We start from the raw sequence: 72,089 nt of genomic DNA on the forward strand, positions 1-72,089 counted from the left end.
GATTTTAAAGCTAATCTGAAAAAATTGAGTGATTTTATGATCTGTAGCTAGGCCAAATTAAAGTTGCAATCTCAAAATTGAACCCTACCAAGATTGTTGAAAAATGCAAAATTTGAATTTTGAAAAAGAGATGGAAACTGAAATTTTGAATTTTATGATTTTAGAGGGGATACTGAAAGCAATGCAGGCTTTAAAATTTAAAAATTGACTCAATTTCATGCAAAATTCAAATTTGAAAGCGGAAATCAAAGTTGTTGCAATTAAACATTTAATTTCAAAAGTCACAAAATGCAAAAATTTGAATAAAGCACTGAAATTTCGAATGAATGCCAACACACTTTTCAGATTTAGGATAATAAGAAACACAATTTTGACATGAATTTCAATTTCAACAATTTTTGAATGATTATAAGCCTTAATCCAAGCAATCACTAGACCAACTTTGACTTTAATTTTGAAAGTGTTAGAATTGATAAAATCAGCCAAGATTCTGGATTTTAGCAGAAAAATACAGTAAGATCTAGCTCCCGAAATTTCAGAAAAAATGCCGGGGACGATGGCGCTCGGGGTGCACACGGTCCTCGCAACTTTTTTCCAAATTTTCAGGGATGAAAGATATTGTGATTTTGTTGCAGAATCCAAAGTTACAGCCGATTTGGAGGTGTTTAGATCAGTGAAATCATCAGTCAAAGGCAGAATCAAGAGGGTTTTAAAAATTAGGGTTTTGACACTTAACCACTTAATTTTCAAAATTAAAGCACAAATATGATTTGACAATTTGCAATAGGAGGGCAGATCTGAAACAAGCATTAACAATTAAACATTTCACAAGCTCAATTACTAAAAAGAAAATTTTAGGGTTCTTATGCAATTAGCCTCTAAAATTTGCAAAAGATCAAACATGGAAATGTAATTAAGGAAGCAAATTTTTCAGATCTAACCATGAATAATCAGAATTAGGATGTTCACGTCGGGTTCACCAAAATGTAAAGCAGAAAATCGAACCCTAGGTGTTCTCCCCCACTCTAAGGAGAAAGGGGGTCACTAGGATTGACGGTTTTCACTTAGGAGGGACTTTACATTCAAAAGAGGGGTTGAAACCCACAAGATCCAATCCCACACAATGCAAGACTGGATTCTAAATGAGTTTCAAGGGTTGAGACATCAAGGATACCCTCTTTTGTAAAGAATGCAGATAGAAAGATTGAACTAAGAATGCATGTAAAGTAAGAAAGATTCACTTATAAACAGAGATAGGGATACAGGATGAAGCTGCGGACCTGGAATTAGCAGTAAAATGTCAAGATGATGCTGTTCTACAAATTCGAATGAAAGTTGACAGGACGATGGCGCCCAGCGTGCACACGGTCCTCCGAAAAATCCGCAAAATGAAGGGGGATCTGTTCGTCTCTGCACAAGGATTCCAGATCTTCAATTACAACCACGTACCTGCAACCTACACACAGAAAAGAGGGGACGATTGGGGGGTTAGGGATTAGGGGTTTGCCTTTAGGTCAAACCCCAATTTTGGAATTAACCAAGAAATCGGAATGCTGTAAATGTAAATGTTTGTAATGTAAACAAGTACTGATACCTTGTTGTAAGAATGTTTGTATTCTTACATGCGAAGGTGTAATGAATGTTGTATTTTTTATGTTGTAAGTGATCTCCTCTTCAATGGTTGAATCCTTGTCTTGAATACAACACTTAGCCTTAAATGGAGACTTAGAATGCTCAATTGCTTGAAGGAATGCTTGAATGCTTGAATGTTTGAATGTTTGAATATCGCTTCCGCCTTTTGCTTGCATATATTTTTCCCCTTCTTTCTTGCCTCCTCAAATGGGACGGGGAATGTAGTTTATATACTCATCAATTAGGGCTGATAGACTGATTTTTCCAACCTTAGGCCGACCAGGAAACATTATTTCCTGAATTGCAAACATAAAGACCCAATGCCCAAAAGAGACCGGGCCCAAAATAGGGCCAGGGACCAGGGCGCTGGGCGCCATGGTCCTGAGGGACTAGGGCACTGGGGCGCCATGGTCTTGAAGGACCAGGGCACTAGGAGCCATGGTCCCACCTCTCGGGACAGCAAGGTGCAAGGAGGGATCAGGCCATGGTACAGAAATATGCAGTTTTTGGTGTCGTAAACAAGTTTCGGGGTCTCCATTCAGGTTCAACGTTGCGCCGCCATCATGAAGACCCAAATGCAGTCGAAATTGCAAGTGTCACAATTTTAGGATGCTACATCTAGTATACCTAGATGTTTTGTTCAGTTGAATGATTTAGCCAACAAATCATCCACATAGTCCTCCATGAAGGTATGCATCATATCATGGAAGATTGTTGTCGTGGCTCTTTGATAAGTTGCCCTAGCATTTTTCAAGCCAAAAGTCATGAATTTCCAACAGTACGTTCCCCATGGACAAGTGAAAGTAGTTTTATCTTGATCCTCTGGGGTTATCCTAATTTGATTATAGCCAGAGAAACTATCCATTAATTATAACATTGCGTGGCCTATTGTTAGATCTACAATTATGTCAATGTTGGGCAAACGAAAGTCATCCTTTGGACATGCCTTGTTGACATCTCTAAAATCTGTCCATATTTTGATGCTTCTGTCAGGTTTTGAAACTGGTACAATGTTTGAGATCCAGTCAACATAGTCTATAGGTCGGATGAATCTGACATCTAATAACTTCTTTTTTTTCCTTTGACCAATAATGCCACATGCGGACTCATCTTTCTTAATTTTTGCTTGACCGGCTTAGCTCCTGGAGCGATGGATAAGTGATGCATGATTAGATTCAGATCTATTTCGAGCATGTCAGCATAAGACCAAGAAAAATTGATTTTCTTTTCCTTGAAGAATTTGAGAAAATTCAGTTGTTCCTCTTGTGTGAGTGATTTTGCTAGATCTATAGTTTTGACTGTTGCTTTAGTACCGATGTTTATTGATTGAGTTGGCTCAATCAATATTGGTGACCTTTCTTAATAATGTTTAGGAAGAGTGTCAAGTCTCCCATCTTTAGGTGCCTCAAAAAATGTTTTCACCCATAGAAGAGCCCTTTAGTTTTACTTTTTTGTGATCTAGTATTGCCATTGACTGCTTTTCACCATTAGATCCCTTGTTTATTTCACTTTTGCAATTGAGAGACTTGGCATTCCCTTGATTACAAATATCATTATTTTGTTCACTAGTAGAACACATTTATGGGTTTACTGAACATAGGTATTGGACAATGGATTCATCGTCTAGGAATATTGGTATATCATGATGTTTAGGTTCTTCCTAGTCTATGAGATCAGGATATATGAGTGGTAAGGAGTCATTTGGTGGGTTAAGATCAGCTGTGGTAAGTGTCATGATAGAGTCATTGTTATAGTTGTTTGGGATACTGGTGAGGTCTATGATATCGTCAAGGTCTTTGATGGTATTATCTTCAATGTTGCCTTGTTCATATTGTCATTGCTTCTTCTCACTAGCCTCGTAGATATGTCATGGTCCAAATTCAAGCAGTCGAGATACTTAGCCTTGTCCTTCCTAAGAAAGGGATGTGTATGAGTGGATGGTACCTACCTCAATGTCCTTAGTAACATCTGAACAGCTACCCCACTTATATTCATTAGAATTGGTTTCAGAATTACTATCCAAGTTATCTCGCTGCTCCTGACAGGTATGTTGTATGGTGAGAAAAGATCTCTGACAATTGACACTAGTTTTGTATCTTTTTCTGATTCAGAATCGGAGCTTGCTTGTACTCTTTGTATTTGTCCATACAATGTTTCCCTTTGGTGTGTAGTAATTTCTTTAGGTGGTGGCTCCACCTTTGTTTGATCAAGTTCTTGAACATGATTCACTTTCTTATAAGAAGCTTCCTCCCTTTGAAGGGCCAGTTCTTCTTGTGGTTTCTCATTTTCTTGATGCTTTTGCTCTTTCCTTGTCATTTATGTTGCTTGGTGTAGTGCTTCTTTCCATGAGTCTTCATTATATTTTATCTTTTCTCTCCACTGAGGTTTTTGATGGTTATTTTGTTTCTGCATGGGCGACACATGTTGGCCATACCCAAGTCTTGTCCTATCTCTTGCAAATTGTGAATAATGCCTTTTTGGTACTTGTCAATAGGTCCTTTGTCATTGTATCCCATCTATTGCATGATATGGAACTTGTTTCCATACTATTCTGTTGGTGTGGACATTGCTATTATAGCAGCTCTGACTTCTTCTTCATCTTTGTATAGCCAACTAAGGATGTCTTTCTCTTCTGATTCATCATCCAGTGTGCCCAGCTGGATAAATTTACCATCAAACTTTGTGATGGGTTATGTTTCCTGATGTGTTGATGTGGAAGGTTGTCTATAATGTTTTGGTGATGTTGGCAATTTTAATAGACATAGGGGTTCAAAAGAGTATTCCCCCATGCCTTGGGCCTTGATTTTCATCTTTTGCTTAAAGTCTATGGATAGAGACTTGATTTCTTCTTGATGAGGATTGGATGTTGAGGAAGCTTGGGCCTCCCTGTTGTGTGGAACTAGGCTATCTTGAGCTGCCCCATAGCATTGAAATGTTGAAAAGGGTTATTATCTATAGATATTTAAGTTTCTTGTCCATTGTAAGGGAACTTGATACATTGATGGTACGTGGAAGGCACCACTTGTATTTCATGGATCCATGGACGACCCAATAGTATATTGTATGTAAAGCCTATGTCCAAGACTTGGCACATGGTATCTTTTTTTACAAGACCTACCTGAATAGGTAGTATTACTATTCCTTCGAATGACCTCTCTTCATCATCATAGCCTTTGATGGTGATCTTCTTTCTTGGATCAATATACTACTTAGAGAAGCCCAATGCATGGATAAGCTTTAAACTACAAATATTGAGACCATCTCCTCCATCTATTAACACTCTTTTTACTCGATGTTTGTAGACTAAGACTTCAATATGGAGTGGGGTGTTATGTGGATAATTCAAGGAGACATCATCATGTTCAGAAAAGGATATGTTATGCGGCCCTGTCATATGAGCCAACATGGCTTGGAATCGATCAATGTCCAAATCATTTGGAATGTTTGTTTCGATAAGTGTTTGTTCCAATATATCCTTGTGTTTTAGCGAAAGCTTAAGTAGCTCAAGTATGGATATCTAAGCGAGAGTTCTCCATAGATGATCAAATAAATTATATTGAGTCTTGGGGAGAGTTGTGGATGTTGATGTGTTCCCTTTCAAGATGTATTTTTGTGCTTTGGTTGTCACATTTATTGACGCATGTTCTTGTTTGTCCTTGATTTTTATGACATTTACCTGATTGTCATATGTCGATATGTGATTGATTGTGTACTTGTATAGGTGATTTATATGAGCTCCTTTGGTATTGTTTGATGTTGAAGCTCCTCCCTTGTCATAATTTGGAAGAGGATTTTTGAAGGCTTCATGGTCACCATTCATTTTGTGACCATCAACTGTTAAATCGCCCCTGTTTATCATGTCCTGAACTATGTTCTTTAGCTACTTATCAGATTGCCATTAGTTTTATGTCAAAGTTATACTATATACTCTAGCTGGTTACTATTACCGAAATATTCAGTTGGTATGCACAGTCTAGTCAGTTATAGAAGAAAGCAGTCACAGAACGCAGTATACATTGAGTTGTCTACCAAGTATCTTTTCATGTCTACCGAGCAGCAAAGATGACACACTAAGTTGATATACATCGAGTAAAATGTGTTACCAGATTCATTGAACCTAGACATGCATATGAAAATGTGTTACAAGATCGAGGCACATCTAACCATTATCACATTGGAAATTGCACTAGAAGATTGTGTATGATTTCGAGGTCATCTAACCAATGAAATATTTTACATGGTTATAAATTGTGTTTGTAAGATCGAAGCAATGAATTGGATCACCATCTTAAGAGGTCTATTTATACAACATGAGTTAAGGGTGTATGTATGAGTGTAAGAAGACTGTTACAGAGACATAGAGGTCACCGAGAAAGTTTTCAGAGAACAGTCGAAGAACAGAGTAAACAGAAGGGTTTACCGAGTTACTATATGGGTTACCAAGGTATGCTATGAGCAAGGTAATCTTATTCTGAGCACATAGAATCTGCTATAACATTTCAAATGTAAAGTTGCAGATATTTGTAATGATTTTATTCTAATATTATGAAGTTGAAAGAGAAACCTTTTACAGGGTAAAAGACTCTAATCAAGTCTATAAATTGTAAAGCCTCTAACTAGGTGCAGCATTTAGATTAAGTGTTGTATAATCCTTTAGCAAGGTAGATCTAACAGATCTTGATACTCCTAACAAGGTAAGCTATCAGAAATAGCTAAAATGTAGCTCTAACCAAGCACTCTTTATTATTGTAGTAGTGAAGTTGTGGGTGCCATCCCCACCGCAGTTTTTCTCTCTAACCAAGAGTTTCTACGTAACCAAAATATATGTGTTATGGAGTGAATCATGTATGATTGTTATCTATTTGTTTTAGCTTTATTTTAGGTTACTGCACTATTTAGTTTATGCATAACAGTAAAGTTATTATTCAAGAAAAGTTTTGGAGTACTGATTCACCCCTCCCCTCTCAGTACATTAGCTTTCCATATTGGGCCTAATAATTGGTATCAGAGCTTGAATCTTGGAAAAGGGTTTAACTGCCTAAAGAGAAAGATCTTGTCAATGGAAGGCTATAAACAATCTTGGAGGATTGTGTATCTAAGAGAAGAGTTGGATCATGCTAATCGAGTGATTGCAGACATGCAAAGGCAAATGCAAAAATCCCTAAAAGTAAGAAGAAGATTATCTGATGATTTGTAGGACTCCCAAGAGTTAGTGGAACAAATTGAGACGTCATCTGAGAACAGTATATCTGAAGAAAATGAAGAAATGATTGGAGTATTGAAAGAAAAGAACAAAGCATTGGTTGATCAACTAAAAGAAATGAAAAGAGAACATGAACATTTTAGCACACAGATGACTAAAAATCTAGATGCATTAAGAACAGTTGAGGATAGAGTAAGAAATCTAGAAAGAGAGAAACAACAACTTGAAGTCTTAGTATCTGATAAGAATGATGAAACCTCAAGGTTGACTGGAATTCAACAAAACCTATCTAATCAACTAGGTTATGCACATCATGAAGCAATTCTGAAGAATGATGAGAACCAAGCATTCAGACTTGAAGTATCAAGGTTGACCGATGAACTTGAAACAGAGAAGAAATCCAAAGAAACACTGAAGAAGAGTTATGAAGCATCAAAGATGTTGGATGAGAAACTGAATACAAGAAGACCCAACACAGATGCAGGACTCAGTTACAAAGGAATTCATACTACCGAGAGAGGAGAATCATCAAAGCAAGCTGGAAATAGGAATAACATCAAAATAAATAAGCCTATTTGCAACTACTATGGAAATCAAGGTCACACTGCCAACATATGCCAAATCAGAAAAGGTAAGCAACCGAATGTCACTAAATCTAATGGTTATTGTTACAATTGCAATAAATATGGTCACACATCTAATCAATGTAGAACAAAGTCTATTAACAATTATCAGAAGGCAAAATTCAAAGGGTTCTGTAGAAACTGCAATAGATATGGACATAGTATCGAGAAGTGTTGGTTTAAGCAAAAAAACTACATGTGGTCTGCACACTGATTAAACACTAGAGGTTACCGAACTTAAACAGATCCTTACCGATAATATGCAGCAGTACCATGGGATTACAATACAAGGATATGGTGTGAATTTTGTGGAAGATATGGACATATTAGTGCTAACTATTTTATAAGGTTTGGAATGAACAACTGAAGATCATGGAGAGATCCTGGTATGGCATGTTTTCATTGTCACAAAGTTGGATACTTGGCTGGAGATTGTAGAGATCAACCTAGAAAAGACACTGAAGAAATAAAAGAAAAATTACAGATGATTTGGAAAAAGAAAGAAATTGTGTCAAATAAAGAAAGCACCTTACCTACCGAGTTAGGTGCACCTATTCCAAATTAATCGGTAAAGGTATGAAGGGACTACATTCTCTAAAGGTTAAAATCATAAATAGTTCCTATTCTATTATGTACTAAATTCAAAATCTGCATAGTTAAGATGTATTATTAAGTTTGAAATTCTATCAAAGTCTTTTGAAGCACGTTACAGGAAACCTATCAAGTCAGTGACTACAAGAAGCCTGTCAAGTCGGTAAATGAAGGAAGCTTGGTTACTCGGTTAAAAAGAAAAAAGGAGAGTAAATCGGTTAAAGAGGAACCGAGTGCATTTAATGTTTTTGACCTAACCCACATGTAGCCCAATAAGGTACTTTGTGTACTTAAAAGCATTTTTGCGGTCATTTACACTTACCAAGTTTTCAAGAGAGCAAAGCAAGCAATTCCAAGGCGATCAAAACCTCATTCAAAGCAATCCAAGGTATTTACTTCAAATCTCAATTTATTGTTAAGCTGGTTTACCGATCTTATCTAGTTTCCATTATTTGCTAAGTATAAAGTGTCTGTCATTTGAAATCCTGAAACCCTAAGGACTCTTTACTAGTTTTTACCTAAAATCTTAAATGGCGCCCAAGATCCAAGATCCCATAGTTGTCAAGAATGTAGAGAAGCCCTCACTGAAATACTCTTTGACTCCCAAAGTTACTTCTGAATTGGATTACAAAACTGCCTTTTCACTCATCCCGGATAGAGTGTTGTTAATCGAAGATGTGAGATTCGTCACCAAATGTCATGTTGAAGAACTCGGTCATGTTGAAATTAGAGACACCTATGATGAGCTATGTACCGATGGTGTATTAAACAGCAAGTATGAACACATCAAAATCAAAGGATTAACTGAAGCCCTAACCTATCCTCATGTGTTCAAACCCCAGTGGGTCAAGTTTGTTCTGAGCAGAGTTCATGATGATTTCATGTGGCTAGAAGAGTAACCATTCAAGATAATCAAGGAAATCATTCATCTGATTACCGATTACCCTATCTATGACCATGCCCGAGCCCAGAAGAAGAATCATAGAAGGAATTGATTAGTTTAACTGAAGTAGAATCTGATTATAGAGGACTAAAACTAAACAATGTCACTGATGCAGAACTTAAGTTTTCTATTAGAGTAATTGGTTATTGTTTCTTCCAATCAGCAAGGGAAAATAGTATACCCTATGCAGCAGTTGACTTAGCTTATAAAATTGTGAAAAAGGGAATGAAAATTGACTTATGTGAGGTGTTATTGAAGAATCTGTTTGAGAATCTGAACACAATCAAGAAGCCAAAGAAGAAGAACTCGGCTAATACTCTAAAGCTTGGATCACTACTGGTATGCATGTTTTTCTACTTTGAAAAATTCTTTCCATCAGTCGGTAAAGTAGTTTGGGAGCTACACCGACCAATCACCCATCAGATTAATGACTTCATCAAGAAGTTAGGAGATAATTTCAATGACATCATGGATGATTACTTCAGTAAATTTCAAGAGAAAATGTATAACAGATATAGGATACCAACCCAACTAGTAGAGAAATACAAAAATGATATATGTTTTGAAGTTGACACCGATTACTATTATGTGAATGTTGTGGAACCAAGGACTCAATCCTTGTCACCAATGGGTTACGAGATTGATTTTGACAACACAAAATAGCAAATTGATGCATTTCTTACATTACCAAGGCATGCTACCGAGCTAAGATATGGAACCTATGAAGAAGTAAAGGAAAAGGTAATAATGAATATTGTAGTACCCAAAGCTACAAGAAAAGCAACAAAGATGATTAAGGCATTGTCAGAGAAATTCAGAGAAGACTCTTCCTCTACACTTGTCAAAGGCACTTTTGCCATCACCAAAGAGGAATCAGAAGCTCAAGAGGCAACTATAACACTGAGCACTAAATTGCCTAAGGTAAAGTGTTAAAAAGAAAGAAATAGGAAACTTCAAAGGCCCTACAGACTCCTCCAATAAAGAGACCTAACACTAGAGCATCTGTAGCATCACCGAGTAAGAAACAAAAGAGTGTTACTACTCCCCACATAACAAAGACATACAAGAAATCTACTCAGAGACTCATTTTGGCAAAAGAGTCTAGTGATACAGAATCAGAAGATGCAAACAAATTCCAGATTGTCAAGAGCAAGAAGGTAAATATACATAGTGTTGAAAACTTCTGTGCTAATCTGAAAGAATATGGAGGCTTTGGTTCATTTAGATATGTCAAGTATGAAACTAGAAATAATGATGAGAAGAGACAAATTGAAGAAGCTGTCATCTGCACACTTCTAAAGTTTCAGTTAGCTCCATTGGAACTAGCAAAGTCACTTCCAAATGAACTTTACTTGCATATTGATAATAGGTGGAAGTATGCAAGAGAAACAAATCAGAGAAAGAAGTCTAGTCCATCTCTTTCCTGATATGTCAATAGCTGAAATAAAGGAACATCTAACAACCTACAATTCAAAGTTTCTTATCAAACAAAGAGCCTTAAAACTGATGAATGGGCTATATATTGACGTAGAAAATGAGACAAAAGCAAAGTGGTAGGAAATCTTCAAAATCAAGGATGTCGATGAACAAACTATGGTTGAAATCATTGATGTCATCGAGCACGATCTTGATGTCACCGAGCAAGGTCCTAATGCTACCGAACAAGACCCTGCTGATAGATGAAGATGTCATGGATACAAAGGAACCAGAGAAGGAAATGATAGAAGGCACTACATATACAAAACTTGTATCTAGTGAATTCATTTTAGAACAAGTTCAGCCTTATCCCTCGGTTAATCAACCTGTCTCTACTGAAACTCCTCAGGATACAACACAAGGCACCGAAGGTCACAAGTCTACAGCAGGAGAATATACTACTCCAGAACAGACCTCACAAGCACCTTTGAGCACTGAAAATGTTGCAGCTGAGACACCTAGTACCGAGACATCAAAAGACACCACAGAGGCTACAGGAACCGACCAAAGTGTTGCCTCTACCGAGCAACCTACCGACAGTCAGCAAGCCTCCCAAGCTGTTATCTTGGTCCAACCGACCAAAGGTAAAGAAAAGAAAGTGAAAAAGCATAGTTTCAATGTAGATTTGTCTAAACCAATTGTGTTGCCCAATGTGGATATATTAAAATTAAAGGGGCAAACACTCATTGATTTTGGTGAACTATGCAAAGCAAAGGCCGAACAAGAAAAACAGATAGCCATACAAAAGAAGAATAAATTACTTCAGAAGGTGAAGACACTACTATCATATATGCTACCTACTGCTACAGTGTCAACCAATGCAGCCATCCATATTCAACTGGATGAACTCCTTAATCAAAAAGAAACATGTGGAGTTGATGCATCTGAGTATTTGAGCAAGCTAAAAGACAAGGAGCTCATTGCAAAAATGATAGAAGAGGTACAGAAAGCTCTAGCCATTGGCAAAGTCAAACTTGTCAAATTTATTGTTGAGTTGACTCCTCAACTCAAGCACATTCATTATTTATTTCAGAAACTCTGCACATTTTATTTATTCATTAAAGACATTAAGAATAAAATAGAGACAATTGAGAAAGAGATCACCGATCTCTCAAGCAAGTTGACCATAGAGCCAAATTCAATTCAGAATTTTTATACAAGGTTACAATAGCTCATGGCTCAACAATTGGACTTAAGAAATGAAGAACACAAGATCAAGATGGACATAATGACACTTCAGACATTATTCCTTCCTCATCTTTCATCCATCCATGAACAGATCAACCGAGCCACATACTTGTCTACTACACAAGAGGGAAGCACTCTTGATGGCTTAATATCACTATTGACTGATATTCAAGTGCAAAATTCTTTAATGGACAATGTAAAGGATGCACTCTCTGTCACTCTCACTAATGCCCAGAACAAGTACAAATCCATTTTTGACTAGTTACCGCCCCCGGATGGAAATTAAGTTTTTGATGTTTGTCAAAAAGGGGGAGTGATACAATATATTTGGGGAGTGATATAGTTTTCATACAGTATTGAGAGAATGATATAGTATTCAGAGTATAGTAAACAAGGGGAGTATACCGAGCAAAATAAGCAGAGTATCCAAAAGCAGAATACAGGACAGTAAGCAAAGCACACAAGAACAGAACCGAGCATGCAAAATCAGAGTTATGTACAATATAACTCAAAGGGGAGTATATCTGAATATACTATTTCATTGACTATTGTATATACTGTCAAGTATAGTCATTTTGCAAAGTATATAGATTTTTGAGTCATAACTTTGAAAGTAGTTTTTGTCAAACATCTCAACTAATGTCAAAAGGGGAGATTATTACTACTTATCAGATTGCCATTAGTTTTATGTCAAAGTTATACTATATACTCTAGTCGGTTACTATTACCGAAATATTTAGTTGGTATGCACAGTCTAGTCAGTTATAGAAGAAAGCAGTCACAGAACGCAGTATACATTGAGTTGTCTACCAAGTATCTTTTCATGTCTACCGAGCAGCAAAGATGACACACCAAGTTGATATACACCGAGTAAAATGTGTTACCAGATTCATTGAACCTAGACATGCATATGAAAATGTGTTACAAGATCGAGGCACATCTAACCATTATCACATTGGAAATTGCACTAGAAGATTGTGTATGATTTTGAGGTCATCTAACCAATGAAATATTTTACATGGTTATAAATCATGTTTGTAAGATCGAAGAAATGAATTGGATCACCGTCTTAAGAGATCTATTTATACAACATGAGTTAAGGGTGTATGTATGAGTGTAAGAAGACTGTTATGGAGACACAGAGGTCACCAAGAAGGTTTTCAGAGAACAGTCGAAGAACAGAGTAAACAGAAGGGTTTACCGAGTTACTATATGGGTTATTGAGGTATGCTATAAGCAAGGTAATCTTATTCTAAGCACATAGAATCTGCTAAAACATTTCAGATGTAAAGTTGCAAATATTTGTAATGATTTTATTGTAATGTTGTGAATTTGAAAGAGAAACCTTTAACAGGGTAAGAGACTCTAATCAAGTCTATAAATTGTAAAGCCTCTAACGAGGTGCGACATTTAGATTAAGTGTTGTAAATTCCTTTAGCAAGGTAGATCTAAAAAATCTTGATACTCCTAATATGGTAAGCTATCACAAATAGCTAAACATGTAGCTCTAACTGAGCACTCTTTATTATTGCAGTAGTGAAGTTGTGGGTGCCATCCCCATCGCAGTTTTTCTCTCTAACCAAGAGTTTCTGCATAACCAAAATATATGTGTTATGGAGTGAATCATGTATGATTGTTATCTATTTATTTTAGTTTTATTTTACGTTACTGCACTATTTAGTTTATGCATAACAGTAAAGTTATTATTCAAGAAAAGTTTTGGAGTACTGATTCACCCCTCCCCTCTCAGTACATTAGCTTTTCATATTGGGCCTAACAATGCAATCATTTGTGTTATGTCATTTGTTTCGATGAAAATCACCATAATGTGAGTCATTCCACCAAGGTGGTTTCACCTGGGGTTCAAAGTTGTTTGTGGCTGGCAATGTGATGATCTTATTCGCTAAGAGTTCTCAAAACATTGATTCAAAGGTTTGTCCTAATGGCGTGTAGATGCGTCGATATGGGAAAGTATTGGTGTTGCCTCTCTAGTTTGTTTTGTTCCCTTAGTTAATGTTGTTGCCTTGGTTAGTGTTGCTGCCTTGGTTAGTGGTGTTTCCTTGATGATTTTTGTTGGTGTTTGATGTTGAAGCTCCATGATTGGTATTTCACGGATAAGTATTAGTGCCTTGATTAGCACTTTTTTTATCATTATGGGATGGTGGGTTGCCTGATAAAGTCAACACTCATTATTTAGACTTCACATTGTTGGCATCAACTACCCCATCATTAACAATGTTTTTGGTCCTTGTAAAAAATTTAGATTTGTCCAAAGTATTGTTATTATTTTGATTGTTAAAGGTGTTAGTATTTGACGAATTAACACCTTCCTTAAAGAACTTCAATGTTCCTTTCTTGATGCAAGCTTCCTCTACTTGGATTCCATTTTCTATAAATTTGGCAAAAGATGGTATGCAATGGAGTTTGATTTGATAACTCATATCACTATTTAGATTATCTATGAAGATTTCCATCTTTTCCTTTTCAGGCACGTCTCGAGGATATCTTGAAACCATGAGTCTCTACCATTGCAAAAACACCATGAATGTTTCATTGCTCTTTTGTTTTGTGTTACACACATCTAGCATGGTGATCGTGTGTTGAATGTTATAGGAGTATTGTGTTATGGATTTTTTTACCAACTCATCAAATGATCTGATGGGGGGTGTAAGTTTAGACAATCACTCCATTTTTTGCCCTCCAAAACTTGTTGGGAATAATATCATTAAGTGTCATCGTGAGCAAACTCTAGGCTCATGGTACAAAATTCCTGAACGTGATCATGAGGATCACTTTTACCATCGTATTTTTCATACTTTGGTATATCTAAATTTGGGGAAAAGGTACCATGTTCAATCTCCTATCAAAAGGCTAAGGACCGATTTCATCCAAGGAGTATCGTACTGTAGTTTTTTGTTGCATGCCTTGCATTTGTCTTTGCAGTGTTTGGAGTTGTTGTGCAAGAGCAACCATGGGCACATTTTTCCTCTAAGGGGGAGCTTCCTCTCATTCATTAAGATTTTCCTAATTGTGGGCATGATCTTGTTCATGGGTGTGATCTTGGTTGCATATGTTTTCTTGATCATGTGTCTCTTCTTCTCTTCATTGTTCTTGATAGGCATAATTTCTTGACCTTGTTCTTAAAATTATCTCATCTATGTTCCTTAAGTTTTTGTATCAAAATATTTAGGGATATTGACTCCTTTGATAGTCAGCATGAGTAGATATTTTTCCTTGTCTACTTCTATAAGTCTTTCCATGAGTTTTTGGAAAGCTGCGTTTTCTTGACATTCTTGGAGAAGTTCTTCGGTGATCTCTATTTCTTCCATATTTGCATACTCATCAAAAGGATTAGACAGGATATGAACCATACTCGATTCTAGTCATGATTGCTCATGTTTGTTTCTCTGAGATTGAGTGACAATGGGCATTAATATATTTCTACAGTGATGAATTCTTCTTCTTCTATTGGAGTTCTTGGTGGAGTTGGTGGCTCAAGTAGAGCTTCGTTATAAGTGATAAGGAACTTTGGGAACAAATCAGGGTTAATCATTCCTCCACAATTTAGGAATTGGTTGAATGCCTCTTTTTGAATGTAAGCCCTACTTCTCAGAGGCTCTTTGTCAAATTCGTTTGTTTTTCCTTCAATATACAATCATATATGACGCAAGAATGTGCAATGTGATGCAAAGAGTCAATGATTGATATAGAGAAATTTATTCCTTTTAACAAGTGTCTTAGAACTAGGTTGTCTCTTCTTCAACTTAGTCTTTTGATGAAGACTTTTTCTTCTCAAAATATGAGGAGTGGTCATAAACGAATGATCAAAGGTTGATGTTGATGTTTGATGTCGAATACTTTATTTGAAAACTCAAGTTTACTTTATCAAGTAGAGGTTTAGTTTGATTCACCTTAATGACAAAGTGTGTCAAATGATATGGATAAAGTCTCCCGATATGGAAACTTGATTTGACAACTTAAGGACCAAACTAGGTATTTGTTTTGATAGGATCCACTGGATGGTGAAACTTTGATCATTGTTCTAGTACTCCTTAATTTTGTTGGATGAAGTCTGATCTCGAACTAGTTAAAGATTTGAAAACTCGTTCTAAGAGTTCCTTGTTGGATTTGGAAATTTTTTCACTAATTATCGGATTTGAAGTTTTGTTGTTGGATTTCCTAAAGGACCCGAAAGGGTATTTGAAACTATTGATAAAAATTTCCCAAAGGGATTGATTTGCTCTCTTCTTTTTCTTAATATTGATCATGTGTTAAGATAGAGACTCGATGCACTAAAGATAGTTCTTGAAACGCTACAGAATGTTCACTATGTGCTATCTTGGCTTCCCTACATGCTACTTCAAACTGTTTGATAATGAATTGGCTGGATGGGTTATGCGCTAATATGTCCTAGTTATGCACTAATGTTTTATAAAAAAGCACTATAATATGTCTTGAATGTGCTAGGTTGATGCTTGAATGTTCTATAATGATGTTGATAAGCGCTACCTAAAATTTTACCAGTGTGATACTGATTATGCACTAGGTTGAGTGATGAAACCGCTAAGTTTTAGTGCAAATACGCTATTGAATGTTTGTGACATGCTAGGATGTTGCTCCTATGTGCTAACTGTCCTAATTTCTTTCTTTGATGCTTTTGTTGTGATGTTGAAAAATAACACTTGTGATTTGATGGATGATTTTGTGAAAATGACTTGAAAACATGACACATACAAGAGATAACAATTTTGTTTATGCTAAACAAGTAGTGTATGTTCTTTTGAGGATGTTTTCAAATCCCTGATGTTTTCACTGGTTTGGATTACAAAAAGACAGATGAATCAGACTCTTTATTCAAAGATCATCAACAATATCATAGCCCAATAGTCTCGATACTCCATCAGCTCAAACAGCCTTGTCACCCCCTAGGGGGCGCCCATTTTTTTTGTCTTTTTCTAGAAATTAACCCAAAGTGAATTGCTTCACAGTTGAGTAGTCATCTTGGGAGATATATGGTGAATGATCTTGGGGGCGAATTCTTCCCCACCCTTGCACTATGATATTGTCAATGTTTGGTGACTGACTCGGTTCAAAATTTCTAATGCTAAGGTTTGTAATCAGGTTTCTGCTCGGTCTTCAGTGATAAACTCCCTCGGGAGGCTTCCCAACCTTTAGAACAAAGGCTTTACATATCTTAAAAATATTGGGGGAAGACTAATCACTAAGAAAAACCATTGAAGGGGAATTTCATCAGCCTCCACATTTGATTATAGTGGGTTGGAACACTTGGCGATAAAGTTGTTTCCCACTTAGGTAGTTCCCCTCTCATTGGTCATTAATGGCGCCCTAAGAGAAAATCGGGGGAGCAGACCTTCTAAAGGATTTAATTTCTTGAACTAAAAGAAAGCATAAGAGTGGTTTGGATTTTGGGTCAACCAATTAAGGGGAGAGCATATACCTTCCACTTTTGAGACAGGGCAAACAATATTATTTTTACCTTCAAGGTAATGATTTGCTAAGATCTATTCGAAGATGTTTCTCCAACAAGCATGGTGTTCTTTTTAGCGTTTCATAGCAAAAATGTGTGTTTCAAAAGCTTTGGAAAATAAACCTAGTCAACAAAATAAATTGTGTATTTGGTTCACAAAATGAAAATCGTGCAACCAATCGTCAATGAAGTTCTTTTTATTTTGTACCAAAATGAAAGTGATATCCTTTTTAACTTTGCAAAAATAAAGGTTTGTTTGTAGTTCTTTTTAACCTTTTGCAAAAATTAAAAAAGTAAGGTCTTGTTTTAAGCACTAAAGAAATAATGAGGTTATTTTTAACTTTGCACCAAAAAGAAAGTGAGATCATTTTTACCTTTGCAAAATAAAGATTTGTTTGTAGTTCTTTTAAACCTTTTGCAAAAATAAAAGTGAGGTCTTGTTTTAAGCACTAAAGAAATGATGAGGTTCTTTTTAACTTTGTGCCAAAAAGAAAGTGAGATCCTTTTTAACTTTGCAAATTAAAGGTGTGTTTGTAGTTCTTTTTAACCTTTTGCAAAAATAAAAGTGAGGTCTTGTTTTAAGCACTAAAGAAATGATGATGTTCTTTTTAACCAATGAGAAATGAATTCTCTTAAACCAACTTGAAAAAGATAGGAATAAAAACAATCAAATGCCTAAATCTAACTCATCTCATTTGCAAGAAATGATTAGTAACCTGCAATAAAAGAAAGTTAGTGAAAAATTAAGACCTTAGGTGAGCTTATACAAGCCTAATTTTCTAACTCTCTTTCAAATTATCCCTTCTTTCTGCCAGAGTCATGCGTTGAACTTTTGCACATATGCGCTACACAAAGGTACAAGAAGTGCTAAAGTATGACTCCTACACACTACACTGATTTCCTAATGCACTATGCTGATACCTTGATGCGCAAGAAAGAAACATAAAGTGTTATGCACTAAAAGTAAGCTCAAAATTTCTACAAGGAGGCTCCTATGTGCTAAATAGTGTGATGAAGGTGCTATCATTTTTGACAAATACACTAAAGTATACTTCAAACGGGCTAAAAGGGTATTCCAGTGTGCTTCTAATCATTTTCCTACATAAAAAATGATGTTATTTATGGGGATGAGCCCCACAGTGGGCGCCAAAAATGTATGCGAGGAAATATGGTGACGAAAATGAATAACTCAAATCCAGAATACCCACACACCAATGAGACTCTTGGTGAAAGTATATGAACTGATTCAATCAATTCAACTTCCCAAGGGGTGTCTCATTGTTCTCTATCTCACAGGATCCCTAAAGTTAATGTTTTTCTCTCAAATGACCAAACAAAGTGACTTAGGAATGACAACTGCAAGAACGAGTGATGTTTGATTTATATGCATGAATGCATTTTAAGATATATGATATTGAAACTATGATGATTAAGCTAGCATAAAGATTATGATATGATAAAAGGTTAGCAAATTATCCTAGCAAATGATATATTATCCTAGCAAGAATATTCTATGATATATTTAAATGCTTCTAAATGCTATTATGATAATTTAACAAAGAGAGGCTAAATGTTTAGTAATTTAGGCTATAATGTAGATGCATGAAAACTTGGGGATTATGAAAATGAGGAATGAGAGCTCTATCTATAGGAAAAATAGGGCAATGGATGGTCAAGATTGAATAACCTTAACAAGGGTTTGGATTGAAAGTTAATCATTCCATGTTTACAATTCTCACCAATGAAATGGTGACAATTGTCAACAAGAGGTTGCTTGAGAGGAGATGTAAGAAGAATTAAATGCTTGAGAAGACATGAAGGTTACCCTAGGAGGTAAGGGTTAAGGTTAGGTTAGGGTTATCCAATGGATAAAGCTTTTACCCAAAGGGTAAACTCTTGTGCAAGGGTTAAAGGGATAACCAAGGTTAAAGTCATGAATGCTTGATGAGACCTTTGGGTTAGATGAGGGTTAAGTTAGAGAGAAAATCTCTAATCATGCAAGAAGGTTGAGTTAACCATTAATGGTTAGGAAGACTTTGAGGGTTAACTTGTTGAAGACATAAAGCCTTTAATGTATTTCAAAGACTTTGGAGCCTTTAAGTGTTGTTATTATGGATGTGTTGCATTGGTTTTGTCATTGATGTCAACACCTGTCAACACTTATCGGTACTGGAGATCTTTGGTTATGTTCATTGGCATGTTCAGTTACTTATGCACAGTCATCGATATTTGGTTCACCGGCAGGTTATATCGTTCATCGGCACTGAGGATGATCTGTTATCATCTGGAGATTACTTGGTTATGTCGAAGAAATGGTTTGGACTCTTGGTTTTGGTGATTTGGTTATTGGCCCAATTGAGTTTGCATATTTGTTGTTATCGGTGAATAGGTCTTGGTTATGGACCGGCAAGCATTATCTATCCCAGATCAGTATGACACATTATGGAGATGACTTATTGATTGGTTATTATTGTAAATGCATTGAGCCGACATGATGCATCGCATATTGATTCATTTGTAATTAATTTAATTGTAATATTCTTAGTGAGCTGACCTACACATTTGGTCTTAGGTTTTGATACATATGTAAGATCTCATTTATGAGATTACGTAGAAGGTGTGGAAAAGGATTGTAATAAGATATATGCCAATATCAGCAGAGCTATATGTGCAAACATCATTTGAAGATTCAAGGAAGGTTTGGAGAAGACAATCAAATCTTCACTGGTACTGAATCCAGCATATGAAGATGCTATTTTGAGCAGTACATTATCATTGGATTTAACCATCCAATTGTAGTAAGTGTGACTCTCATTTTGTGATTGAGAAGTGAGCTCTAGGCAGTTGGCCTTTATGCATGTGCAGACCCCATTTGTACACACATACTATCTGCAGTAGTATCATCTAAATGTGGGTAACGTTTCCCACCATGGTTTTTCCCCTTACAGGTTTTTCCATGTACAAATATCTATGTTATATGTTGTGGATGTTATTTATCTTTTTGTTTCATGCATTAAACTTTACCGGTATTATTATTAACTATTAAACTATCAACCGACATTAAGTTTGGTTTACCGGTATTATGCATTAAGTTTGGTTTACCGGTATTATGCATTAAGTTTGGTTAAGTTATATTTGGGTTGAAATAATAGACAACTGATTCACCCCCCCCCCCCCCCCCCCCGCCCCATGTTGCCTCCAGGTCCTAACATTGAGAAGTGACTTCTCTTTGCTTAGGAATGTGACAATAATTAGGAGATGAATTAGGCTAAATTGGAAGTGATTAGAAGAATTAGAAGGGGTTTAGGAGACAAGTGGGAGATGTAGGAAAATGCAAGTGGATGGAGGAGGATTTTAATTAAAATAAAATTACTTTATTTCAACAAAATAGATGCAACTTGCATAAATACAACTAGGGGATTTAATAAATAAATTAGATTTATTTATTTGCAAGGATTAATTTAATTAAATGTAAATTTAATTAAAAAGAGAGAAAGGGGATTTAATTGAATAAAGTGATTTATTTAATTAAAGGCTAGAAAAGGTTAGATGAATTTAATTAAATAAGTTGAGTAATTCATTTAATCAAATAGATGAAAATGAAGAAATTAATTAAATAGAATTTAATTAATAAGATGAATGAGTTTAAAATAAATATTAAATATTTATTTAGGAAAGTGGTCAGATTTATATGTCTACAATTACAAACAAATTTATCTGTTTAACTCTTAAAATATCTTAGACAATCATTTATTCCCAGTTGAAATATTAGTAAGATTACTAAATAACAGCATTATCTAGACATTGGGCTTTCCAGTGGATTCTCTTCCATCATCGTACTTGGGTATCCCTTTCTTTATGGGAGTAGGGAAACCTTCTTTTTGGAATTTTGTGATTGACAGATTACAAAGAAAAAAATTTTTGTGGAAAGCTAGATGGTTATCTCTATCAAACAGAATCCTTCTTGTCAAAATTGTTCTGGATACAATTCCAAACTACTAGATTTTAGTCCTTCAAGCCCCAAAATCTATTGTCTCTCATAACGAAAAAATTATTCGAAATTTTATTTGGAAAGGTAATCTTTCAGAAGATAAAAAGATCATGCTTGTGTCTCTCGACAAAATGACACCAAGAAAATCTATGGGTGGGGTGGGTCTGCATGATCTTTCAAAAAGGAATAAGGCCTTTGGGGGAAAGCTAGTTTGGAATATGTATAAAAAAACACGTGCTTTGTGGTGTCAAATTATGCTAAAAAAGTATTTAGATACTCCTACCCCTTCGCATATATTTACTATCCTTGATCCTCCATCAGGGTCTGCAGTTTGGAACTTCGTGATGGACTCTAGGAATGTGATTACTATATACTTATCATGGCAAGTATGTAGTGGCAATGAAGTCAAATTTTGGCATGATTCATAGAATGGTCTCCCCCCTCTTACTCTTGAGGAGTCCCTAGTAGATGTAATCCCTCTATTTACTACTCATTGGGGTTCTCACCTTTATGATTACATAGATGATCTTGAGAAGCCTTCAAATCGTGTCATTTGGAAGAAGCCAGCTCTACTCCAAATCTCCCCAGGTCAAAAGGTAAAATTTTCTCCGATTCTCAAGAACCGCATTATTATTATCTCTAATGGTTTGGACAAATTGATAGGGTGCCCTGTGAAGAATGGAAAGTACTCTATCAAGGAAGGGTATAAGGTAGTTCATCAAATGTCTGTTCAATCCTATTCACAAAGAACCTACAATTTCTATTGGAATAATAGTGTTCTTCCCAAGGCAAGGATGTTTGCTTGGCTTTCTCTACATAAGACAATACTCACCAGTGAGAGACTTGTTAAATTAAATATTACACATGCATTTGCTTGTGTACTTTATGGTGAACACAGTGAAATGTTAGATCATCTCCTCCTTCAATGTGATTTTGCTCACTATTGTTGGATGTTTGTGCTTGATAAGCTTTCCTTTAGCACCCCTCTTCCAGATAATGTATGGGATTTGTTCTAGCCATGGCCAGTCTTATACTCATCCTCTCTTTTTGCATCTATTTGGAAAGTGATCCCATCCATAGTAGTATGGTCTCTTTGGTGGGAAAGAAATAAGTGTACTTTTAGAAAGCAAACATCTCCTCTTTTTGATGTTTTCAATTATATTGAAAAATCAGTATCAGAACTAGTTAATGCTTATGTTTCAAATCAGTTCAATTCAAATAGAGAATTTACTTCTTGGGATGGTCAAGTTATTAATTGCTGGAAGGGCATCTCTATTCCTGTATCACCTTGTCTTTCGAGAGTGAGAACTAGTAAAATTGATAGAAATAAAGTGAAATGGTGTCCTCCGGATTCAATGCATTTCAAATTAAATTTTGATGGCTCCTCTAAAGGGAACCCCAATGATGCAGGGATAGGAGTATGCATAAGGGATCACACAGGATGTGTTTTTGCTTTGAAATCTGGTTTTATTCCACCGGGTACTAACAACTTTGTAGAGGCATATGCTTTACTTGAAGGTATTCTACTAGTAAAAAAACTGAACATCTCATATATTCACATTCAAGGCAATTCAGCTATTATTATCAACGCTTGCATAAAGAGAAATATTGATAATTGGCAGATAAGATATTTACTTGAACAAGAATGGACACTAATTGATACATTTACAAACTTCACCATTTCACATGTGTATAGAGAAGGGAATCGGGCTGCAGATCATTTGGCAAATATGGGAAGTTCCAAGGAGGAACCTAATATGATGGGTCTGAATTGTGATTTCGATTCTTATCCAATTCTTAAGGGGAAAATTTTGGAGGATATGGGTACATGATAATATTACATATAGCTATGCAGTGGTCTTTTTCATAATGATATAAATTGGTATGTGTGGTATTATAAGTGCAGGGTCCTATGGTTTTGTTGTATCTGTATATTGTGAAGGGATGTCGATTTGAGAAGCATGCTGGATTGTAAGTTGGATAAATGCATAAGTGAGATAGATTGTGGACTGCTATGGAAATGTGTACAACTCTCGTGATGTTTTGGTTCGTACTGCATCTTGTTCAATATATTCCAGAAAGCATTCGATACTAGGGGATGTTTTATGGGACTCGGTATTTTGGACACCATAAGATATTGTATTTTTTGACATATTTGAGATTTAAATCTCATGACCTTTCTATTTATTGTAGAGAAAGGATCGAAGTTTTTCTTACTGGTTCTTTTCTCCAGGAGCTCTTTGAATCAACTTTATATATTAAAATATATTAAGTGGCACTGCCACCTTTTTCAACAAAAAAAAAAGATTACTGAATAACCAAAACCTAATTAAAATAGATTAAATTATTATTCAAACTTTTAGATTACACTTAAGCTTTTGACTAAAAATTATATGCCGCATGACACTTATAAATATCCTTCAATAAATCTCAACCTTTAGAAGTCGAGTATAATTTAGAGGGTTATAGACTTCATCATGAGAAAATCTGAATATGTGGTAGTAATCTATGAAGCTCAATAATTTGCTAGACATGGGAGATGTAGTGAAAATTACATTCTCAAAAAATTGATTATTCTTAAAGTCTTTTTAGATGTGGAAATGATTTAAATCTAGTTTACGGTTAAGATTTATTCTAATTTCTTTTCTAAGGTTTAGAAGGGAATAGATGCCTTTGTCAAAAATTTAGTGGTGTGTCAAATTAGATTTTTTTCTACATTTAAATTGTTTATATACAAAGGTTTGACATACAATTTAATGTATAAAGACATCTATCTACATCTGAAAAATTATGAATCAATTTAAAATTAAGTGTAGGACATCATGTTAAAAGAAAAATATAACTATTTGTGGGCTTGTGGGGTGTACAATGAAATAATGATTCAATGAAGTGTAGGACATCATGGTAAAAGAAAAATATAATTATTTGTGGGGTATCGAATGAAGTAATGATTCATCAATCTGTTATACATCAATGCATTACAAGTCTTTTTTTTTAATAAAAGAGGGGTTAAAATTTATTCAAACAAGAAGAAATACAAAGCAGAGGCATTAAACAGCCCTATCAAGATCCACTAACTGATCTAGCTATTGAGACAAACCCAAAGGTAATTGACCCTTATCCACAATATTCCAGTTTTGCATTTGATCTGAAGCCCATTTGGCAAGATAATCCGCAACTCCATTCCACTCTCTAGGGATATGAGTGAAAGTAATAGAATCCAAAGAAGCACACAAATTAAGAATCTGATTAACAACCAAGACTAACTGCCAACTAACAACCTCTAAATATTGTCGAGTCCATAGATGAACTACCAACTGTGATTCAAAAATGAGCCTGCTCCACCCAAGAGCACAAGCACGTTCCATAGTGTACAAAATAGCAACAACCTCCATCAAATTGTTGGGATGATGACCTTTATAAATAGAAAAAATAAATTGAACATTCCCCAAACTATCTCTACCAACTCCACCAATACCGACAGGACATGGGTTTCCCCGAAAAGACCCGTTCGTGTTGATTTTAAGAATTCCCTATGGAGGAGGACAATAAAATACAAGTAACATGAAAAAAGTAGTGTAGGATAACACATTTAGGCTTGGATTCATGGCATGACACAAAGAATTTAAGAAACTCTAACTTAGAATGGGTACTCACAAGCAACTACTAATATCTTTTCGTTTATATGTAATACAAATAAAGGTACCTCTAAATTTCAAAAGGCTTACTAAAATCTATGTAAGGAATCAACACTTTAATAGAATTCAAGGAAACTAAAAAAATTAGATACTAAGGCAAACTTAGCTAACGAATGTATTTATAATTGAAGCTAAGAAAGAAATTAGGTAAAGCATAAAATTAAACTATTTGAACCTTTCTAGAACATTTAGAACATTTAAAGACATTCAAATTAGATCCAAAACACACAAAATCTTATGTTAATATACTAAACAAGTAACATCTCTATCTAAATTATATTTGACTTGGTTTTTATTCTTTCTTTGGAGAGTATGGTATGTTTGGTTAAGAAAAAATATAGTACAAGTAAAAGGGACTCATTGGTTTCATTCAATATGATTCAAATGGGATTTATTTAACAGTTCAAGTAAAGAGACAATAAAGAAGGTTATGAATGCAGTATTTCATCAAAAAATTATATTCAAAGGGTCACTTTAATCTCAATCATATGAATTGATAGAATGTAGTTTGAAATATTAAAATTATCCGTGCTCATGTGGAATAATATAAATATCTATGTAATGTTCATTAAAGGGTTTTTTTGGGAAAATATGGGAAAAAAAAGACTCCTTTGATACTCAAGCCTTTATGGTAGGAGATTTCATTTTATTGTATTTAATTAATTAAGCAAAGGAAGATTCTCCAAGTCTAGGATTTCATTTTTTGTGTAGTAGAATCTAATATATATAAATTTTCTCATCATTTTGTGCCTATCTATAATTTTTCTTCAAATGATACAAATCATTTGCAAGTTTTTGAATGGTGGAATTCAATATCTTATTTAACACTTAACTTGATAGTTTAGAATTTTCTTTTAAGTATTCTCTTTCCCTTTTCCTTTAATGCTTAATTCAAATTCATGAAAGATTATATGAATAAGGTCATTGTTAGGATTAATGATAGTCCCAAAGATACTTTGAGGGGGGGGGGGGGGTTGAATCAGTATCTAACCGGTTAACAAAATATTTGACCTTATTAAGTATTTTGCATTCCAAAACAATGTACCGGTAAATAAGAATTAATGCAGTAAATAGGAACAATAAAGACAACATAGAAAACACACCATAACACAAGATGTTAAATGAGGAAACCTGGTGTGGGAAAAACCTCGATGGGATTTGTGACCCACAATATTCACTCACTGGCCAATGAATAGATATTACTTACAATGTGGTGCCTGCACATGTAGGAAGGTCAACTGCCTAGAGCTCACTACTCATTCTACAATATGGAAGTCTCACTGACTTACAAAATGGATTATGAGAATCCAATATAATGTACAGCTACAATTTAGCATCTTCTATGCCAAGTTCAGCACCGGTTTAAGCTCATACTATAACCATAACCTTATACAAAATCTACCTTAATATTCGCTCATCACTTCTACCATATCCATATCATGTCCATCATTATAAAATGATTTACAAGATCTCATACATATATGAGTTTCTTACAATATACCATGTCGGCTTTACAAAAGATATTTACAATCAAATACAATAAACAAAAAAAATTTCTTGTCGACTGGGGTGCTAGTCTACATTGTTGTCGCTGCCAGTGAAGTGTCTACTAGTGCCGATGCTTGCCAGTGGTTGTGCCTACCGGTGGTTGTGCCTACCAATGGTTGTGTCTGTCGGTGGTTTACCAAATGAATGCCACAAGGTTTCTTGAAGGTATCCACAAGGTTGCAAGGTTGCCATCAATGACAACACCTTCAATTCTCATTAGAGTGTATAATGCCAACAATCTCCCCCTTTGGCATTGATGGTAACACTCATGAGAAAAATACCAAAATCTATTCCAAAAATAAAGTCCAATATTTTACCTAAAATGTGTGCTCCCCCTAAGTAGATGATCTCCTCTGATTATCCATTTTTCTCTATCCACTAACTCCCCCTTTGACATTAATCACAAAGGTTGTCAAAAATTGTCAAATGAGTGCAGAATTTCACCTTGAAGTTTGTAACTGGTTGGTTACAATATAAAATATGTTGTTGTCCTTCATGGTTGCCTCAAATCTTTGTATTGTACCAATGAGATGATGCATATGCTCCTCCGGTGACTTTTGCCCTTGAATTAATGCCTCAAAGAAATAAGGTTGTCTAATTTAGGACTAAGTTTGTGCTTAAGCTCTCTAGCATTTGCCTTGATCCTTTCTTTCTCTTTCTCTAATTTCTCCATCTTTTCCTCAAGTCCTACTATCTCTTGCTCAATAACTGATATAGGCTCAGATGAACCAATGATATTATCAACTATATCATCTATCTCTTTTTGTACTTTGCTTATTTTCTTTTCAATATCCTGTGTTAATAGATGTGGCTTGCATGTGTCCCTGTAAAATTCCTTGTACTCCAGAATTGTTTTATTCAGTGCCGGTAAAAGTGTGTTAATGTGTTCCGTGCACTTCTTTATTGTTTCCCCAAAGAATTTTTCTTTTTCCTTTTCCATTTTCTCTTTGAATGTTTCCTCATTTATTTGGTCAACTGTTAAAATATTTCCAGCAATGAATTTAGACAATGTGTCTAACTGACTTAAAGAATCCTTTACATTATCTATAGTGCATTTTGGTGCAATCATCTTAAGAATAGGAATAGTTTCATTAGTTGCCTTATAGGCCAATGCATTACAATCTGTTATCTTTTTTATTGAGTCCAGAAGTACCTCTATCACATTTGTAGGTCTAAATTCTCTCAGTGAAGTGCCTGATGACTGACCAACTACCTTTACTATCTCAGTGCTTACAGTACTAGCAACCAATTTGCTTGAATCAACCTCTGGTGGATTAGTTTGAGTTTGCATTTCAAGTAGCAATGGTTTGGGCTTCTCAGTGATTATCAGTTTTGCTATCTCAACATGTACCTGTGCCTCTATTGGTTTCTCTATGTTATCCACTGCCAGTGTCTCTGTCTCTGTCGGTTTCCCCGTGCCAGCATCTACACTACTAGTATTTGTTTCATTGTCTAAAGGTTGCTTTGTATGCACTATTTTCTCTATTTGCTCTGCTTGTATTCCAACCTCAATGTTTTCTGTCGGTTGCTCTGCAATGTTTTTCAGTGTTAGCAATATTATTTTTCACCTCAGTGCTATCCTTGTCCACTACAATGTTCACTTCCTGAGTATCAATGTTCATGGTGAATAAAATTTATGACTCAGGGTTAGTGTCCTCATGTGTTGTGTCAACATTTTCAGTAGTCGGTAAGTCATCAATATGTACCAGTGGAGTAACCAAAGGTGGTGGTAGGTTGTCGGTTACTTTTATGTTTGGTAATCCACCAACTTTACCTTTTCCTTTGTCTCTGTCCTTTTGATAAACCTTGAAATTTTTCTTAGGTCTGTTCAACTCTTCCTATTTTTCCTTCTCTACAAAAAGGATATCCCACTTGTCTGATGTTTCCTCTGCAATTTCATTGACTCTACCAGCCATTAGGCTTACATGTCGGTGACCGCTTGCAAAAACTGATATGTTAGCTTCACTAATTAGTTCATCAATCTCCTCTACAAAGTTAACCAGATGTACCGCTAGAAGTTTTTCAATCTTGAGTTTCTTATCTATCTCCGTAACTGCAATCCTCTTAGCATCTAACCTTCTGTACAATTCATTAGGCAAATCATCTACAACTTCTATTAACACTTTATTGTAAATGTCTAGATGTAGAATTATGTTGTTCTCAATACTTTCCTTCTCAGAATCAGAGAATGTTTTATACAATTTGATCACATTTGATAAATTGTCGTCATGAATGATTTCACTCAATAAGTTATCCAAAGGTGGTATAACCTATTTTTGTTTCTTCTTTGGTGTCAAATTCTTTGCCGGTGGTCTTACTGCCTGTTGCTTTTGCCTTGTTTTCTTTGGTGAAGGAGAGGGTACCAGTGAGGGTTTTCTCTTCCTATCAACTCTCTTAAACTCAACAAGTATTTCACTTTCAGATGATGTACCAACCGGTGATATGTGTGCCTCCTGTTGTAATCCTTCTAGGTCACTTTCCTTTATTCCAGTTATGCTCATGATGTTTTCTTTTATTTCCTTTACTTGCTTTGTTGCACTTCTTATGTACTTTTCTCTTTTTTTTCTTTGTTTCAATGTCTATACACCACTTTCAATTGTTTCCGCATTACAAAAAACCTTTTTTGTGGGTTCTCTAGGTTCTTCTAATAGGGCTTTAGCATAAGTTTCAATAATATTTACATCTTCCTCATACCCCATTTCAGTTACCCAAACAGTTCTAAGAAGAATTGCTTCCATCCATATTTCATCCTTTTTAATCACAAAACATATTTCTTTGTTGTACTTGTCTACTACACATTGTGGTAGTCTCTCCCTGGTTTTCATTTTTTCTTGGAAGGTTTTAAAATACTCATTTATTTTGTTTTCTTTATCAGTGCCCATGTCAGTGAAGATTTCTAGCAATTGTTTGCCTACCGGTATATCATATCCAAAATCTTTCTTTCCAATACAGGGAACTTCTTTTGTGAAGTATAATATAAGACATACCAAAATATTGCCAAAATGAAATGTTCCTTTCTTATCTCCTTTTATCTTTTTTAGGTTGTCTATTAATTCATCCTTTAGCCACTCACATACATCTATTTTTTCATCATTATTCACCATATCATGAGCACTTTTAATGCAAAGACTGGAAACTGAGTTAAGTCGATTTGCATATGTGGTCTTGTAGCCTAAGATCATGCTTATGAATCTGACATTTATATCCGTGATGTCATTTACTCTTAGGGATCTGCTATCATATGTTGCTCCTGTTAAGGTCATGACTGTGTTATTAGGTACCTTCTTAGTCTTATCTGGCCTACTACCAGTGGAGGGTAAACCTATCACTACCCTAATTGCTTCCTTAGTGATTTTGCAAACTGAATCTAGCCAAAGAAATTCTCCATGAACCCTGCTAAGGATGATTCTCACTACCTCCTTAGAAAATTTAGGGATGTCCAAGATTTCCACAAAAACTAAAGTTTCAATTACCTTGTGTTCGGGTTTGACATTTCCATTTTCATCACAGATAATAGTTTTAAACATCTTCAACACTTCCTTGGAACCTAATTCCTCAATATTGAAGTGAATATAAATTCTAGGGTCCTCAGCATAAGCAACACCTTTAGGAATTTTTGAAAATGCACCTATAGAATCATCTTGCTTAGCTATTTCAAGGATAATCTTAAAAACGGGCCTAGGGCATTTCACAACTTCCACAACAATAGGGTTTGCAATAAATTCTAGAGAAGAGGAGGAAGCCATCAAAAAATACCTTAAGCTATCTGATAATGGTTGAGTGCTTGAGAGAAATCGCTTCACTTCTTCACCTTGGATGCCTTCGCTCAGATTTCGCCCTCTCTGAAAGTTTGAATGCTCGGTAAATTGAAAAAGAGGGAAAACCAATGATTTATAATGTCTTTTCTTCCAACAATCGCATTAAATGCTTGTTGGTTAAGTGAAACTTAACACATCTACCGATAGAGAAGAAATTCATCTTCTCACCATTAGCCTAGGGTAAACTGCATGATATTCAACTTGTTGCAATACCCCCAAAGGGTTAGTTTTTAGTTGGATGAAGAATCTCCTATCGATGGAGTAATACTCTGATCTACTAGTGAAGGATGAATTTCATCAACATTTTGATCTCTCTTTCTAATCCATTGTCTTGAAAATTCTTGTTTTACCTCATCAACCTTTTCTTTGCCTTTCAAACTGGGTCCTTTATTGTTTGTCAGTGAAGTCTTACTTCTACAAAATTTTGCAATGTGTCCAATCTTGTTAGAAGCATAACAAGTCACATTATTCTTCTGCATATCCTTTCCATATCCTATGCCATTTTGTGTTCTGCATTGATTAGATAAGTGCCCAAACCTTCCACAAACATAACATCATACATTCATTCTACAATTTTCAGAATTGTGACCAATTTTGTTGTATTTGGAACATTGACCGGTGGGTGCATTAATGTTCTGATTGTTTCTAGATCTACATTGATTTTCTCTATGACCATACTTGTTACAGTTAAAGCATTTCCCATTAAATTTGTAATCATTAGGTTGCCTTATTGGTTTACTGTGATCATGATTGTTTGTAGTACCAGAACTTTCTCGAACTTCAAATCCAAGTCCATTAGTATCTCCATTAGGTTTCTGACTTTTCAGCATATCATCAAGTTCTTCTGAAGTTTTCTTGAATTTCTCTTGCTGGCATTTTGGCACTTAGTTATCATTGATGTCAACTGGTGGAGATTGAGCATGGTAGATGGTTGCCTGGATAATGATGAAGAAATGTTAAGATGTACAACATGTACAGGATGCTATACTGGTCAACAGGTGTAGAACACTCTACTAGAAAAGGGTTTTACTAGTATGTATTTGTCGGACTGACTGAACATTGGAAAGTCATGTCCTAATTGGAGTAATGTCATGTGAAGCTGAGGTGGCAAGTAGCGTGTAGTTGGTGAAGTTTCACTCTCTGGGTTGATGAAACTGATATTCGTCATTAATGAAGGAACTGCATATCTAGGAATCGTATCAAACTGATTGCGGCTCGAGGAAGAAGGAATGTAAGAGGAAGATCAGGGGAGTAGTTGACGTTTGGATCAAAAATAGAAGATCAGATTGAAAGATCACCTTGAGAAGGAAACAATAGGAGCAGTAATGGCAATCTGTAAAATGCAAATCTAAAATGAAGGATCATGTTTCCTGGATTTGAAAAAGCACAAAAATGATGGTGAAGAATAGATGGACATCAAGGATATCAGATCTTGCATATCTGATTGGATTTAATTTGCCTCAAGGATGGTGTAGAAACTCTAACTGCTCGGATTTTGAATCTGCCTTTTGGTGGGATCCTATTCAATAAGAAAAGGGTAGAATGGACTGAAAAAGATGATGTTACAATGAAAAAATTAGTGAGGAGAGGAGTTGGAAGAAGAAAACTTGAGAAGGGATTTCGATCAAGTTACAATGTGAGCAAGCAAGTAGACCGGTCAGAGGATCCTACCGGTAGTTTCATAGTCGAGCAGTTGAGCCTTATCGGTAAGGCGTGGCAGAGTAGGTAGCATCCCACTGTGACACAGTGTATTGAGAGATTGTGTGAGAGGAGAGAAAGATAACAGAAAGTTAATTGATTCAAGAGCTGCAGAATTCATTTGCAGTAAGAAGCCTAAATTGTACTCAAATAGTATTTCAATATACATTGCCAAGTTGGAGCTTGGTGCAAGGATTGGTGCTCCTTGGGTTGGTGCCCTAAAATTTGTAACTATTTTTTACTGTGATGTTTGATTGGAGCAGTAGACTTCAACAACTTTTCTCACTGGGGTTTTTCCCATATTGGGTTTTCCTCATAAATCTGGTGTTATGACTTGGTTGTGTGTCCATGATCACTTTGCCCTTCTTTCTTATATTACCGGTTGGACTGTCTATGTGACTAAGTAAATAATTGATATTCTTAAGTTAGATCAGAAAAAGAATAGACCTAGGAACCACTAATTCACCCCCCTCTCAGTGGTACTCTGTGTTCAACATCTATTTATGTTGATTTGCAGTAGCCAACTCATTTTCTGGAATGTCCTTTTGTGTAATAAGTTCAATTTTATCATGTTGCATGTGAATCAAATCTGTCTTCAACATATCATTTTCCTGACTGAGTCTTAAATTTTCATTTCCAGCATCATTGAGTCTCCTAGTCAAGTCATCTTCATTCTTCTTTCTGTCTTCAATGTCTTTACAAAATCTCATAGTCATGTCTTGCATTTCATTCCTCATGGTACTATTTTCTTGCCTCATCTTGTTTACAAGCTCATTAAGAGTTTCCTTTTCATCATCATCACTTTGCATCTTCTCATGAAGTTATTTTCTCTTATTTCTAGCAATAATAAGATTCTCCTGAAGTCCTTGAATAAATTCTTGTGCAGTTCTCAGATCATCTTCAAGTTTGATATTCTTCAACTTCTTTGCATCATAGTCCATAAGAGCTCCTTCTAATTGCTTTCTTAAGTTCTCCATCTGTACCGGTGTCAGAATCTTCCTCAAGCTGTTAGACTTTTAAAAATAGAGGACCAAGCTCTGATACCAATTATTAGGATTAATGATAGTCCCAAAGATACTGAGAGGGGGGCTGAATTAGTATCTAACCGGTTAACAGAATATTTGACCTTATTAAGTATTTTGCATTCCAAAATAGTGTACCGGTAAATAAGAATTAATGCAGTAAATATGAACACTAAAAATAGCATAGAAAACACACCATAACACAAGATGTTTAACAAGGAAACCCGGTGTGGACAAAACCTTGGTGGGATTTATGACCCACAATATTCACTCACTGGCCAATGAAAGGATATTACTTACAATGTGGTGCCTGCACATGCAGGAAGGCCAACTACCTAGAGCTCACTACTCAATCTACAAAATGGAAGTCTCACTGACTTACAAAATGGATTATGAGAATTCAATATAATGTACTGCTACAATTCCACATCTTCTATGCCAGGTTCAGTATCGGTTTAAGCTCATACTATAACCATAACCTTATACAAAATTTGCCTTAATATTCATTCATCACTTCTACCATATCCATATCATGTCCATCATTACAAAATAATTTACAATATCTCATACATATATGATTCTATTACAATATGCCATGTCGGCTTTACAAAAGATATTTACAATTAAATACAATAAATAAAAGTTTGTTCCTATTGGCTGGGGTGTCAGTATACATTGTTGTCACTGTCGGTGAAGTGTCTGCCGGTGCCAGTGCCTGCTGGTGGTTGTGTCTGCCGGTGGTTTACCAGATGAATGCCACAAGGTTGCCTAAAGGTATCCATAAGGTTGGAAGGTTTCCATCAATGACAAAACCTTCAATTCTCATTAGAGTGTATAATGCTAACAGTCATCTCATAAATTGTATCCCAAGTTTACAATATTTACCATGTTGGAATGCTTGTTGGAACTTGAAACAAGTTTTATAACTCAAAAGTATATGTAGTCCATGTTATATAATATTATCTTGTTTTATAGAAATGTACTTGTAACTAGATCAAATGTCACCATTCTCCTTGATCTTCTTGTCCCACCTCTAGTCATTAGACCATAAAAAAGACCTATTTAGCATAATCCACCAATATGCATTCTAATCGTAGCATTAAGAATTCCTATCAATTTTATAAATTGGAATTTTGGTAATCATCTAACTCCTCTAATTCATCCAGCCATTTGGGAATCTATTCCTACCAACTCCTTAAAACCCCTACCAAATATAACAAAGGAATATTTTAGGACTAGAATAGAAGACCTCCAAGATGTTGCAAATATATGATCCATTAGTTTTTTCTTGAAATAAAATATTGCATTGAGATTTCCTATAGTGTCCTTCAAAAGAAAAGTGTTTGATGGGTATTAGTCATTATAAACTAATTTGATTTCATGAGATCAACTTCTAAATGTAATCTTGAATAGACTCAATGGAAAGGGAAATTGATGTTTATTATTACAATACTCAATTGCCATCAAAATATCGCCAAAGAATTTGTTATAGATTTCAATTCCCAATTCTACAAAATTAGGTAAGGAATATTATGTTTTTCATGCCCACCAATAGAAATGATATTCATCTTCTACTTAAAGCTTTCAATTTGCTAAATTGGTAATGATTTAGTTGTCGGGATTTAAGATCCTTCCTATAGACTATGAATGAGTTGTTATATTAGAAAATTATCTTATAGATGCAAGAATACTTTCTTCTTGGCCACATATTCTCATGGTCCTTAGTTGGGAAACAAAGTTCAATATCAAATATTGTGAAGATCAATCTCTATCCACTAAGCTAATCAAAGGGCAAGATACAAGGATTGGATAACTACAACATGAAAATATGAAACCCATATAAAAATAAGTTACATTAATGTGGAAAATAAAAACTATATCTATTGAATATCTAGGCAACTAAGAGAGTGGGGTGGAGGGGATCAATTGACAATTAAAATCTTTTTTCAAACTTTATTCATAGATCTGGAAGAACTAGCAAAATTAATCAAGACAGATAAAACATGAAAGCATAAATCAGACACAAAGAACACTAGAATTTCCATGGAAAACCCAAGAAGGGAAAAACCATGGAGAATGCTAATTCTCAATATAAAAACATCGCTTAAGGTGAAACTGGTTAAGGTGATTTTTACAAAGGATGGCTCACTTCAAGGAATACTCACTATTGAAGGGTTCACTGCCCAAAAAGGCTCACTGTCCAAAAAGGGTCACTACCAAAGAAAGAAAGAAAACTCCACCACTAAAACATAGTCTATACTGCCACAATTGCCTCTAGTAACTATTCACAACACACTTCACAACAACAACTGGATTCTTTCAATCTCACATATCTTCAATACAATTAGCCATTCACAAAAATGCCACACTAACTCATCCAGATCATACACATACATATACTATCCTGAGAAAAACATAATCTTCCAAGTTGACCAAGATAAAGATCTAAAATAGGTCAATGCTAAACATTTTGGTGGTGGGAAGGAATGAGAAGTAGACCACATCACAACGTTCTCATCAAACATATCAACACATTATATATATTACCTGATGAGACAAGTTTATAGTCCTATTTTCTAAGGATTTATTATGATGTTCATGATGATACTTTAGACTTTGATGCTACGATATCACTATTTACTATGCTATTTCCTTAGAAACTATTACCTTTTGGAATTAAGTTTAACCTTGAAAACATTCATGATACTAATGCATATGCTATGTACTTATTTATTAAATGTGCATGTGTTGAAAAGAATGTTGTTTCAAGATGATTTGGGAAATGCAGTTGTTTGTATGTGCTAACTTGTTATGCAGGTCTGTACTAATAAAGTGGTGTTATGATGAATCTTGCAACAAGGACCAGGACTCTTACCAATTAGCCAATTGTTGAAGAATCGAGGAGTAACCAACGTAGGGGAGCTTTCTCTACTTAATGTTGCAACTACCTTATTAACTAATCATGTACAATCAGTTAAGTCTATTTAGGGGCATGTTGCGTTATATCTCTATTGAGGGAGTCCTATTTGACTTGGCTAAGTGCATGCATGAGCTTCCCTTTCCTCTTTTCATGCTTTCAATAAATGGCATCCTCCTTATGTTGTGGAGTTGGTCACCCAGTTAGTTAGGATTAGTTGGTAGTTTTTCTTTCTATAAATAATGGTTCAGATAATCTCTTCTAGAGGTTGGATATTCTAATGATGTAAGTTTACTTTTAGTTTTGGAATATAGTTTAAGAGCATGCTGTCATATCTTGTGTGCTTCTGTTTTGATGAATAAAATGATATTCCAAGTGTAGACACCTAAAATTGTCCAGTCTAATTAAATAAATATCTTTATTTATTTAATTATTTTAGTCTAATTCTTATATTAATTAAATAAATCTTTATTTATTTAATTAATTCATTTATCTTCTTCTAGCCTTATTTCTCATTTAAATAAATTCATTTATTTATTTAAATTATCCTTTTCTTAAATTAAATAAATATCTTATTTATTTAATTGATCCCGTTTCCTCTATTAATTAAATAAATCTTTATTTATTTAATTAATTCATTAACCTTTTCTACCTATGACACATGTCATTCATCTCTTAATTCATACACTACCTACCCTCTCATTATTTTCTTATTTCCTCTACCTACCCTCTAATCCTAGCCGACCATTTATCTTTTACACCTCTCAATCTTATCCCTCCATTTCATATAGTGTCTTCTATATAAGAGGATGCTTCCTTCATTATCAACCCTAACTAACTACCTGACTACTTGATCAATTGATGACACTACACCTTTGCACTTTCATATGTGATCCTACTTGCAACCACATTTTCGTTCTTTGTTGAGCTCTTATGCACATATAAAATCTGAGAGCAAATATATCAAGCAAGATCAATGGAGATAGGAAGAATGGAGATCCAAACCCTATTGGACATGTGATCATATAATCTTTTTGATTTCATTTGATTTGCATTGTCTTAGGTAATCTTCATATGTTATGGTGGATCTTTGTTGTTGTTAGGCTAGGGCTTTTGTGCTTGAATCTATTTAGTCTCTCAATATTGTTGTTTCCATTTTCACCATATACATTTTGGCACACCCAGTGGGACATGGATTTTTCTTAGATATGTGTTTTTTGCAGGTTTTTCTAACCCTATATTGCTGTTTTGTAAAACAATTTGGAGAATAACCTTGTGCAACTAGGGTTTTGGACACAAAATCAAGATCTTGAAGAGATTTGATCATATCTCACAAATGCCTTGGAAATTTTGCACAAAATTTTGTTTGTAGGTTGAAGACAATATTAAGAGATTTTAGTATGAAATTCAAAAATTTTGGAGCACATTTGCATTTTTCACGACTTTTTTATGATTTTTCATAAAAAATTAATTTTGAGAGCAAATTAGCAAATTTTTCAAATTTTCTTATATTTTTGGAAAGATTTCTTATTTATACACATGATTAGTTCTTTGTGATTTTAATTTTCATGCAAAATATTTCCCTAAAAATCAGATCTTTAAAAATTAGGGTTTTTCCTTATTTTGATCATATCTCACAAACAGCTTCAAATTTTGGCATAAAATGTTTTTTGCAAGTTAGAAAAATTATCAAAAGTGTTCAGTAAAAATTTCAGATTTTTAGGATCAAATTTTCATTTTATATGAATTGTTTATGATTTTTCATAAAAAATTATATGCGAGCAAATGAGCGAATTTTTCGGATTTTCTTACATTTTTGGAAATCTCTCAGAATTATACATAGGATTTGTTCTTTGTGATTTTAAATTGGATGCAAAATCATTCCTCAAAAATCGGATCTTTGAAAATTAGGATTTTGCATTATTTAACTCATATCTCACAAACTGCTTGGATTTGTTGCAAAAAAAAATTTATGCAGGTTTGGAAGACAATCAGACTGTCCAGTAAAAATTTCAGATTTTTTGGATCGATTTTGTATTTTATATCAATTTTCTATGATTTTTTTATAAAAAAATAATTTTTAGAGCAAATTAGCAAATTTTTTGGATTTTCTTAAATTTCTGAAAATTTATTGAAATTTTACAAGTGGTCTTTTTTGGTGATGAATCAGATCTTTGAATTGGTCAACAAAACGCATTATTGAAGGCCTCTATTTTACAAAGTTTTTTGGATCTAAAATTTACCTAACTTGTGTGCTTGCAAGAAGGGGTGATCATTTCAAACAATCCAAACTACTAACAAATCTTTGTTGCAGGACCTTGACAAGGATTTTATTTTGATCTTTATTGTGTACCTTATTTTCATAGATTATCAAACACTTCAATTGGTGCTCTAAAATTGAACCAATGTCCTTTGTGTCTTGAGCAATAGACTCTTTTTGTTTCATCTTTAGAGGGTCTGTCTCCCCGTGTGGTCATTAGGACTACTAGTGAGGAGAGAACGACCCAAGTGGTAGCAAGGAAAACCCACCTCTTCCGAACCACTATAAACAACTGTATCCCATGGTGAAAACTATGGATAACGTGTGTTGATTAGTTCATACCGACACTATGTCTCCACATAAACCCGTTTGGTCAAATTTATTTGATCATTTGTAAGGCGTAACCCCTACCGGCTGGGAGCCTTCTATATTTACATTGTTGAAAGTGCCGCACGTATGGCCACATGAGTGGATGCCCTTACTAGCACCTATTTTTTTTTAGAAGCCAAAATCCTTCTAGTTGTTGGGGCAGGAGGCCGGACCTTTGGCAGCGGCCCACACACATACAATTCTTAGTAGAGATACAAAGTTCACCACGGGGAGTTTTCATGGGGACTGATGCTTGGTTGTTCCGAGAAGTGAGTACCGAGGGTGGAGCTAGTGGGGTCAAGCATCTAAATATCTGCTCTGAATAGCGTAGCCACGGGGGAAACTCCATGTGGGATCAACAACTATTGTCTTGGTCAACCATAAGAATTGTGCTTGACTTATTTTGAACAATCAAACATTCAAGACCAAACATCAAAACATTGTGTATTTTGTGTCTTCAAGTGTATGCAAAACAATTTTACATCAAACAACACACTTTTTTTTTGGAGTCTAAACACCTGCAAACATTGAGTCTTCATCATCATTGTGTCCTCTTGTCACAAAAAATAGTCAAAAAATTCAAATTTAGTTGCAACAACAACTTCACAAATTGGAAAAATTTACAATCCAACAAACAAGAGCAATCAATTTCAGAATTCTTGAGCTTCCTAAGCTATCTCTTCAGGTTTTCATCTAGCATTCAACCTATCTTTGGGTCTCACAAAGTCCATCATTGCTTTACACCTTACATTACATTCATATTTGTCTAAACTTGAGTCAAAAGGTCACTTGCTTGTCCTCATCATACTTTGTCAACACACTACATACATACAACATTTTGCTAAGTGGTCCCTCATCAAGGTCTATCACCTTTGGGTATCATTTGGTCTTACTTAGAGTCAAGGTCAACTTACCTCATCAAGAGAAACTATCATCTCTTTGGAAGCCACACCTACTCTACTACATACATACTTGGTCTTACACTTTGGACATTGCAAGTAAACCTCAGATTCATTTTCATTCCATCCAACTCTTGGTCTTCCATACTCTTTCCATTTTCATCTAGTCTCACACATCTTGGTCAATACCTAGTTCCTAGTTGAAACCCGCTCCCAAAAATCTAGGAGAGAAGCTAAAGAGGCTCAAGAGTCTGAAAACATGAGTTCCTATGAGTATGACAATGATATCTTTTTCAATTTTGATCATACTACATTACCTGAAATGGATGCTTATAGAAACATTCCAAATGTTGAGAACATGGACACTACAAACAACAATGGTACACACAATGACAATATGGACAACATTTCCGTACATTCAGTAGAAGTGGAAGACTCCATCATGGATCCCCGTTTTAATAGATTGGTTGAGGAAATCATGAGAAGAGATAGACAATATTTCTTACAAGTGATGGGACAAAGTGGAACCAAGATACCTCATGATTTTGATATGTCTCAAATAATGGAACATCGACCTTTGCAACAACCTCACGTCAACATGGATCAAAGGAGGCCTAATAGTGGAGGCAATAGAGGACCACATATGGTGCCTAAATCACCATCATCTTTGTTTCAAAAACTAGAGGTCCCATACACACATGGTCAAGCATATGATACTCATCTTTCCAGACCATCATGGAAGTCTTATGCAGAAAACACTCAATCGCATGCCAATTCTAAGGATCAACCACCTAAGCAATTAGATATTCAAAGGCATGCTCAAAATTTGGACACAAGGAAACCCCGCGTCAAATTCGGGGGCAACACACTAGAACAAACTCATGACATTCCTATAGAATATGGTATACATCGACAAAGTAGATATTCCATTCCACATCATGACTCTATACCAGGTGGTCCATACATGCAACATCACTATAGACCTCCTCCATATGAAAATGTGTATGATTAATATCATCCATATATGCAACATGCTCCTCCTCCACCTGGTGCTTCAGGCATGGGGTATGGTCCAAGAAGTCGATCTCCACCTAAGAACGATTTGGAATAGCAAATCAAGGACTTATAAAAGAAAATGGAGGACAGAAATACACCAAAACCAACTTACACAATGAGGGACATATGTCCCTATCCATTTGACAAAAGCATTCCAATGCCTCCATTTCCTACACACTTTGTGATGCCTAAGTTTGATAAGTACAGAGGCAAAGGGGATCCTAAGGCACACATAAGACAATATTTCATAGCTTGCATTGAGGTGGCAGTAGAAGAGACATATTTGATGGTATTATTCCCACAAAGCTTAGGTGATCAAGCTATGGAATGGTTCTCCCAACTTCCACCTAGTATTAAGTCATGGGGTGACTTAGCAGAGGCATTTATCCAACATTTCTCATACAACATAGAAACAAATATATCAGTCACTACTCTATGCAACACCAAACAAAAGGATGGAAAAACTTTTTCATCATTTCTACAAAGATGGAGGAATCTAGCCAGCATATGCTCTTGTGAAATTCCACAAAAACAAATCGTAGAGATGTTCACCCAAAATGTTAACAAAGACGTTGGTTATGACTTAAGAAAAGCTTGTTTATCCACCTTCAAAGATGTCATTGAAAAAGGCTTAGCAACAAAGAAGGTCCTAATTGAACAAGGAGTCATCAAAATATTCAAGGAAAACAAAGATGACTTTAAAGGAAAAGATAAGCCAAGATTTTCGAATAAAAACAAGAACACAGTCAATGATGGTGTTGTGGATGCCAAAAAGGTACAACCCAAAATCATTTTTTCTGGATCAAGCTCTACAAACAATCAAGTGAATACTCAAACAACTTCAAAGTCACAAAGGAAGTACACTCCATTGGGAGAACCACTTGAGTCCATTTTCAAAAACCTAGTGGCAAACAAGATAATCACAATTCTAGATTTTCCTCCATATGAGCCAAAGGTCAAACCAAATTGGTGGAATGATGATGAGTATTGTGAATTTCATAAGAGCAAAGGACATAAAATAGGAAACTGTCATCGATTGAAGAACATCATACAAGATCTTGTTGATAGAGGTGACATTGAGATTGAAGGACACTCATCCAATCAAGAACATGAGATGTTTAAGGAACCATTCCCAAAGCATGACAAGGGAAAAGTTGCAGCCACAGATGACCAAACCAACTATACCAGAGCATCTTATAACTATGATTCAACTATCAATCACATTTCAATGGATAATTATGTCTCTACCATTATCATCAAGGAAAAATTGCCTGAGAATTCCACCCAAAGACCCAAGATTATCCTAAAAGGCATTGGATCTTCTTTTGAACCTACCCCTAAATGTAATGTCACAACTCGTCGAGGTAAATTCACTTTGCAAGGTGCTCCAGCTAAAAACAAGGCTTCCTCATCAACCAAGCCTGAGTACGATCTTGTAGAACAATTAGGGAAGACACCCATGCTCATCTCTATCCTTGAGCTCTTACGCATATCCCCCGCACATAAAGCCATTCTTGATAAAATCTTGAGAGACACTATTGTTCCTACTGATTTGAACGTGGACTAGTTTCAAGCCATGGTGGGATACCTTTCCATTCCACACTCTCTTACATTCACAGAAGTTGATGACGCCTTCATAAGTCAGCCACATAATGCACCTTTACACATTGAAGCCTTCATACATAAACATCGAATAAAACAAGTCCTAATAGATGGAGGAGTAGGTCTAAACATTTGTACATTGAGCACTATTAAACAATTGGGATATTCTGATAAAGTTGTGAATTCTACAAACAAAATTACCATTAAGGCATATGATGATGAAGAGCACTCATCCAAGGGAACAATCACCTTACCTCTCAGAGTTGGGCCAATTACTAAGGATGTGGTTTGTCAAGTCCTTGATCTCGATCTCACATACAATATATTGCTAGGACATTCATGGATTCATGAGATGAGCGCAATCCCATCTACATATCATCGATGTATCAAGTTCCCTCACAATGGAGTTGAAGTGACCATCAAAGTTGACCCAAATTCATTCATATATTGCAACAATCTATGACCTAGATCAAAAATAACAATTCCAGTCAATCGAGAAGCTATTCCTTCATCAGCATATGTTGATCCAGAATCCTTGAAAACTTCTACATCAAAACAAGTAGAGATCAAAGAAAAATTCAAGGTTAAAGACATGGGATGTGGTGAGTATATCTTTCTTGTTGATCAACTCCCACTATCTTCTAAGGTATTCAGTCGACAGAAACAATCTATAAATAATTTGCAAGGAATTGGGTGTAAACCACCTAGTGTTGTGGCTACTAAGTCTGAATGCAAATCTCCTCTAGTGGTGCAAGTAACTCTTGATATCAATAGTCCTAAGAGTGGTTCCAGCAAAGAATCTATTGAGTGTATCACCAACCCTCTTGAGAACTCACATAGCTTTACCATATCATACACTCATTCCATTTCCACTCCACTTCTAGACGTGAAAAAAAAAAATTAAAAAAGAAAATAAAATAAAATTTCATGTCGGGTTCACCAAATGATGCTCTGCAAAAAGGGCAAGTGTTAGATCAAAACTTGTGGTAGTATAACACACATACAACAAGAAACACGTATTAAGGTTAGTGTTATTCAACCAAAGATCAACCTAAGCAAGCATATTAAAAGAGACACCAAGAACAAAGTAAAATATTTAACTACGAATGTAAATGCAAGAAGACATCTCCAAATGCCTTCTACCATACTCTTGGCTCCTTCTCCTTTGTTCCTCTCCTCTCAACCTATCTCATATTGACACTTGTCATCCTAGGATTGGGTTGAAAGCCATCACATGGATTGAATATCATTCAATCCTGGCCCTTGTTGAGATTACTCAATCTCAACCATCCATTGCTCCATTTTACCAATGAATAGAGCTCACATTCCTCATTTTCAAATCCTCAAGCATTTAGCATTCTTAGCCATAATCTTGAAAACTTGTATGCATTTAAGCTATAGTGAATTTTAGAGAGCATTTTAGCATAATCAACTCATATATTATCATTTTGGTTAAAATAAATCATTTTAGTATCAATAGCATAGTATTAGCTTTTTATTCACATTTAGAGCAAATACTTCAATCTCAAACCTCCATAAGCATCCATAGTGCAAAAAGTGTTAGGGTTTCAAGCAGATTCGAAGCAAATATGAACTAATAATTATATGTAGATTTAAATACGAAAGATAAAGAAAATAAAATTGGACACAAATAACACAGAGATTTAACGTGGTTCACCCAGAATGGGTTACGTCCACCATACACAACCGTCCAATCTTTCTTATTATCTAGCAAAAATAGTACATCAACCTTACAATGCCTTAAGCATCTCAGCCGCTTATAACATGTGTTTTTAGGGCAACAAACAAAGTCGGCCTTTTTAGGGTTTTATTACAATGTCGGTTTTCATCAACAAAAAATTGCAAAAAAAAGTTTCGGGGTTGCCACCCCCGAACCCCTGCCCAAGGCCCGGCCCAACCCCGAACCCCGGTGAGGATACATGCTAAGTGTATATTAATTTGCTGATCAGTCACCACATTTCAACATTCTCCCACTTGGAGACTGATCAAGCTCCACACCGAACAATCTCCCACTTGGAGACTGATACTACATGACACCACTGTACATGCAACATCCGCTGGATAAAACACTAGGACTTGACTGGTATAAATTCCACAATTATCAATCAAGAAGAACAACAGAAACTGATGAAGAAATCAGCTTCTCTTGTCAAATTGCCTTCGTGAGCATATCGACATGATTCTCACTTGTGTGAATCTTCTCAAGTCGTAACTGACCCTCCTCAAAAACAGTCTGGATGAAGTGGTACCTGAGCTGAATGTGCTTTGTCCTTGAATGAAAAGCAGAGTTCTTCACAAGATGAATGGCACTCTGGCTATCAGTATATAATGGGTGATCCTCTAGAAAACATTGTAACCAAATCATCTCCTTGATGGCTTCTGTAGTAGCAACATACTCAGCTTCAGTGGTTGATAGTGCAACAACCTTTTGTAGCCTAGAAACCCAACTGACTGTTGTTCCCCCTATAGTAAAAACATACCCTGTAGTACTCCTCTGTGAATCAATATCACCCACCAGATCAGAGTCAGCAAATCCACTCAAAGTAGCATTAGATCCTTTGAAACATAATGTCTTCGTAGTAGTTCCTTTCAAATACCAAAGAATCCATTTCACAGCATTCCAATGTTCCATACCCGGATTACTCATAAACCTACTCACAACTCCCACTACATGTGCAATATCTGGCCTTGTGCATACCATTGCATACATCAGAATGCCAACAGTTGATAAATATGGGATGTTAGATATTTTATTAACCTCTTCCTGTGCCTTTGGGCACATCTCCTTATTCAATTTGAAATGACTAGCCAAAGGTGTACTAACTGCTTTTGCATCCTGCGTGTTAAATGTTTTCAACACCTTCTTTATATACTCACTCTGGGACAAATTCAAGGTTCTATTTATCCTATCCCATGTAATCCTCATACCGAGAATTTGCTTAACTGCACCAAATCCTTCATAGCAATTGACCTGACTAATTTCTGTTTAAGATCATTTATATGTTGCATGTTAGAACCAGCAACAAGCATGTCATCAACATAAAGCAATAGGATAATATAACTGCCATTATCAAATCTCTTAAAATATACACAATGATCAGAATGACATCTATGATAGGCGTGTTCAGCCATGAAACTATCAAATTTTAAATACCATTGTCGAGGTGCTTGCTTTAGGCCATACAGACTTTTCTTCAACCTGCACACCAAGTTCTCCTTACCTTTGACCTCATATCCCTGTGGTTGCAACATGTAAATTTCCTCCTCCAAATATCCATGGAGAAAAGCTATTTTGACATCTAATTGTTCAAGATGTAAATCATCTGCAACCACAAGACTAAGTAGAGTTCTAATTGAAGTCATTTTTACAACTGGAGAAAATATTTCATCATAATCTATACCTTTTTTCTGTGCAAAACCTTTTACCACAAGTCTGGCCTTATATCTTTTCTGACCTCCTTCCTCCTCCTTCAGCCGATAAACCCATTTGTTAGGCAAGGCTCTTTTTTCTGCAGGTAAAGGGACTAAGTCCCAAGTCTTATTTTTCATCAAGGAGTCCATCTCCTCTTTCATGCCTAGTTCCCACTATTGTTTGGCATCTACCTGCATTACTTCTTCATATTCTTCTAGCTCACCAGAATCCATTAATAAAATAGAATAAAAAGAAGGAAAAAATCTTTCAGGGGGTCTACTTGTCCTCATAGAACGTCTAACACTTGCAGGAGTTTGTGGGACAATTTGTTGTTGTTGAGCATCAGGTATCTGTGGCATTTCATTTTCAGGATTCTCATCCAGCACCACATATTCTTGTTTGTCCTGTTCATGCTTCTTTTCCTGCATCTGTTCTTTATACATAACCTTCTCATTGAATATAACATCTCTACTTCTAATTATTTTCTTATTTTCAAAATCTCATAACTGATAGCCATATTCATCTATCCCATATCCAATGAAGGTACATTTCTGAGATTTAGCATCAAGCTTGGTTCTGTTTTCTTTATCAACATAGACAAAAGCTTCGCAACCAAAAGTTTTTAGAAAAGAATAATTTACCTTTTACCAGTCCATGCCTCCTCTGGAATACCACCATCGAAAGGGGTTGAAGGTCATCTATTTATCAAATAGACAACAATATGTACAACATCTGCCCAAAAATGTAAGGGCAATCCAGCATGCAATCTCATGCTCCTTGCGCGTTCCATGATGGTCCTATTCATTCTCTCTAACACACCATTTTCATGTGGAGTTCCTAGAACTGTCTTCTGCTTTCGAATCCCATTTAAGGAATAGTAATCTTCAAATGCTTTGCTGCAATACTCACCTCCATTATCCGATCTGAGACACTTCAACTTTTTCCCTGTCTCATTCTCAACCAAAGCTTTCCATTTCTTAAAAGTTTCAAAAACATTTAATTTTTGTTTTAGGAAATATACCCATGTTTTTCTGGCTGAGTCATCAATAAAAATAACATAATAACAAGAGCCACCAAAAGATGATACCTGAGCCGGTCCCCATACATCTGAATGTACAAGCTCTAACTTCTGACTCTTCTTATCTTTCCCAACCTTGAGAAATCTGACTCTTTTCTGTTTACCATAAACACAATTTTCATAGAATTCTAAATCAATCTTCTTTAGTCCTAGAAATAGATTTTTGAAGTGAAGTATTTTCATCCCTTTCTCACTCATGTGCCCAAGCCTATGGTGCCACATTATCGAATCAGTTCTTGCAACATTTATTATTGTTGTCCCTGCGGTAACTTTATCTGTAGCAGCTAAGGTAGAGTAAGTGTTACCAGTACACAGATATAATGTGCTACCTTCGCACCTTTAGCTACTACAAATGATCCTTTAGTGACCTTCGACATACTATCTGAGAAGGTAACTATGCAACCTTCACTACCTAGTTGCCCTGTAGAAATTAAATTTCTTCTTAAATTAGGAACATGTCTTACCTCCTGCAGAAACCAGTCATTACCATTCTGCAACTTGATCTTTATCTTTCATTTTCCAACAATTTGACAGGGCTCATCATCACCCAAATATACCTGTCCAAAATCACCTTGAACATAATCTAGAAAATATTTTCTATGGGGTGTGGCATGAAATGAAGCCCCAAAATCTATTACCTAGGAATCATTAACATTATCCAAACATAAGATTAAAGCATCTTGTAAAGTATTACTTGCAATATTAGCTTCCTTACTGTCATTTTCATTTTTGTCTCCTTTTTTTTTCTGAGACCAATAGTCTTTCTTTAGATGACCAAGCTTTCTGTAGTACCAATAATCTTTCTTTCCTCTAGATTGAGGGAGTCCTTTCTTTGACTTCCCTCGTGACTTCTCATTCCCAGGGCCTTTTCCTCTTTCCTTTGATCTTCCTCTATTCTCCACATTCAAAACACTACCTGATGATGTTGAAGTCTCACCTGTGCTTTTCCTTTGCATTTCCTCGCTTAGGATAACACCAACAATATCATCAAAAACCAAAGTATTTTTACCAGAGACAAAGTTACTTACAGCCATAACCAAGCTATTCTAGCTTTCTGGCAAAGAACATAAAATCAAGAGAGCCCTAACCTCTTCTACAAAGGTAATTTTTACCAAAGACAATTGACTGGTAGTTGTATTAAATTCATTTAAGTGCTCCACTATAGATCCTCCCTCACTCATTTTCAAATTAAACAAACACTTCATAAGAAATACCTTATTCGAAGCCGAGGGTTTCTCATACAGCTTAGCCAATGTTGCCATCAAATCTACAGTCATTTTTGCTTCTGTTATATTGAATTCTATAGACGATGCAAGGCACAATCGAATGGATCCCAGTGCCTTTCTATCTAAAATGTCCCACTCTTCATCTGATATTGTGGTCGGTTTCTTTGCCTTTCCTTCCAATGGCTGCCACAAATCCTTTTGATATAGGTAATCCTCCATCTGCATTTTCCATAACTGATAATTCTGGCTGTTAAACTTTTTGACCTTGAATTTGGAATCCTCCATTGCTCCCACTCAAATCTGAAAGTCCTACCAATTTACAGAAAATCTCACACTGATACCAATTATTAGGGTTTCAAGCATATTCGAAGCAAATATGAACTAATAATTATATGCAGATTTAAATACGAAAGATAAAGAAAATAAAATAGGACACAGATAACACAGAGATTTAACGTGGTTCACCCAAAATGGGTTACGTCCACCATACATAGCCGTCCAATCTTTCTTATTATCCAGCAAAAATAGTACATCAACCTTACAATGCCTTAAGCATCCTAGCCGCTTATAACATGCGTTTTTAGGGCAACAAACAAAGTCGGCCTTTTTAGGGTTTTATTACAATGTCGATTTTCATCAACAAAAAATGGCAAAAAAAAATTTCGAGGATGCCGCCCCCGAACCCCTACCCGAGGCCCCGCCCAGCCTGGCCCCGGACCCCGACGAGGATACGTGCTGAGTGTACAGTACTTTGCTGATCAGTCACCACATTTCAACAAAAAGCTTCTGAGAGCTACACTAGTTTGGAACTTGGAGAGGAGAGGAACAAAGGAGAAGGAGCCAAGAGTATGGTAGAAGGCATTTGGAGATGTCTTCTTGCATTTACATTCGTAGTTAAATGTTTTACTTTGTTCTTGGTGTCTCTTTTGATATGCCTGCTTAGGTTGATCTTTGGTTGAATAACACTAACCTTAATACTTGTTTCTTGTTGTTTGTATGTTATACTACCACAGGTTTTGATCTAACACTTGCCCTTTTTGCAAAGCATCATTTGGTGAACCCGACATGAATCCAAACGCCTAAAAAAACAATTGTTTTTTTTGACAACTAACATGTTTGAATGTTGAACTTGACACACAGGTTGCGCTTTAGCGCTTTTGATCATGTTGTAGCGCTATTGCAACTTGTTATTCTAGTGCTATTGTAAGAACAATAGCGCTATTGTACCAAGTTTGGTGCTATTGACCTTGTTTCAGCGCTTTTGAAATTGTTTTGGTGCTTTTGAGCATGTTTTAGCACTATTGCTTTCACTGTCAAAGTTTTACTTTTAGCACTATTGTGTCTATATTACCATGTTTGTGTTAAATAGTGCTTCTGTTTAAACACAGAATAGTGCTATTGTAACAGAACGTTGTAAAAAAGACCTTGTAACCGAAAAAGTGAAAATTCTTAGGCTTGTAGAAGCCCACCATAGGTTCAGTTTTTACTAACTATTCGTTTCTTGTGTAGGTCTAAAGCCAACTTCCTTAAAAATCAAAAAAACTTATTTTTGGTGCTTTAAAATTGAACAAAACAAAATTTTCTTTCTTGCAAGCTTAGGATCAAATTGTGTATTTGGTGCTCTAAAATTGAACAAAACAACTTTGTTTATTGTAAGTTTAACCTCAATTTTTCATTTGGTGCTTAAAATCAACAAGACAAATTTATTTCTAGCATCAAACTGAAGCAAAAATTTACAATCCACACTTCAATTTTGGTGCAAATAAAACTCACAATCAACTTGTTTCAATTTTTGCAAAGCGATTTTCCTTCATGCATACATGCTTCAAATTAAGTTGACCAGGATTTTCAAAGTTCTAGTTTACCCAAAACATTGCATTTGAAGTTAAAAAGAACACCATTATTGTTGGAGAAACATCTCCAAATAGTTAAAACACATTGCGATGACAAGTTAAAAAGAACAAGTGCATTTCGTGTTTGGCACACTTGTGCAAAAGAGTTGGTCGAGTGGTCCTACTTCTAACAAACACTATCCTCTCCCTTGGCTTTCGTGGTCCTAGGTGCATGAGAAAAGTGTTAGTAACACTCAAAGTTTATATTTTTAAGAGAGGCCTAACAAGAGACACATCACTCTTGGGAATGACCACGCACGGTAAATCCTTAGATCCGCTATAGAAATCAAGTGAGAGCGAAAGTTGTAGCCTTGGGTATAGTTGTTCCTACAGTGTAACTTGCTGAAAGGACAAATGGGCCCCACCACAAGTTACAAGGCTCTTAAGTGAGTCACTGCAAAATGAACTTATGTCCAAAAACATCTAACAGTACTAAACACCTTTAAGTAGTAGCCCAGCCATTCTATTGATTGAGAATATTTGAGATACAATTCAGCGCAAGAGCATAGATGGTTTTGCTCCCAAGATACTCACCATACATATTTCCTTGAGTAGAAACATAGCTTTTTGAAAAGTCACTTGTGGCTTGATAAAAGTGGTGACTCCCCCATCATAGGGATCATCTATTTGTTATACTCATGCAAGACTTAGTATATCACATCCTTACCTGCCACGGCGGGATTCATAAGGTATGTAGTACCAAAGTCGAAGAAATATCAAGATGTGGGCTGAATTTATCACAACTGGCCATTCGACCTTAGGGATACAAAGTGTTTGAAGTGTTTTCATTTTGAGTCAAAGACCAAGTACAAATTGAGCCAACTTCAGGCTTTGGAAAAAAAAGCACCTAAAATACACTTAAAGGAAAGGGTCATAAAAAGTCCAAGGATTGGGTTGATCTAGACCCATACTCATTTGTGCCTTTAAGGCAACATTCTTGTGTTTGTGTGCTTGCTTTGTTTTCTTGTCAAAGAATAATTATAAATCAATTCCAAAACAAGTATTCATCCAACCAAACATCTTTCAAAAACAACCAAAAGATCAAAAAAACAAAGAGAAAAGTATCAAACTTTATGACCATTCTTCACATCTTGCGAAAGAAGAATCTTCATCAAAACATCAACTTGAAAAGAAGACCATTGAGTTCAAAGGCTTTGATCAAAAGGAGGAAATTCTTCTATCTAAATAGACAAATTTTTGTCTCTTATAGAGTTTTTCTACGTCACATGCGTCTCTACCTTCAAGGCAAAACAAACGAATTTGATTCAGAATCATTAAACCATAGAGCTTTTATGCAATATAGAGCTTTGATTTATCACAAAAACCAAGGAGGCAAGATTAATCCCAACTTCTTCCCAAACATTTGTATCACATACAACATAGCTCAAGAAATGCCACCAACACCGGAAAGGGAGGAGGTATAATTTGTTCCATTTGTGACACAAAGCTTTTATTGAAGTTAAAACATTTCATCCATTATCTCATTTATACATCATCACTTCATCATCAATCTGTTTCAACTCTCAAAACATTAAGAGGTTCTTGTCCTAAGTTCTCTTTTGGATATTGCTTGAATCAAACACATCCCATCACTTTTTAGATTGTTTCTACATCTAGGATAAGCTCATCCTAAGAGACATATCTATGCAGGTTAAAACTAGTTTATGAGTGAATCCTCTCATTACTAGGTAGTTAAGTCTGTAACACATCTCAGATTTCTCTATACCTTATCACAACAAACCTTGTCAAAAACAAACAAGCAATTCAAAGAAAGAATTTTGATCACATCTACCTTTAAAGTGCTAGAGATCCACATGCAACACAATTCATCAACTATCAATCTTTCATTTCATCAACAACTCATCATCATTTTCACCCAACTTCAACAAAGACTCATAAGCAAAATGGCTCAAACCTGATTACAGTCAAGGCAACGAGAAATGAAAATTGAAGAAGAAGAGGAGGAAAATATCAATGAATTTCAAGAAGCACTTGGAGGAAATGTGAATGACGAAAACCCAAGTACTCCTACTCCTTCAACAATAGAAAGGGCCCAACATAACCCTCTCTTTAATAGACTTTTTGATGAAATACTCAGGAGCAATGCAGATGCTCACTTTTTAAAGCTCGCTCAAGAAGGAGCCAAGCTCCCCTCTGACTTTGATCTTTCCCAATTAAGACAAGAATCAGAATGACAAAGTCACCATGAAGAGAAAGAGGTAGAGTTCCCATCAGATATAACATTCCTTGAGGTAACCCACCACCTCCTCCTCTAAATGAAATAGAGATATTGCGGCAACAAGTTGAAAATCTTGCCCAACAACTTCATAGTGGTGTGAAAACTAATCAATTCTCACTCAATGACATCTTTCCCTATCCCTTTGATAGGAATCTTTATATGCCACCTTTTCCACGAGGATTCAAAACACCCAAATTCAAAAAATATAGAGGAAAGGGAGATCCTTGCGATCATGTCAGAGAATTTCATTCAGCTTGCCTCGAAGTGGCATATGAGGACACATACCTAATGCGACTTTTTCCCCAAAGATTGGGAGGAACAACCACATCATGGTTTTCCCAACTACCAAGTGGCATTAGGATGTTTGAAGAGCTAATTCAGAAGTTCTTGGCACATTACTCTCATAACATTGAACTTGATATCACCATGGCTGATCTGTGTAACACTAAACAAAAACTAGGTGAACTATTCTCAGTATTCCTGCAACGATGGCATCAAATGTCTAACAGACATTCTCTTCAGTTACCTAAACAAGAACTAGTGGAAATATTTATTTCCAACTTAAACAAAGAAATGGAGTTTCACCTAGATGTCAAAGACATAGACTCTTTTAATGACATCATCACCAAGGGCTTAAAATGTGAGCGAGCTCTCATCAAGATAGGACTTATCAAAATCTATAATGAACCAAAGGATGTTCCTCACCCACGCTTCAATAGTGACAAACCAAGCTTCTGGAACAAAAACAAAAATATTGTCAATGATGGGGTTGTGGATGCCAGAACTATCAAAAGTACACAACCTATAGTTTGATTTGTAGGATAGAATCCCCCACCTTAGACTAACATAGTTGCTCCTCCAAATCAAGGCCACATCACATCTCACAATGAACCCAAACTGCGTCAACAAAAACCAAAGCGAACGTACACTCCCTTAGGGGAACCCATCAAAACAGTGTTACGATAGTTGGTTTCTCAAAACCTGGTAACCCTACCCAAAACATCAAACTATGAACCTCAAGTCAAACCTACATGGTGGAGAGATACTGAACACTATGATTTTCATCAAGGAAAAGCACACAAGACAAGTAATTGTCACAGATTGAAAGATCTTATTCAGGATCTTATTGACCAAGGTGAAATCAAAATCAAAGGGCATGACCCAAAGACAACAAACAATGATCATCTGATGTTCAAAAATCCACTTCCATCACAAGATCAAAGTGGTCCTTCCACTTCCAGGAGAGGCACTGATACCACTGATTATATGCAAGCTGCGTATAATTATACTGTAAATCACCTGTATGATGCCAGTGAACAAATTGCAGCTATAACCATAAAAAATCCCAGCTCCAATTGCAATGTTGTTACACGTCGTGACAAGGTTACCATAAAGGAAGCTCCACAAGGCACCACCTCCATACCAAAGTAGTACAATCTTGTGGAACAATTAGACAAAATGCTTGCGCTTATATCCATTTTAGAGCTATTGCACCTATCTCCATCTCATAAAATAATCATGGATCAAGCTCTCCAAGAGGCATCAGTCCCTCCAAACCTAAATATAGATCAATTCCAACCCATGTTGGAAGTCTAAAGTCATCACCTTGTCTCACTTTTTCCAAAAGTGACAAGTCTTCCTTCTAGCAACCTCATAATGCTTCACTACACATTGAAGGCTTTATCAACCCACATAGGATCAAGTGAGTCTTGATCGACAATGGAGCAGGCTTAAATATTTGTACACTGCAGTTGGTCACTACTTTGGGATATGCAATAGAATCAGTGGATCTCCATAAGAAGATCACAATCAAAGCCTATGACAATGCAGAGCGTTCATCCAAAGGAGCTGTGGTGAAACACATCATCTGTTAGGTTCTCGACCTTCCTCTGCCATACAATCTATTGTTAGGAAGACCTTGGATACATGTTATGCAAGCCATTCCATCTACCTACCATCAATGTATCAAGTTCCCACATAATGGTGTAGAGATCACAATCCTGCGCGATGCAAATCCCTTTGCATATTGTCATAATATCAGTCATCAACCAAAGATTACCATCCCCAACAATAGAGAAGCCATTTCCTCCACATCATATATAAGTCCAGCCTCTCTTGCTAGTTCAAACACCACTATACCCAAGCAAGAAAAGCTTAAGATGAAAATAGCAGAGGAAGGTCCTGGGGAATACAACTTAAGTCAACTCTTTTGTGTGGGACAAATGCCCACTTCTCCTAGAATACATGGCAAACTACAACAGTTACTTTAGCAACCACTAATCACGCCAGCATGTGCCTTGATGCCTTTCATCCTTGGGAAGAGTCAAGAAGAAGAAACCAAAGATGAGGACTTAGCGGAATGGATCTATAAAGATCCCATCACCACTAATCTGCCGCAAGCTACACTTCCCACGGATCAGTATGGAAAATGCCTCCTCATTATGCAAAGAATGGATTATGATGGTTAGAGTGCTTTGGGACCTTGCAAACAAGGAAGACATGAACCATTGCTACCAGAATTAAAGCCCAACAATAATACAGGCCTAGGCTTTGAAAAGGAGATCTTTCCTAAGCTCAGATTCAAAAGAAAACCCAACAAACCACTATATCAACCTATTACAAAGAGGACACCTTTCATTATCAAAGCAGCATCAAACACCATCACAACTGCCCCACCGAGGCTCAAAATCCCAACACAACCATCTACAATGCCAATCATCTCACCAATCAAACCAGTAATCCCATCAGCAGTAGCAATAACATCAATAGCACCATTAGCAGCAACAACTGTATCAAAACCCATAGCAGTATCTATGACACCAGTGATTCCAGCAGAAGCAACAGAGTCAACACTACCAATACTCCCTGTATCGGATTCATTGATCCCCATCATCCTTCCTACAACACCGATCATTTCATCTGCAAAGGTACATCAACCAATCACACCTACAGTATTTAACTCAAAGGACATCCCAGTATGGTATAGTAATCGGATACTGGTAAGTGACTCAAAGACTAACTCACATGAATGGGAATTTGATTCAATCCAGCTTACTACTTCAGATGAGGAAGACACATCACTACCTCCACCCTGTAAAGACATTCTTGTTTACAAAGAAGAACAGATAAAGACCTCTTGGGTTCCTGACCTGGAAAATTCTTCCACAAACCCTACATCGCATCCTATGCCTGATTCTAACAGGGAGAGTACCATCAACGCCCTTCACCACAATGTCTTAACCCTCACTGACATATCTAACGAACTTAACCTAATCAATGAAGTAATGTCCATTATTCATCCTGAACTCATCAAATGGAACCAACCTAATCCCCCATGTCTTGACCACTTGCAAAATGATGAGGCCATCATTGACTTTTTGGAATTAAGGGATAACATACCAAGCGAGGATCACAAAGTTGGATTTTCCATTGAACTTAACAGTGTAGCATATTTTGGGGCGGATGCCAAACCTTTCAGCTGCAAAAATATAACAATAAAACATGGATCTTCTAGTGAAAACCACACCATGGCACTATTTGATTCAACAAAAGTAAAAAGAAAGAGTGTATCCAATGGTGAAAACCTCTCTGAGGTGCTTGAGGATGAAAGGTTTGACATCCTTCCTTGCAGCACACAACAAGAATGATCAACAATTCTCATCAAGGAAACCAAAGAATTAAATGTGGGGACTCCTGAAACTCCTCACCTCATACATCTGGCATCGCTTTTAACTCCAGAGGAATAGCCTTAATTCATAGGGTTCTTTCAAAAGTGCTAGATTAAATTCGCATGGTCATATGCAGACATGGTTGGATTTGATCCTGATTTAGTCATGCATCACCTCACAATAGCAAAAGGAGACAAGCCTGTCAAGCAGAAGCTTCGCAAAATGCATCCTCAGATTGCAGTACTAGTCAAAACAGAACTCAAGAAACTCCTAGATGTTGGTTTCATTAGACCAATTGATTATGCAGATTGGATCTCAAATATTGTTCCTGTCAGCAAACCAAAAGGGGGCATCTACATTTGTACTGACTTCAGTGATCTGAATAAGGCATGTCCTAAGGATGACTTCCCCCTACCAAACATCGACATCATAGTAGACCTAACAACAGGGCATGCCATGCTTTCACTCATGGATGGCTTTTCAGGATACAATCAGATAAAAATCACACTAGAGGATCAACATAAGATAGCCTTCACATGTCCATGAGGCACATACTGCTAGAATGTAATGCCTTTTGGTCTCAAGAATGCAAGAGTGACCTATCAACGAGCAATGACCACTATCTTCCATGACATGATGCATACTATGATGGAAGATTATGTAGATGACTTACTAGCAAAATCACTCATCAGAGAAGGGCATCTCAACATATTAGATAAAATCTTTGATAGACTGGAACAATACCATGTTCGACTCAACCCAAAGAAATGTGTCTTTGGAGTAACCTCTGGGAAGCTTCTAGGATACGTTGTCTCAAGCAAAGGCATTGAGGTCGACCTAGCAAAGGTAAAAGCAGTCATGGACATGCCACCTCCAAAGAACATCAGTCAGCTAAGGACATTATAAGGACAGATACAATCCATCTACAGATTCATTGCACAACTAGCAGATAAGTGTCACCCCTTTACACATCTGCTACACAAAAACATCTGCTTTCAATGGGATGCAAGATGCCAGCAAGCATTCCAGATGCTTAAACATTATCTCATGAATACGCCATTGTTGATCCCACCAAATCCAGGTAGACCTCTGTTACTCTATATATCAGCAACAAGTACAACATTGGGTGTACTGTTGGCACAACATAATGCAAAAGGGAAAGAGTGTGTTGTTTACTACATCTCTCATACACTGGTGGGCTATGAACTCAATCACACACCTATTGAGCGAGCTTGCCTAGCAGTAATCCTGGCAGCCACTAAACTGAGGCACTATCTGTTAACACATAAGGTACAACTCATTGCAAAGATTGATCCACTCAAATACTTACTCAGTAAAGCAGCATTGACAGGCCGCTTGGCCAAATGGGTGATGATTCTAAGAGAATTTGACATCGAGTATGTGGACCCTAAAGCTGTCAAAGGTCAAGTTATTGCAGATCAATTGGTTGATGCACCACTCATAGGAAATCATCCTCTCATTTCCAATTTTCCAAATGAAGAGATATTCATGCTCACAACAACACAACCATGGAAACTATACTTTGATGGTTCATACACTAGGCATGGCTCGGGGCAGGCATTCTATTTATCACACCTCAAGGTGACAGCATCTCGAAGTCTTATAGGCTCACATTCCATGCACCAACAACATAGCAAAGTATGAGGCCTTGATCATAGGACTCAGGCTAGCTGTACAATGGAAATTACAAGAACTACAAGTCTATGGCGACTCCCAACTGGTCATTCAACAAGCAACAGATGAATATCAGACCAAGGATGATAAACTCATGCCATACAAAAACATGGTGGAAAAATTAAAGGCATCATTTACTACTATCACCTTTGAACAAATACCAAGAGATTAGAATTGAGCTGCTGACGCTATGGCTACTATCGCATCTCTCCTAGATCTTCCGTAGAATTCAACACGCTATGAGTTCTTGGTAGAACAGCTTTTGATTCTTCCTTATGATATCCCTGAATCTAAGATGATATGTCACCTTATAAGTTCCGAATCCCCATGGTACGGTGAGTTTTACACCTATCTCCGTGATCACACCCTTCCTCCTAACCAATCGAATAACCAACATAAAACCTTCATTCGCCAAACTGCTTGATATACCATTATTGCCGAAACCCTATACTGATGCAGTCTTGATGGTACTCTCCTTCGATGTCTAGAACAAGATGAGATAGAAAAGGCCTTGGAAGGGGTACATGAAGGAATTTGTGGAACTCATGCAAGCGATCCGTCACTAGCCAAGAAACTCTTGCGCAATGGATACTATTGGCCATCTATGGAAAAAGACTCCTACTACTTTGTCAGGAAGTGCAAGAAATGCCAAGTTCATGGAGACCTGATACATGCACCGGCAGAAGAATTGCAACCAATCATGACACCATGGCCTTTTTTTCAATGGGGCCTTGACCTTATGGGTAAAATTCATCCATCTTCATCCAATAGCCACAAATTCATTATTACCGCTATCGAATACTTCACAAAGTGGATCAAAGTTGTTCCACTTACCCAAGTTACTAGCAAGTAGATCACCTCATTCATCCTTAATTACATGATCTGTCGATATGGTGTACCCATGTCCATCATCATAGATAACTGGCTTCCTTTCAAGAATCAAGATGTCCATGAACTTTGTGAGAAATTTCACATCCAACATCGCTTTTCCACTCCCTATTACCCACAAGGCAATGGTCAGGCCAAAGCATCGAATAAAAACATATTGAGGATCCTAAAGAAGATAGTCAATGATGTTGGTCATGATTGGCATGTTCAATTGAATCCAGCACTATGGGCATTATTAGAGTATTTGGGTATTTACTTGATTAATTAAACATTATTTGTTTAATTATTTAAGTTCTCTTTATCTCTTTTACACTTAAGCTAACTTTAGGTGCATATAATTAATTGTTTTAATTAATTATTATGTGCAAACCTAGGTTTTCCCTTTTTGGGTTTCTTGACCTATTAAAGGTTGAGTTCTTTCTTTTCATTGTATGAAGAAGGATTATTATTGACAATAGATTTTGGAGATTATTGAGCTCTCATCTTTTGGAGCATATTTTTCCTGTGTATTCTTTCCTTCTGTGATTTGCTTCATTGCTTCTCCTTGTAATAGGTTTTTCAGCTTACAGATTTTATTTGGGCTCATGTGGTGTTGTATTTTCTCAACTCTTATATGGTATCAGAGCATCAGATCTGTAGCTACCTGTTCTTGTTTTGAGAATTTTTGCTTTCAAAGTAGATCTGGGGTTTCATGAATTTTTTTATGTACCTAGGGTTTGACCATTTTTTCTGAGCACTTTGGGCCTAAACAGACCTCACCATCGTGCTCAGAAGGCCTGAAAATCCCTATGGTCATATAAAATTCAACCTATTTTGGTTCTTGAGCCTCTAGGTGAATTTTTTTCTCAGATCCAGGTCGTACGGTCCTGGCATGCAGATCGAGAAAAAATTTGAAAAAAAAAATTGCCTTTTTACGGCATGTGGGCCAAAATTTTCTTTTAAAAAAAATTTATTGAAAAAAAGTAAGTAAAAAAATAGGGTTTTGTTTTAAAAAAAAAAATTTGGGAAAAGCTTTTTTTGGGGGGGATCCCACGATACGTAGGGTGTCATGGGCCCCCTGGCTCCATAGACCCTATAGGACCTTAGACCCCGCACTCCCTACCGGCCTCCCTGCACTTTTCGGCGGCGGCCCGTTTTCGGCCTACTTCTAGTGACACTCACCGTAGCCTGCGGCCCCCCGCTCCCTGGCTGTCGGCCTCCCTGCACTTTCCAATGTCGGACCCCTTCCAGCCTCCTTCTGGCAACACTCACTGCTGCCAGCACCCCCCACTCCCCAGTTGTTGCCTCCCAGCCTCCGCCGGCCCCACAATTACTGCCTGCTACCCCCACCGCCCGGTCCATTGCCACCGGGTGCTGCCTATGTAGCCTCCTCCGCTCAGCCCGCCACTCAGCTCCGCCTGGCCCCACTGCTTTGCTCCACCCAGCCCCCAGGAAGGCTCCACCCTACCACCCGACTGCCGCCTAGCCACCGGGCCGCCACCGGAGTGCCACCAAAGTGCCACTCCCTGGCCACCGGACCACCCACTGGCCACTAGACCCCCTTTTTTGGCTTTTTCAAGGGGGAGTTTGGTTTTTTGGCCCTATCTTGGGCATATGGAGTCATTTTTTCAAAAAAAATAGGCGTTGGAAAACAAGTTCCAAGGCTGACCTCATGGTGTTGGTAATTTTTTCTAATTTTGTTGTTTGACTATGTTTTTTTTTCAGTCAAAGTGAGGTCTCTTTTTTGCACTTCAGGAGACGTAGAATGAGCATTCGACCTCCGTTTTTTGAAAACTTTATATTTTTGGAAAGCGTGTGCTGTATACTTTCTAGAAATATGAGTTTTATTTCCAGATGCTCCTCCATGCATATTTTATTCAATTTTTTACTTTTCAACACTCTAGTGGATATCGTGGTTGTTTCAAGTCCTGGGATCTCTTTTCTGAGTAGGGTGTCTCTGTTTTGATTCTCATTTCTATTTCTAGTCTTCTTATCATTATAGCATTGTATACATGCAAACACACTAAGATAAAGTGCCATCATGCATTGTTTACTTGGAATCTTGCATATCTTGTGTCTTGTTGTACATGCACTATTGATCAAGTGCCTTGAGGGGGTTGATGTTTGCCTGTTGTTTGCCATCTTCCTTTGGCAAGTGAGTGTTCCTTCCACAACATTTGCCTCATGATGATGTGTCTCAGCAGCTTTGATGTTCTTGGTTCTTCATCATGCAGTTGTTTTTGGCTATCCTTTTTAGTGTTCCTGTCCCTCTCCCACTTCTGCATTATGGGGAGGTTTATCCTGTTGGTTCTAATGCTTTGGTAGTTTGATTGATTAGCTCTTCAAGCTTTGGTTTCTCATGCCATATGTATCTTCAATTTTAGTTGTTTTGCCTTGTTTGTCTCTTGATTCAAGTAGTGTCATTTGAGGGCACTCATGCAGATTATAGTCTTCTCTACCTAGTCATGTTCTACTTCAGTGGAGGTTCTCCAGATTAACAGTTATTTTTTGACAGAGTTTGCAGCTTCTTCATGCTTCAGTGGTATTTTTTTCCATCTCTTTTTGGAGTAGAGTTTTGTTCCCATGTGGTATTCTCTGTTTCTCCAGTTCATAGAGATTTCATTGTATTTGGGTACCTGATCAGGCCTTGTTGCCGAGACCCATCTTTATTGCTTTCAGTAGCTGTTCTAGGTTTTAGCTTCTCCCTAAGTCTAGCTTAAGGGGGGGTGTTAGAGTATTCAGGTATTTACTTGATTAATTAATCATTATTTGTTTAATTATTTAAGTTCCCTTTATCTCTTTTACACTTAAGCTAACTTTAGGTGTATATAATTAATTGTTTTAATTAATTATTATGTGTAAACCTAGGTTTTCCCTTTTAGGGTTTCTTGACCTATTAAAGGTTGAGTTCTTTGTTTTCATTGTATGAAGAAGGATTATTATTGACAATACATTTTGGAGATTATTGAGCTCTCATCTTTTGGAGCATATTTTTCCTATGTATTCTTTCCTTCTGTGATTTGCTTCATTACTTCTCCTTGTAACAGGTTTTTTAGCTTGCAGAGATTATTTGGGCTCCTATGGTGTTGTATTTTCTCAACTCCTATAGGCATATCGAACTAGAATTCAAACCCCTATAGGCGCAACTCCATACTCATTGGTCTATGGTGGAGAAGCTATCTTACCTATTGAGGTTGAGATACCATCACTATGAGTTTCCTTGCATAATCTAATAGATGATGAAGCCTACAGGGTATCACGTCTCCAAGAATTAGAGCTACTTGATGAGAAATGACAAGCTGCATACAATCACCTCAAATTCTATCAGCAACGCATGAGAAGAAGCTATAATCATCGAGTTAGACCTCATTCATTCGAGGTAGGTGATCTTGTTCTTCGAGAAAATCCTCGTAACCAGCCCAACCAAGAACATCAAGGAAAGTTTGAATCAAATTGGTTGGGTCCATATGTTCTCAATACTGTATTTGGGACTGGGGCATATCAGTTGGCTACTTTAGAACGATAACCGCTAGCAGTGTTTGTATCTTGGTATGGTTTTTTCATTGATGTCAACACCTACTGAAAACTAGCACTTTGAGATCCAGCAACATTCACCGGCAAGAAAGGAAATATTGCATAGTTACTGATATATGGTTCACCGGTAGGATATAATGTTCACTGGTATCTGGAATGATATGGAAGACACTTTGTAATGTCGAAGACATCATGTGGACACTTTGTTTTGAAGAATTAATCATTGGTATATTCATATTTTCATATTTGCTTTTACTAACAAATAGGTCCAGGTTATCTAGGGTTACACCAGTAGGTTTATCTTTTCCAGATCAGCATGGCACACAATGGAGATGATTTATTATTGATGTAAATGCATCAAGCCGACATGTTTAATCGGTTATTGCATCAGATATTATATTGTATGTAAAATGATTTTATTGTAATATCTTGTAGAGCCGACCTACTAAAATTTGTCTTAGGTTATGGTATAAATGTAAGATCTTATTTGTAAGATCAAATGTACAATGCGAAAAAGAATTGAGTGAAAGTATATGCGAGATCAAACAGAGGTATACACGAAGACATCATTCGAAGGTGAAGCTAGGTTTTTGTATAAGCATATCAGCATTACACCGGTACTGAATCTAGCATATGAAGATGCTATTTTGTACAATACATTTTTATTGGATTTAACCATCCAACTGTAGTCAGTGAGACTCCCATTTTATGATTGACCAGTGAGCTCTAGGTTGTTGGCCTTTCTACATGTGTAGACCCCATTTATGTACACTTACTATCTACAGTATTATCATCTGATTGTGGGTAAGGTTTTCCACCATGGTTTTTCCCCTTACAGGGTTTCCACATACAAATATTAGTGTTATGTGTTGTGGATGACTTTATGTTTGTATTTCATGCATTAATCTTTACCGGTATAGCAATTTATTGTTAACACTGTCTATCGGCATACTTAACTGGTTTACCGGCATTAAGAATTAAGTTGGTTAATTGGTTTTTGGCTTGAATTTATTAGACAACTAATTCATCCCCCCTCACCCCTCAATTGTCTCTGAGACCTAACAATTGGTATCAGAGCTTAGTCCTCTTTTGCAAAAGTTTAACAACTTGAGGAGATCCAATGTCTAGTAATTACTTCAGGAAGGACAGTCCTAAACTTGATGGAACCAACTATGGGATATGGAATATCAAAATGGAGACACATCTAAATTGCATTGGCAAAGACATCTAGGAAGTTACAAAGATTGGTTATACTGCTGTTGTAGCTGGTCAGACTACTCCAACTACCTTAGCTAAAGATGAAGAGAATGATTGCAAAGAGAAGCACTTTTGAGCGCATTATGAGATCAACAAATCATGGGATTATTAGATAGGTCTACTGCTAAAGCTATTTGGGATCATTTGGAAACACTAAATGAAGGAGATTTCACAGTTAAGATTGCAAAACTTGAAAGCTTCCGAGTCAGGTATGAACATCTGAAAATGGAAGAAGATGAAAGGATTTCTGCTTTTATGGAAAGAGTAAATGAAATTGTTTTGGGTATTAAATGTTGTGGAGGAACTTTGAGTGAGGATGAAATTGTTTCAAAAATCTTAAGAGGATTACCACCGAAATATAAAATGAAAGTTACTACTATAAATGAGTTAAGAACAATGCCTAATACATCAGTAACTAGGGATAAATTGATTGGAAAACTTTCAGCCTTTGAAATTGAGGAATTTGGTCATGTTGCTACTGTAGACACCTAAAAATGGTCAACGCTTGCGGAGTCATACTTTAACTTTGTGTATTGCCTCATTTTAGGTTTTTGCATCGCATTAACATTTCTCCTATGTCACGCACTTGGTTTTTATCATTTGCGAGCATCGAGTCTTTCTTCTACATTCTTCATTCATCTCGCCTTCAAATTTGGTCTTGTCGACAACAATCTTCAATCATGATTTTGGTCGATCTTATCCTATCGCAGCAATGTGCGTGCTCATTTGTCATCATTTTGGACATCATCAATCCTAATTAGGGTTTTGTCCTCTTATCAATCTTGTCATCTGGCGATCGATTTATCATCAATCCTTATCATTTTCAATCTTGTCATTTTAATGATCAATTTGTCATCGATCGTTGTCATGTTCGATCTTGTCATTTTGCGATCAATTTGTCATCGATCGTGGTCATTTTCAATATTGTTGTTTTGCAATCTATTTTGTCATCGATCCTTGTCCTCTTGTCAATTTTGTCATTTTGCGATCAATTTGCCATCAATCATTGTTTGTCTCAATTATGTCAATTTGGATCAATTAGTCATTGTTCCTTGTTAATTGGCACATTTATCAATCAAATCATTTATCACATTGACCAATTTATCAATTAGAATCATGATCGAGTCAATTATCTTTCATCAAGACCTAATTGTCATCTTTGCATTGCTAATTCATCTTCTAGGGTTTCGTGATTTAATCATTTAACCTTGTCTGTCATTTCTCCCCTTGGGATCAATAAATTATTTATTTATCCTGAGTCTTTTCATCACAATTAAATGTTCATTTAATTGGTTAATTATTCCTCTTTTTGTGAATTAATTAATAAATGACAAATTATTAATTAATTCACCTAATTTATCTTAATTTCCTAATTTTCATCAATTTTTCCCAATTTTCTAATTTTCCTAATTCCTAATTTCATTTCTCTCCTATTTCATCTCCTAATTCCATGGGAATGACATTTCAATTTGTCAAAATTGACAATCAATCAATTTTTGACATAGAAATTTGTCATAAATTGTCATGAATTATCAATCAATCAAATTTTGCATAGAAGGTGCATAATTTGTCATAATTTGTCATAATTGACATTTTTGATTTGCAATTTCTATTTGATTTGAATCATGCTAATTTGATCCATCTATCCAATTTGTCTATAAATTGGATGAATTTCTTCAATCTAATCCCTAATCAAATCATTGAATTTTTAATCACTTTGTCAAACCACGCTTCGAGTACTCTTGTGCCAATGTCAATCTTGCTTTCACATTAGGTTTATGCACTTGAAGGTGAGATCCACAACAAAACTATTTGGAGAAGAAAGAAGGACAATGGAGCCGCATGAAGGAAGCATTTAGATTTACATCTGGTTTGCATAATCTTTAGTTTTAAATGTTTCAATTTTCATGTCTCTATTGAGTGTGTTTAGGATTGATCATTACATTTAAGCTTTCATGATTGAGCTAGATTAGTTTTTATAATGTTTGTGATGATTTCCGAATTTCTTACCTCACATTAATTGGTGAACCTGACGTGAACACTAACCATCTAACCCCTTAACTGTGTTTTTGAGTGCTTTTGAGTTGATTTGCAGGCCAAAAAAACCAAAAATAGGGTAGTGCAGGGCTTTCTGGGGACTTCTGCGCCTGTGTGAGACAACCTGCTCCTGTGTCAAGCAACCTATGCCTGTGTTGAAGACATTCTATGCCCGTGTCATGCATTCTGCACCTGTGTCATGAGTTTTGCGCATGTGTAAAGTCCAGAACAGAGGTAAAAAGGGAGTGTTTTGCCTAAAAATTTGTTTTGTTTTTGCATTTTGTTTTCTGTTTTTTGGCTTTTGGTACTAATTATCTCTGCAGCATCTTGGCATACACATGGCAAAGACAACGAATGAAACTACTAACATGTTTTATGCAGAATTGATAGTCAAAGAATAAGCATATCAAACTTCTGACTTGGTTTTTGTAGGTTGCCTTGGAATACAACTAAACTTGGTGTTTGCAATTAAATTTTAGGCACCTAGTGATTTCTAAAAAGGTTGGAATGAACATGTTTTTGCTTTGATTGTTGAGTGTGACATTGGAGTAGGAGAGTATGCTCTCATCCTTCTTAGGGTGATCAGAAATCCAGATCTTCAATACCATGCTCATGTCATTGATTGTGTGTCACCTTTAGAGGGCATGCCTTCCTGACCATTTGCTTTTGCAAGCAAGTGATAATCATGAGAAGGGAATGACCCAAAGTGAGTACAGCTAGAATACCTTGGCATTCTAACTCACTATAAACAAATACCTGATGAGCGAAAGCTTTGAAGGAAGTGTTACGTGGGAATTGTAGTTACTTGGGAAGTGATGACCCTTGAACTCTTTCTCATATCAACATCTAAGTAGGGCCTCATGGTCTAAATTGTGCTTGCGCGACTACATTTGTTTGGTATCTTGATGGGCTTAATGTCTCAATCACACTTGCGTGACAACAAGGAATAACGCTTAACATAAATCCTTACTAAACACCTTGTTTTCAGAGGCCAAAAACCCTTCTAGTTGCTTGAGAAGGACAAGTTCGGATACTTGGAAGAGATACTAAGTTTGCCATGGGGAGATTTCCATGGGGACTGATGCTTAGCTACCCTGAGAAGTGAGTGTCGTGGAGGGGAGCCCATGGGGTCAAGCATCTATGTATTCTCCTTGAATCCCATAACAAGTCTACCTCTCAAGTACCTAATGTCCTTGCCTACCATAAGAAATGTGTGAATGAGCATGATTGTCTTGAGTCTAAGTTGAAATATCTTGTATTCTTTGCTTGTCAAAAGTTGAATTTTATCTCATTTCAAATTGATTCAAAACAAGGTTAAACATAAGAGACATTCATCCAACAAAATTCAGAAACACCTTCAAACATGGTTGTCAAACATTTTTCAAAATCTTGTCTCAACATTAATGTCACTTAGATTTAGGTTCATCCTAGGTTTGCATTTTGCAAAGTCATTGTCAACTACCAAGGTTAGGTTTTACCTAAGTCATACTCCTTTGCATATCAATAAGGGTCATCCATTTGCATATGTCCTCTTGCATTAAAGTCATACCATTGTCATACATTGCATACCCTAGGTTTCTTCATTAAGCTTAGGTCATTATCATATCATAGTAGGGTCATTTGCATAGTAATTGTCCCTTTGCATATAGTGTCAAAACTAGGTTTTGTCATACTTGAGTAATGCAAATCTTTGATAAACCCTAAGTCATTGTTAGGAGGTCTAGACCTTATCAAACTGTGTTCTTTTTTTCATCAATATCATTTTTGTCAATCCTAGCTTAGTATCCAAGCATATAGGGGAGACATTGTCATTTTGTCCTTTTGTCATTTGGTCCTTTTGTCCTTTGAGGTCTAGACATCATTTCAATTTCCTAAGGGTCTCTTTTTAGATTTGCATTTCAAAATTTTGTCAAAATCTTGAAAAAGAACAAAAGCATAGGTTGCATTCTTGCCATAGATTGCATTTTCACCTATTTAGTTTGCATTTAGTTGCATATCATACATTATCCTTGAAAAATTCCAAAAATATTGCATTTGCATAGTGACATGTCTATTGAAACAAGGTTCCAAGCACCAATGATGCAACAAAGTTTGACATATCAACCAACAATGCAATCACAATTATATCCAACCCAACAACAAGGCAATATCGATCAAACCTTTTATGATGAAACAAGTCTCCAAATACAAAAACTAGAGGAGAAGCTAGCTCAAGAAAATGAGATTTTGGAACAAAGAGTGAAAAACATTGAGAAGAATATATCACAAATGTCCAAAATGTTTCAAAAATTTCTAGGTCGAAATCCAAAGATTGAGCCAATTGATGTAAGATCTCTTCTTGAACGATTAGACATACCAGCTCTCCTCTCACAAATAGAGGTGATGAAACAATTTCAAGAAAAGAGACAACATCAATTTCAACATTATGTGCCTCCACAACAAGAACAAGAAGGTGTTTATTATCAATCAGATTTTCAACCATCACAACCAATTGTTCAACATTTCCAACAGACACAACCAATGGTCCAACATATACAACCAACACAATCAATGGTCCAATTCAAACAATATGTCCAACCATCTATACAATGTCAACAAATAATTATATCAATGGTGGAATATCAACAAGTTCAACCAACATATCAATGTCAACAACCACAACCAAACATTCAAAAACAAAAGTTGCAGCACACACCAACCCAAGTTTCAAACATGTCAGAACAATTGAACCAAGTCCAATATCAAAACATGACATCAAACCAAGACCAACTCCTTGCCAAACAAGTTCAAATTTTAGATACAACTATGTCAAAACCTCGAAAGAAAGGTGGCTTTATTGCAATGATCTTAAGGAAATTACCAAGTGAGTTCTTTGAGGAAGATCAAAATAATACACTTATGTCTAGCAATGCCTCATCCCCTCATAAACAAATTGACTCTCCAGTGGCATCTATCCCTACACCTCTAGAAGTTTCACAAGAATCTTCCATATTGTCCTCATCAAACAATACACCCAAGGATGCAATTATCCAAGAGCTATCCATAATTGATTGCCAAAATAATCCAATTCATGATGAACATCCTTGTCATGTTTTAGAAATACAAGACCCACTGCCACCATGCACTTTATTGCCATTACCTGTTTTAGAGGACCCCATTTGAAGTCCCTCTTCCTCATGTTCAAGCATTGATTCCTTGCCAGAATCCATCACAAATGTTCAAAGTGCATTTCCTTCATGCCAAAACATTGATTCCTTGTCAGAATCCTCCATGCATATCCAAAGTCTAACCCCATGTCAAGAGGATAATTTAGAGCACGAAGAAACGTGTCTTGAAACAGATCAAGATCAAGATCCCGAAACCTTATCATCCCATCCAATTGTTGACCAGGATCTCATCTCCCTAGACACTCATGATGATTCCCCTATTCTTGTCCATCCTATCCAAAGTCCTATTGACACTCCATTCCCCAAGCAAGATCAAGATATCCCAGTCCATCCAATCCCAAACGATCCCCTTCCATTTCATGAAAAAAATGTCCTTTCAAATCCCATTGACATTCCACTTCTTAAGAAAGATCAAGATATCCTTTCCACCCTTTATGATGATCCCATTGAAAGTCAAGAGCAAAGCAACTTTAAAGAGGATTCCAATGATCTTCCTCCTTGTCAAGATCAAATTATTCCTTTAAATCCTCCACAAGATCCTTTTGTTCCTCCATCTCCTTGTCTTAATGCTCCATATGCACTCCAAGATCACATTTCTTTTGATGATCCCATTATTTCTCCCATTCCATCTCTTGAAGAGCCTGTCATTGAACCATGTCCACTACACAATCCTAGTCCCCCTCACAATCCTAGTCCCCCTCATGATCCTAATCCCCTTCATGATTCTAACGTATCAATGCAAGATGTTCATGAACCCTCGACATGCATAATGGGTTCTTCCACTTTGGTGAAATCCGATCCACTTCAAGATCTCATTATTTCTCTCATATCATATCCACCTCATAATGGACTCGCGTCTTCTTCCCAAAGAAAAGAGTATCCTACATGTCAAGATATTCATAAAGGTAAAGGAGTAGACCTTCATGAGAAAGAACTCCTCAATATGAAAGAAGATCTTAAGGGTCATGTCTACACAACTCACTCTCAAGACATTGGTATCCCTCCATCAAAATCCAAACATATCCCTTCCCCATCATACTTTCCATCCATCTTAGGTCCTTATATCCCTTCGTCCTCTATGCAAGGTCAGCAAAGGCACACATCCTTGAGTAAATTTCATCAATCCAAAAGAAGTCCACTTTTTTCATATCCATCCATGCATTCTTTTCCCCCTCCAAGCAATTTGGATGCCAAGTATAAAAGTCATAAGTCTAAAAATCCACATGTATTCAAGGATCAACATGTCCAATCTAATCAACATTTCAAAGCAAAGAAAAATATGATCCAAAAGGAAAAGGAAAAATCCAAAAGGTCACAAAGGCCCATTGCTCAAAAACAAAAGTTAAAATCTATATGGGTTCCTAAATCCCTTGTGCAAGCAATGCACTCCAAGGAACCACAAAAGCATGAAAAATCAAAAACCATGTGGATCCCTAAGTGGCTCCTTGAAGCACAAAAGCCTAAAGAAACATCCAACTTGGCATCCAAAATTGCTATTCCTCCATCCAAACCTCTCAAATTTGTCCCTCCATCACCTTCTTCATCCATTTTGGGCCCTTATGTCCCAAAATCCCAAGCTATTCCTCCATCCAAATCTCCATATCCAAAACCCACTTTTCCTCCATCAGTCCATCACCCCTCAAGGTGTGTGCCAATGTCGATCTTGCCTTCATTTCCACCCACTGAAGCCCAATTCTTCCAATACCCTATCCATTATCCAATGCATATTTTCCATCCTTCCATCCCTTTGATCCAATCCTTTGCATAAATCCTCACCTTAGTTTCATCTTATTTTCCATGTCCTTATCCTACCAACGTCTTTGAGCATACTTTTAAAGGTCATGGTCCATTTTTTTTCAAGGCTACTATCCAGACAAAGAGATGTTTGAGTGCTTCTTCCATCCCCTATCATGTGTCCATCTTCTATTGAAAAAGTCAAAATACCAAAAAAAAAGAAAAAAAAAAAAAGAAAAGAAAAGAAAAAAAAAAGTGAAGAAAAAATAATTCGTCCACTGGTGAAAACCTGGCAAACAGGTGCCTTGGGCAAGTACCATGATGAAAAACTAGCAAACAGGCATCATGCGTAATTTATGAACTTCTTGCACACCACACTTGGGGGCAGGTTTTATCCTATCATATCCTTTTGTCCTTCATTGTTCCATTATCCTATCGAACCCCTGTCATTACCCTTCATATCCTATTATCCCTCATGTCTAGTTTCCCTTTCCACCTTTTGATCTTGACAAGGCTGAGGATCATCATGAGCATCATGCATCTTGTTTGCAGCTTTTAGTCCATCATAGCTTTTGGTCTTTATCCATTTGCTTATTACAACCTTTCATCTATATTCCCTGGCTTATTGCAACTTTCTGCCACTATCCCTTAGCCCATCCCGACCTTCAGTCCATGTCCCTTATCCATTCTTGGTCTTGCTTATCCTATCCATATCTTATCACTATCCATACACTCTTTTTCATTCCTTGATCTTGATCTAACATAAGGATGCACAATTTACACATATTTTTCAAAACCCCCTTGACATGTCCCTCATGCCATGTCACTACTTTACATTGTCATATCCAGTCTCTTATCCCATCACGCAATAGCCCTTGAAAATTCCATCCATATTGTCTCCATAATAAAAGGCTTTTGTCTTCCCTCTATCCACCATCATTTCAGCAAGCCTATTTACTCACTTGTCATATTCCTTGCCTTGCTAGACACTGGGGGCAAAATCATAAAAATTGAAAAATGTCCTGAAATAAATCATAAAAATTGAAAAATGTCCTGAAATAAATCATAAAAATTGAAAAATATCCTGAAATAATCCAAAAAAATTGAAAAATGTCTTGAAATAATTCAAAAAAAATTGAAAAATGTCCCGAGAAAAATCCCTAAAAAATCAAATATAATCCTGAAAAAATGAACACAAAATTTTTTTTTAAACTCGAAAAACAAGCATTTTGCAAAAAATATCCTCTTGGTGCATAAGACAGATCACTAAGCATACATCCAACGACTTGCAATCCAATGCTGTGCTTTAATGAAATCATGCTTAAACAGATGAACTTTTTCAATCAAACCAGACATTCAAATTGATTCGAATTGTCATATCAATCAACCTCAAAATCATTTGTCCTTGTCTCTACTATCATGGGTCTTATATAGGGTGTGGTATACTTGAAACCAGACTGTGTCCTGTCTTAGACAGGGTACCGCATTCCCTGAAACTAGACAGCATGATCATCCTATCAACGCTTTCAACTTTTGACAATGAAGATCAAGATGTTTGTTTGATTTGTTGGAATTTGTGCATCTTATCTTTTTATTGATTTATCTTTGGCTTCGGTCATGTTCCTATGTTGCTCGATGATGTCACTGAGTGATTTAGAGTGACCGGGATGGTTCATGGTCCTTTTCCTTTTTGTTGTGATTGTTGTTTGTCTGTGATGTGTCTGTCTTTTTCCAAAAGGGTTGCATTTCAGCTCTGGCCTTCAATGCCATGGTGCTACGCGTCCATTTTGCTACATTAAAATAAAGGTTCTCACCTACAAAGTGCATTACTAAAAGCAAGTTTTTCTTCATCTCTACCTGTCCTCTGTCTAATTTCTGCTTACTAACATTTCTTCCGTCAGTCTTGGCAGTCTGTTTGATCCTATCATTTTCTATCATTCTTATCGATCAATTGGCCTCTTTTCTGGATGTTTCCGGCCAATTCCTCGAGGGGGCATGCATATGTCATTGTCATTGCCTAGGGCATTTTCATTATTGTTCTTTAAAACAATGCTTAAAATTGCATTGTCTCAAAGAGGGGCAAAATGTAGACACCTAAAAATGGTCAACGCTTACAGAATCGTACTTTAACATTTGCGCATTACCTTATTTTAGGGTTTTTGCATCGCATTAACATTTCTTCTATGTTGAGCACTTGGTCTTTATCATTTGCGAGCATTGAGTCCTTCTTCTGCATTCCT

Source organism: Cryptomeria japonica, chromosome 3, assembly GCF_030272615.1.
Source record: "Cryptomeria japonica chromosome 3, Sugi_1.0, whole genome shotgun sequence".
NCBI classification, from domain to species: domain Eukaryota; kingdom Viridiplantae; phylum Streptophyta; class Pinopsida; order Cupressales; family Cupressaceae; genus Cryptomeria; species Cryptomeria japonica.